General features: G+C 43.4%; 5 protein-coding genes across 6 annotated transcripts; 2 read left to right on the top strand and 3 right to left on the bottom strand.

Moving 5' to 3' along the window:
- The first annotated feature begins 24,215 nt into the window (after positions 1-24,215).
- On the top strand, positions 24,216-31,620 carry LOC124693081 (probable RNA-dependent RNA polymerase 1). 2 transcript variants are annotated; one of them, XM_047226534.1, is made up of 5 exons: positions 24,216-24,299; positions 26,647-27,192; positions 28,036-29,882; positions 30,202-30,352; positions 30,581-31,620. In XM_047226534.1, the coding sequence occupies exons 2-5, from the start codon at positions 26,665-26,667 to the stop codon at positions 31,415-31,417; spliced, it is 3,363 nt and encodes a 1,120-aa protein (XP_047082490.1). In that variant the 5' UTR covers positions 24,216-24,299; positions 26,647-26,664; the 3' UTR covers positions 31,418-31,620. The 2 variants fall into 2 exon arrangements, with proteins under 2 accessions (XP_047082490.1, XP_047082489.1); XM_047226533.1 differs by lacking the exon at positions 24,216-24,299 and adding an exon at positions 25,889-25,984.
- Positions 31,621-31,626: 6 nt separating this feature from the next.
- On the bottom strand, positions 31,627-36,106 carry LOC124693082 (MACPF domain-containing protein At1g14780-like). Its single transcript, XM_047226535.1, has 8 exons — positions 35,711-36,106; positions 34,294-34,535; positions 33,672-33,870; positions 33,503-33,586; positions 33,217-33,400; positions 32,871-33,040; positions 32,688-32,752; positions 31,627-32,602 (listed from the first exon to the last, which is right to left on the bottom strand). The coding sequence occupies exons 1-8, from the start codon at positions 35,948-35,950 to the stop codon at positions 31,906-31,908; spliced, it is 1,881 nt and encodes a 626-aa protein (XP_047082491.1). The 5' UTR covers positions 35,951-36,106; the 3' UTR covers positions 31,627-31,905.
- Positions 36,107-41,663: 5,557 nt separating this feature from the next.
- LOC124693084 (dihydropyrimidine dehydrogenase (NADP(+)), chloroplastic) lies at positions 41,664-47,138 on the bottom strand. The gene is made up of 7 exons (XM_047226536.1): positions 46,869-47,138; positions 45,813-46,076; positions 45,553-45,723; positions 44,493-44,605; positions 44,228-44,411; positions 43,926-44,035; positions 41,664-41,969 (listed from the first exon to the last, which is right to left on the bottom strand). The coding sequence occupies exons 1-7, from the start codon at positions 47,121-47,123 to the stop codon at positions 41,813-41,815; spliced, it is 1,254 nt and encodes a 417-aa protein (XP_047082492.1). The 5' UTR covers positions 47,124-47,138; the 3' UTR covers positions 41,664-41,812.
- An 829-nt stretch (positions 47,139-47,967) lies between these two features.
- On the bottom strand, positions 47,968-53,745 carry LOC124693085 (nicastrin). The gene is made up of 16 exons (XM_047226537.1): positions 53,664-53,745; positions 52,803-52,916; positions 52,557-52,671; positions 52,257-52,336; positions 52,087-52,163; positions 51,881-51,958; positions 51,699-51,770; positions 51,512-51,585; positions 51,219-51,351; positions 51,071-51,142; positions 50,693-50,812; positions 50,361-50,432; positions 49,895-50,035; positions 49,607-49,691; positions 49,089-49,527; positions 47,968-48,791 (listed from the first exon to the last, which is right to left on the bottom strand). The coding sequence occupies exons 1-16, from the start codon at positions 53,728-53,730 to the stop codon at positions 48,527-48,529; spliced, it is 2,004 nt and encodes a 667-aa protein (XP_047082493.1). The 5' UTR covers positions 53,731-53,745; the 3' UTR covers positions 47,968-48,526.
- Positions 53,746-54,896: 1,151 nt separating this feature from the next.
- LOC124693086 (ATP-dependent RNA helicase DEAH13) lies at positions 54,897-60,536 on the top strand. Its single transcript, XM_047226538.1, has 11 exons — positions 54,897-55,005; positions 55,221-55,296; positions 55,396-55,470; positions 55,575-55,624; positions 55,711-55,771; positions 55,856-56,266; positions 56,413-56,625; positions 56,749-56,979; positions 57,397-57,510; positions 57,594-58,793; positions 58,887-60,536. The coding sequence occupies exons 1-11, from the start codon at positions 54,902-54,904 to the stop codon at positions 60,318-60,320; spliced, it is 3,969 nt and encodes a 1,322-aa protein (XP_047082494.1). The 5' UTR covers positions 54,897-54,901; the 3' UTR covers positions 60,321-60,536.
- Positions 60,537-70,921: the final 10,385 nt, after the last annotated feature.

Raw genomic sequence — 70,921 nt, forward strand, 5'->3', positions numbered from 1 at the left:
TTTGTCAACGGTAGTAATAAAGCATATGTATCATGTAAATTATATCTTACAAGTTGCAAGCCTCATGCATAGTATACTAATAGTGCCCGCACCTTGTCCTAATTAGCTTGGACTACCGGATCATCACAATGCACATGTTTTAACCAAGTGTCACAATGGGGTACCTCTATGCCGCCTCGTACAAAGGTCTAAGGAGAAAGCTCGCATTGGATTTCTCGCTATTGATTATTCTTCAACTTAGACATCCATACCGGGACAACATAGACAACAGATAATGAACTCCTCTTTTATGCATAAGCATGTAACAACAATTAATAATTTTCTCATTTGAGATTGAGGATATATGTCCAAAACTAAAACTTCCACCATGGATCATGGCTTTAGTTAGCGGCCCAATGTTCTTCTCTAACAATATGCATGCTCAACCATAAGGTGGTAGATCGCTCTTACTTCAGACAAGACGAACATGCATAGCAACTCACATGAAATTCAACAATGAATAGTTGATGGCGTCCCCAGTGAACATGGTTATCGCACAACAAGCAACTTAATAAGAGATAAAGTGCATAATCACATATTCAATACCACAATAGTTTTTAAGCTATTTGTCCCATGAGCTATATATTGTAAAGGTGATGATGGAATTTTAAAGGTAGCACTCAAGCAATTTACTTTGGAATGGCGGAAAATACCATGTAGTAGGTAGGTATGGTGGACACAAATGGCATAGTGGTTGGCTCAAGTATTTTGGATGCATGAGAAGTATTCCCTCTCGATACAAGGTTTAGGCTAGCAAGGCTTATTTAAAACAAACACAAGGATGAACCGGTGCAGCAAAACTTACATAAAAGACATATTGAAAACATTATAAGACTCTACACCGTCTTCCTTGTTGTTCAAACTCAATAATAGAAATTATCTAGACCTTAGAGAAACCAAATATGCAAACCAAATTTTAGCATGCTCTATGTATTTCTTCATTAATGGGTGCAAAGCATATGATGCAAGAGCTTAAACATGAGCACATCAATTGGCAAGTATCACATTACCCAAGACATTTATAGCAATTACTACATGTATCATTTTCCAATTCCAACCATATAACAATTTAACGAAGAAGAAACTTCGCCATGAATACTATGAGTAGAAACTAAGGACATACTTGTCCATATGCTACAGCGGAGCGTGTCTCTCTCCCATAAAGTGAATGCTAGGATCCATTTTATTCAAACAAAACAAAAACAAAAACAAACCGACGCTCCAAGCAAAGCACATAAGATGTGATGGAATAAAAATATAGTTTCGGGGAGGAACCTGATAATGTTGTCGATGAAGAAGGGGATGCCTTGGGCATCCCCAAGCTTAGACGCTTGAGTCTTCTTAGAATATGCAGGGGTGAACCACCGGGGCATCCCCAAGCTTAGAGCTTTCACTCTCCTTGATCATGTTGCATCATACTCCTCTCTTGATCCTTGAAAACTTCCTCCACACCAAACTCGAAACAACTCATTAGAGGGTTAGTGCACAATAAAAATTAACATATTCAGAGGTGACACAATCATTCTTAACACTTCTGGACATTGCATAATGCTACTGGATATTAATGGATCAAAGAAATTCATCCAACATAGCAAAAGAGGCAGTGCGAAATAAAAGGCAGAATCTGTCAAAACAGAACAGTTCGTATTGACAAATTTTAAAATGGTACCAGACTTGCTCAAATGAAAATGCCCAAATTGAATGAAAGTTGCGTACATATCTGAGGATCACTCACGTAAATTGGCATAATTTTCTGAGTTACCTACAGGGGGATTTTGCCCAGATTCGTGACAGCAAAGAAATCTGTTTCTGCGCAGTAATCCAAATCTAGTATGAACTTTTCTATCAACGGCTTAACTTGGCACAACAAAACACAAAACTAAGATAAGGAGAGGTTGCTACAGTAGTAAACAACTTCCAAGACACAAAATAAAAACAAAGTACTGTAGGTAAAAACATGGGTTGTCTCCCATAAGCGCTTTTCTTTAACGCCTTTCAGCTAGGCGCGAAAGTGTGTATCAAGTATTATCAAGAGACGAAGTGTCAACATCATAATTTGTTCTCATAATAGAATCAAAAGGTAACTTCATTCTCTTTCTAGGGAAGTGTTCCATACCTTTCTTGAGAGGAAATTGATATTTTATATTACCTTCCTTCATATCAATGATAGCACCAACAGTTCGAAGAAAAGGTATTCCCAATATAATGGGACAAGATGCATTGCATTCAATATCCAAGACAACAAAATCAATGGGGACAAGGTTATTGTTAACGGTAATGCGAACATTATCAACTTTCCCCAAAGGTTTCTTTGTAGAATGATCAGCAAGATTAACATCCAAATAACAATTTTTCAGCGGTGGCAAGTCAAGCATATCATAAATTTTCTTAGGCATAACGGAAATACTTGCACCAAGATCACATAAAGCATTACAATCAAAATCTTTAACCTTCATATTAATGATGGGCTCCCAACCATCCTCTAGCTTTTTAGGAATAGAGGCTTCGCGCTCTAGTTTCTCTTCTCTAGCTTTTATGAGAGCATTTGTAATATGTTGCGTGAAAGCCAAATTTATAGCACTAGCATTAGGACTTTTAGCAAGTTTTTGCAAGAACTTTATAACTTCAGAGATGTTGCAATCATAAAAATTCAAACAATTATAATCTAAAGCAATGGGATCATCATCCCCAATGTTGGAAAAAATTTCAGCAGCTTTATCACAGGCAGTTTCAGCAGTTTTAGCAGTTTCGCGCTTTGCATTAGAAGTGGAAACATTGCTAACACCAATTCTTTTATTAGTATTAGTAGAAGGTGCAGCAACATGTGTAGCATTAGCATTACTAGTGGTGGTAATAGTCCAAACTTTAGCTACCTTCTTCTCTTTAGCTAGTTTTTCATTTTCTTCTCTATCCCACCTAGCACGCAGTTCAGCCATTAACCTTATATTCTCATTAATTCTAACTTGGATGGCATTTGATGTAGTAACAATCTTATTATGATGATTCTCATTAGGCATAACTTTCGATTTCAAAAAATCAACATCAGCAGCAAGACTATCGACTTTAGAAGCAAGTATATCAATTTTCCCAAGCTTTTCTTCAACAGATTTGTTAAAAGCAGTTTGTGTACTAATAAATTCTTTAAGCATGGCTTCAAGTCCAGGGGGTGTGTTCCTATTATTGTTGTAAGAATTCCCATAAGAATTACCATAGCCGTTGCCATTATTATAAGGATATGGCCTATAGTTGTTACTAGAATTGTTCCGGTAAGCATTGTTGTTGAAATTATTATTTTTAATGAAGTTTACATCAACATGTTCTTGTTGTGCAACCAATGAAGCTAATGGAACATTATTAGGATCAATACTAGTCCTATCATTCACAAGCATAGACATAATAGCATCAATCTTATCACTCAAGGAAGAGGTTTCTTCGACAGAATTTACCTTCTTACCTTGTGGAGCTCTTTCCGTGTGCCATTCGGAGTAGTTGATCATCATATTATCAAGAAGCTTTGTTGCTTCACCAAGAGTGATGGACATAAAGGTACCTCCAGCAGCTGAATCCAATAAATTCCGCGAAGAAAAATTTAGTCCCGCATAGAAGGTTTGGATGATCATCCAAGTAGTCAGTCCATGGGTTGGGCAATTTTTAACCAAAGATTTCATTCTTTCCCAAGCTTGAGCAACATGTTCAGTATCTAATTGTTTAAAATTCATTATGCTACTCCTCAAAGATATAATTTTAGCAGGGGGATAATATCTACCAATAAAAGCATCCTTGCATTTAGTCCATGAATCAATACTATTCTTAGGCAGAGATAGCAACCAATCTTTAGCTCTTCCTCTTAATGAGAAAGGGAACAATTTTAATTTTATAATGTCACCATCTACATCTTTATACTTTTGCATTTCACATAATTCAACAAAATTATTGAGATGGGCAGCAGACATCATCGGAACTAACACCGAGAAAATTGCTCTCGCATAACAAGATTCAGTAAAGCAGGTTTAATTTCAAAGAATTCTGCCGTAGTAGCAGGTGGAGCAATAGGTGTGCATAAGAAATCATTATTATTCGTGGTTGTGAAGTCACACAACTTAGTATTTTCAGGGTTGGCCATTTTAGCAACAGTAAATAAAGCAAACTAGATAAAGTAAATGCAAGTAAACTAATTTTTTTGTGTTTTTGATATAGCAAACAAGATAGCAAATAAAGTAAAACTAGCAACTATTTTTTTTGTATTTTGATTTAGTGCAGCAAACAAAGTAGTAAATAAAACTAAGCAAGACAAAAACAAAGTAAAGAGATTGAGAAGTGGCGACTCCCCTTGCAGCGTGTCTTGATCTCCCCGGCAACGGCGCCAGAAAAAGAGCTTGATGGCGTGTAACTCACACGTTCGTTGGGAACCCCAAGAGGAAGGTATGATGCGCACAGCAGCAAGTTTTCCCTCGGAAAGAAACCAAGGTTTATCGAACCAGGAGGAGCCAAGAAGCACGTTGAAGGTTGATGGCGGCGGGATGTAGTGCGGCGCAACACCGGGGATTCCGGCGCCAACGTGGAACCCGCACAACACAACCAAAGTACTTTGCCCCAACGAAACGAGTGAGGTTGTCAATCTCACCGGCTTGCTGTAACAAAGGATTAACCGTATTGTGTGGAAGATGATTGTTTGCGAGAAAACAGTAGAACAAGTATTGCAGTAGATTGTATTTCAGTAAGAGAATTGGACCGGGGTCCACAGTTCACTAGAGGTGTCTCTCCCATAAGATAAACAGCATGTTGGGTGAACAAATTACAGTTGGGCAATTGACAAATAAAGAGTGCATGACCATGCACATACATATCATGATGAGTATAGTGAGATTTAATTGGGCATTACGACAAAGTACATAGACCGCCATCCAACTGCATCTATGCCTAAAAAGTCCACCTTCAGGTTATCATCCGAACCCCTCCGAGTATTAAGTTGCAAAGCAACGAGACAATTGCATTAAGTATGGTGCGTAATGTAATCAACAACTACATCCTTAGACATAGCATCAATGTTTTATCCCTAGTGGCAACAAGCACAACACAACCTTAGAACTTTCTGTCACCGTCCCGGTGTCAATGCGGGCATGAACCCACTATCGAGCATAAATACTCCCTCTTGGAGTTACAAGCATCTACTTGGCCAGAGCATCTACTAGTAACGGAGAGCATGCAAGATCATAAACAACACATAGATATAACTTTGATAATCAACATAACAAGTATTCTCTATTCATCGGATCCCAACAAACGCAACATATAGAATTACATATAGATGATCTTGATCATGATAGGCAGCTCACAAGATCCGACAATGATAGCACAATGGGGAGAAGACAACCATCTAGCTACTGCTATGGACCCATAGTCCAGGGGTAGATGATGTCTACGTTCCCCCTCCTTTCCTGTAGACAGTGTTGGGCCTCCAAGAGCAGAGGTTTGTAGAACAGCAGCAAGTTTTCCCTTAAGTGGATCACCCAAGGTTTATCGAACTCAGGGAGGAAGAGGTCAAAGATATCCCTCTCATGCAACCCTGCAACCACAAAGCAAGAAGTCTCTTGTGTCCCCAACACACCAAATAGGTGCACTAGTTCGGCGAAGAGATAGTGAAATACAGGTGGTATGAATATATATGAGCAGTAGCAACGGTGCCGTGAAAATAGCTTGCGGGCGTGTAGTTGATTGTGGTGGTATTGCAGCAGTAGTAACACGAAGAAACAAGTAAACAAGCAGCGATAGCGATATTTAGGAGCAAGGCCTAGGGATTACACTTTCACTAGTGGACACTCTCAACATTGATCACATAACAGAATAGATAAATGCATACTCTACACTTTTGTTGGATGATGAACACATTGCGTAGGATTACACGAACCCTCAATGCCGGAGTTAACAAGCTCCACAATAATGCTCATGTTTAAGTAACCTTATAGTGTAAGATAGATCAATAGACTAAACCAAGTACTAGCATAGCATGCACACTTGTCACCTTCATGCATATGTAGGAGGAATAGATCACATCAATATTATCATAGCAATAGTTAACTTCGCAATCTACAAGAGATCATGATCATAGCATAAACCAAGTACTAACACGGTGCACACACTGTCACCTTTACACACGTGCATGAGGAATAGAACTACTTTAATAACTTTGCTAGAGTAGCACATAGATAGTAGTGATACAAAACTCATATGAATCTCAATCATGTAAAGCAGCTCATGAGATCATTGTATTGAAGTACATAGTAGAGAGATTAACCACATAGCTACCGGTACAGCCCCGAGCCTCGATGGAGAACTACTCCCTCCTCATGGGAGCAGCAGGCGGTGATGAAGATGGCGGTGGAGATGGCAGCGGTGTCGATGGAGAAGCCTTCCGGGGCACTTCCCCGCTCCGGCAGGTGCCGGAACGGAGACTCCTGTCCCCCGCATCTTGGCTTCGCGATGGCGGCGGCTCTGGAAGGTTTTCGTGGGTTTCGTCAATTGGTATAGGGTTTTCTGATCCAGGGGCTTTTTATAGGCGAAGAGGCGGCGCAGGAAGGTCGAAGGGGGGCCCACACCCTAGGGGGCGCGCCCCCCTTGGGCGCGCCGGGGTATGGTCTGGTGGCCCTGCCCCTCTTCTCTGGCGGTTCTCGTGTGTTCGGATGCTTCCGGGTAAAATAGGAACCCGGGCGTTGATTTCGTCCGATTCCGAGAATATTTCGTTACTAGGATTTCGAAACCAAAAAACAGCGAAAACAACGAATCGGCACTTCGGCATCTTGTTAATAGGTTAGTTCCGAGAAAATGCACGAATATGACATAAAGTGTGCATAAAACATGTAGATAACATCAATAATGTGGCATGGAACACAAGAAATTATCGATACGTTGGAGACGTATCAGCATCCCCAAGCTTAGTTCTGCTCGTCCCGAGCAGGTAAAACGATAACAAAGATAATTTCTGGAGTGACATGTCATCATAACCTTGATCATACTATTTGTAAAGCATATGTAGTGAATGCAGCGATCAAAACAATGTGTATGACATGAGTAAACAAGTGAATCATAAAGCAAAGACTTTTCATGAATAGCACTTCAAGACAAGCATCAATAAGTCTTGCATAAGAGTTAACTCATAAAGCAATAATTCAAAGTAGAGGCGTTGAAGCAACACAATGGAAGATTAAGTTTCAGCGGTTGCTTTCAACTTATAACATGTATATCTCATGGACAATTGTCAATGCAAAGCAATATAAGAAATGCAATATGCAAATATGTAAGAATCAATGCACAGTTAACACAAGTGTTTGCTTCTAAGATGGAAGGAAGTAGGTGAACTGACTCAACAATAAAAGTAAAAGAATGGTCCTTCAAAGAGGAAAGCATCGACTGCTATATTTGTGCTAGAGCTTTGATTTTGAAAACATAAAGAGAGCATAAAAATAAAGTTTTGAGAGGTGTATGTTGTTGTCAACGAATGGTAGCGGGTACTCTAACCCCCTTGCCAGACAAACCTTCAAAGAGCGGCTCCCATTTTATTTTATTTTTGGATGGCACTCCTTCCAACCTTTCTTTCACAAACCATGGCTAACCGAATCCTCGGGTGCCCGCCAACAATCTCATACCATGAAGGAGTGCCTTTTTATTTTAGTTTTATTATGATGATGACACTCCCCCCAACCTTTGCTTACACAAGCCATGGCTAACCGAATCCTTCGGGTGCCGTCCAACAATCACATACCATGGAGGAGTGTCTATTTTTTTTGTTAATTAATTTGGGACTGGGAATCCCATTGCCAGCTCTTTTTGCAAAATTATTGGATAAGCGGATGAAGTCACTAGTCCATTGGTGAAAGTTGCCCAACAAGATTGAAAGATAAACACCACATACTTCCTCATGAGCTATAAAACATTGACACAAATCAGAGGTAATAAATTTTGAATTGTTTAAAGGTAGCACTCAAGCAATTTACTTTGGAATGGCAGGAAATACCATGTAGTAGGTAGGTATGGTGGACACAAATGGCATAGTGTTGTTTGGCTCAAGGATTTGGATGCATGAGAAGTATTCCCTCTCGATACAAGGTTTAGGCTAGCAAGGTTGTTTGAAGCAAGCACAAGTATGAACTAGTACAGCAAAACTCACATAAAAGACATATTATAAGCATTATAAGACTATACATCGTCTTCCTTGTTGTTCAAACACCTTACTAGAAATTATCTAGACCTTAGAGAGACCAATTATGCAAACCAAATTTTAGCAAGCTCTATGTATTCTTCACTAATAGGTGCAAAGTATATGATGCAAGAGCTTAAACATGAGCACAACAATTGCCAAGTATCACATTACCCAAGACATTATAGCAATTACTACATGTATCATTTTCCAATTCCAACCATATAACAATTTAACGAAGAGGAAACTTCGCCATGAATACTATGAGCTAAGAACACATGTGTTCATACGAACCAGCGGAGCGTGTCTCTCTCCCACACAAGCATGATGTAATCCAATTTATTCAAACACAAACAAAAACAAAAGCACACAGACGCTCCAAGTAAAGTACATAAGATGTGACCGAATAAAAATATAGTTTCAAGAGAAGGAACTCGATAATTTATCGATGAAGAAGGGGATGCCTTGGGCATCCCCAAGCTTAGATGCTTGAGTCTTCTTGAAATATGCAGGGATGAACCACCGGGGCATCCCCAAGCTTAGACTCTTCACTCTTCTTGATCATAGTATATCATCCTCCTCTCTTGACCCTTGAAAACTTCCTCCACACCAAACTCGAAACAAACTCATTAGAGGGTTAGTGCATAATCAAAAACTCACATGTTCAGAGGTGACACAATCATTCTTAACACTTCTGGACATTGCATAAAGCTACTGGACATTAATGGATCAAAGAAATGCATCCAACATAGCAAAAGAGGCAATGCGAAATAAAAGGCAGAATCTGTCAAAACAGAACAGTTCGTATTGACGAATTTTAAAATGGCACCAGACTTGCTCAAATGAAAATGCCCAAATTGAATGAAAGTTGCGTACATATCTGAGGATCACTCACGTAAATTGGCATAATTTTCTGAGTTACCTACAGAGAATTTTGCCCAGATTCGTGACAGCAAAGAAATCTGTTTCTGCGCAGTAATCCAAATCTAGTACTTACTTTTCTATCAACGACTTTACTTGGCACAACAAAACACAAAACTAAGATAAGGAGAGGTTGCTACAGTAGTAAACAACTTCCAAGACACAAATATAAAACAAAGTACTGTAGCAAAATAACACATGGGTTATCTCCCAAGAAGTTCTTTTCTTTATAGCCATTAAGATGGGCTCAGCAGTTTTAATGATGCACTCGCAAGAAATAGTATTTGAAGCAAAAGAGAGCATCAAGAGGCAAATTCAAAACACATTTAAGTCTAACATGCTTCCTATGCATAGGAATCTTGTAAGTAAACAAGTTCATGAAGAGCAAAGTAACAAGCATAGGAAGATAAAACAAGTGTAGCTTCAAAAATTTCAGCACATAGAGAGGCATTTTAGTAACATGAAAATTTCTACAACCATATTTTCCTCTCTCATAATAACTTTCAGTAGCAACATGAGCAAACTCAACAATATAACCATCACATAAAGCACTCTTATCATGAGTCTCATGCATAAAATTATTACTCTCCACATAGGCATAATCAATTTTATTAGTAATAGTGGGAGCAAATTCAACAAAGTAGCTATCATTATTATTCTCATCAAGTGTAGGAGGCATAGTATAATCACAACAAAATTTACTCTCCATAGTAGGTGGCACAAAAAGACCACTATCATTATCATCATCGAAATAGGAGGCAAAGTATCATCAAAGAAAATTTTCTCGTCAATGCTTGGGGGACTAAAAATATCATGAAAACCAGCTTCCCCAAGCTTAGAACTTTCTATATCATTATCAACAATGGTGTTCAAAGCGTTCATACTAATATTACTACCAGCATGCAAATAAGATTTCATAGGTTTTTTAATTTTCGCATCAAACAATCCATGTTTTAAATCAGGAAATAGAACAAGAAGCTCACTCTTGTACATTATGCCAAACTAGTGTAAACAAGAAACAAAAAGATGCAATTGCAGGATCTAAAGGAAATAGCTTCGAGCACACACACGACGGCGCCAGAAAAGTACTTTACCTAGAACCGGAGTATGAGTGCCTTTTACCTTTCCTCCCCGGCAACGGCGCCAGAAAAGTGCTTGATGTCTACGTTCCCCTCCTTTCCCGTAGACGGTGTTGGGCCTCCAAGAGCGAGAGGTTTGTAGAACAGCAGCAAGTTTTCCCTTAAGTGGATCACCCAAGGTTTATCGAACTCGGGGAGGAAGAGGTCAAAGATATCCCTCTCATGCAACCCCGCAACCACAAAGCAAGAAGTCTCTTGTGTCCCCAACACACCAAATAGGTGCACTAGTTCGGCGAAGAGATAGTGAAATACATGTGGTATGAATATATATGAGCAAGTAGCAACGGTGCCGGAAAATAGCTTGCGGGCGTGTAGTTGATGGTGGTGGTATTGCAGCGATAGTAACACGAGTAAAACGAGTAAACAAGCAGCGATAGCGATATTTAGGAGCAAGGCCTAGGGATTACACTTTCACTAGTGGACACTCTCAACATTGATCACATAACAGAATAGATAAATGCATACTCTACACTTTTGTTGGATGATGAACACATTGCGTAGGATTACACGAACCCTCAATGCCGGAGTTAACAAGCTCCACAATAATGCTCATGTTTAAGTAACCTTATAGTGTAAGATAGATCAATAGACTAAACCAAGTACTAGCATAGCATGCACACTTGTCACCTTCATGCATATGTAGGAGGAATAGATCACATCAATATTATCATAGCAATAGTTAACTTCGCAATCTACAAGAGATCATGATCATAGCATAAACCAAGTACTAACACGGTGCACACACTCGTCACCTTTACACACGTGCAGGAGGAATAGAACTACTTTAATAACTTTGCTAGAGTAGCACATAGATAGTAGTGATACAAAACTCATATGAATCTCAATCATGTAAAGCAGCTCATGAGATCATTGTATTGAAGTACATAGTAGAGAGATTAACCACATAGCTACCGGTACAGCCCCGAGTCTCGATGGAGAACTACTCCCTCCTCATGGGAGCAGCAGCGGTGATGAAGATGGCGGTGGAGATGGCAGCGGTGTCGATGGAGAAGCCTTCCGGGGGCACTTCCCCGCTCCGGCAGGGTGCCGGAACAGAGACTCCTGTCCCCCAGATCTTGGCTTCGCGATGGCGGCGGCTCCGGAAGGTTTTCGTGGGTTTCGTCAATTGGTATAGGGTTTTCTGATCCGGGGGCTTTTTATAGGCGAAGAGGCGGCGCAGGAAGGTCGAAGGGGGCCCACACCCTAGGGGCGCGCCCCCCTTGGGCGCGCCGGGGTATGGTCCGGTGGCCCTGCCCCTCTTCTCCGGCGGTTCTCGTGTGTTCGGATGCTTCCGGGTAAAATAGGAACCCGGGCGTTGATTTCGTCCGATTCCGAGAATATTTCGTTACTAGGATTTCGAAACCAAAAACAGCAGAAAACGACAAGCGGCACTTCGGCATCTTGTTAATAGGTTAGTTCCAGAAAATGCACGAATATGACATAAAGTGTGCATAAAACATGTAGATAACATCAATAATGTGGCATGGAACACAAGAAATTATCGATACGTTGGAGACGTATCAGTAGACTACTCACACATCACACCGGAGGCGACCATGGCGGCGTAGAGTCCTCCGGGAGATGAATCCCCTCTCCGGCAAGGTGCCGGAGGCGATCTCCTGGATCCCCCGAGATGGGATCGGCGGCGGCGGCGTCTGCGGAAGGTTTTCCGTATCGTGGCTCTCGGTGCGGGGGTTTCGTCACGGAGGCTATTTGTAGGCGGAAGGGCAGGTCAAGAGGCGGCACGAGGGCCCCACACCACGGGGCCGCGCGGCCAAGGGGGGCCGCGCCGCCCTAGGGTGTGGCCCCCTCGTGGCCCCTCTTCATCTCTCCTTCGGACTTCGGAAGCTTCGTGGCAAAATAGGACCACGGGCGTTGATTTCGTCCAATTCCGAGAATATTTCGTTACTAGGATTTCGAAACCAAAAACAGCAGAAAACAAGCAATCGGCACTTCGGCATCTTGTTAATAGGTTAGTTCCAGAAAATGCACGAATATGACATAAAGTGTGCATAAAACATGTAGATAACATCAATAATGTGGCATGGAACATAAGAAATTATCGATACGTCGGAGACGTATCAGTGTTGCTTCGATACCTCTACTTTGAATTTATTGCTTTATGAGTTAACTCTTATGCAAGACTTATTGATGCTTGTCTTGAAAGTACTATTCATGGAAAGTCTTTGCTATATGATTCAGTTGTTTACTCATTACATTTACCATTGCTTTGATCGCTGCATTCATTACATGTGCTTACAATAGTATGATCAAGATTATAATGGCATGTCACTCCAGAAATTATCTTTGTTATCGTTTACCTAATCGGGACGAGCATGAACTAAGCTTGGGGATGTTGATACGTCTCCGACGTATCGATAATTTCTTATGTTCCATGCCACTTTATTGATGATACCTACATGTTTTATACATACTTTATGTCATATTTATGCATTTTCCGGCACTAACCTATTAACAAGATGCCGAAGAGCCAGTTGTTGTTTTCTGCTGTTTTTGGTTTCAGAAATCCTAGTAAGGAAATATTCTCGGAATTGGACGAAATCAACGCCCAGGGGCCTATTTTCACACGAAGCTTCCAGAAGACCGAAGGAGTCACGAAGTGGGGCCACGGGGCGCCGCCACAGTAGGGCGGCGCGGCCTACAGGGGGCTCGCGCGGCCCTGTTGTGTGGGGCCCCCGTCAGCCCCCCGACTCCGCCCTTCCGCCTACTTAAGGTCTCCGTCGTGAAACCCCCAGTACCGAGAGCCACGATACGGAAAACCTTCTAGAGATGCCGCCGCCGCCAATCCCATCTCGGGGGATTCAGGAGATCGCCTCCGGCACCCTGCCGGAGAGGGGAATCATCTCCCGGAGGACTCTTCACCGCCATGGTCGCCTCCAGAGTGATGAGTGAGTAGTTCACCCCTGGACTATGGGTCCATAGCAGTAGCTAGATGGTTGTCTTCTCCTAATTGTGCTTCATTGTCGGGTCTTGTGAGCTGCCTAACATGATCAAGATCATCTATTTGTAATGTGATGGCGTGTATTTCACACGTTCGTTGGGCAACCCCAAGAGGAAGGTATGATGCGCACAGCAGCAAGTTTTCCCTCAGAAAGAAACCAAGGTTTATCGAACCAGGAGGAGCCAAGAAGCACGTTGAAGGTTGATGGCGGCGGGATGTAGTGCGGCGCAACACCAGGGATTCCGGCGCCAACGTGGAACCCGCACAACACAACCAAAGTACTTTGCCCCAACGAAACGAGTGAGGTTGTCAATCTCACCGGCTTGCTGTAACAAAGGATTAACCGTATTGTGTGGAAGATGATTGTTTGCGAGAAAACAAGTAGAACAAGTATTGCGAGTAGATTGTATTTCGAGTAAAGAGAATTGGACCGGGGTCCACAGTTCACTAGAGGTGTCTCTCCCATAAGACAAGCAAGCATGTTGGGTGAACAAATTACGGTTGGGCAATTGACAAATAAAGAGAGCATGACCATGCACATACATATTATGATGAGTATTGTGAGATTTAATTGGGCATTACGACAAAGTACATAGACCGCCATCCAACCGCATCTATGCCTAAAAAGTCCACCTTCGGGTTATCATCCGAACCCCTCCGAGTATTAAGTTGCTAGCAACGGACAATTGCATTAAGTATTGCGCGTAATGTAACTAGTGACTACATCCTTGAACATAGCACTAATGTTTTATCCCTAGTGGCAACAACGACATCCATAACCTTAGTGGTTCTTGTCACTCCTCCAGATTCACGGAGGCATGAACCCACTATCGAGCATAAATACTCCCTCTTGGAGTTACTAGCATCAACTTGGCCAGAGCATCTACTAATAACGGAGAGCATGCAAGATCATAAACAACACATAGACATAGCTTTGATAATCAACATAACAAGTATTCACTATTCATCGGATCCCAACAAACGCAACATATAGAATTACATATAGATGATCTTGATCATGTTAGGCAGCTCACAAGATCCGACAATGATAGCACAATGGGGAGAAGACAACCATCTAGCTACTGCTATGGACCCATAGTCCAGGGGTAGACTACTCACACATCACACCGGAGGCGACCATGGCGGCGTAGAGTCCTCCGGGAGATGATTCCCCTTTCCGGCAGGGTGCCGGAGGCGATCTCTCGGATCCCCCGAGATGGGATCGGCGTTGGCGGCATCTCTGGAAGGTTTTCCGTATCGTGGCTCTCGGTACTGGGGGTTTCGTCACGGAGGCTTTAAGTAGGCGGAAGGACAAGTCAAGAGGGGGCACAGGGGCCCCAGATGACAGGGCGGCGCGGCCAAGGGGGGGGCCGCTCCGCCCTAGGGTTTGGCTCCCCTGTGGCCCCACTTCGTTTTGTCTTCGGACTTCTGGAAGCTTCGTGGAAAAATAGGCCCCTGGGCGTTGATTTCGTCCAATTCCGAGAATATTTCCTTACTAGGATTTCTGAAACCAAAAACAGCAGAAAACAAAGAATCGACACTTCGGCATCTTGTTAATAGGTTAGTTCCGGAAAATGCACGAATATGACATAAAGTGTGCATAAAACATGTAGATAACATCAATAATGTGGCATGGAACATAAGAAATTATCGATACGTCGGAGACGTATCGGCATCCCCAAGTTTAGTTCCGCTCGTCCCGAGCAGGTAAAACGATAACACGGATAATTTCGGAGTGACATGCCATCATAATCTTGATCATACTATTTGTAAAGCATATGTAGTGAATGCAGCGATCAAAACAATGTATATGACATGAGTAAACAAGTGAATCATATAGCAAAGACTTTTCATGAATAGCACTTCAAGACAAGCATCAATAAGTCTTGCATAAGAGTTAACTCATAAAGCAATAATTCAAAGTAAAGGTATTGAAGCAACACAAAAGAAGATTAAGTTTCAGCGGTTGCTTTCAACTTGTAACATGTATATCTCATGGATATTGTCAACATAGAGTAATATAATAAGTGCAATAAGCAAGTATGTAGGAATCAATGCACAGTTCACACAAGTGTTTGCTTCTTGAGGTGGAGAGAAATAGGTGAACTGACTCAACATTAAAAGTAAAAGAATGGTCCTTATAGAGGAAAAGCATCGATTGCTATATTTGTGCTAGAGCTTTGATTTTGAAAACATGAAACAATTTTGTCAACGGTAGTAATAAAGCATATGCATCATGTAAATTATATCTTATAAGTTGCAAGTCTCATGCATAGTGTACCAATAGTGCCCGCACCTTGTCCTAATTAGCTCGGACTACCTGGATTATCACCGCAATACATATGCTTTCACCAAGTATCACAAAGGGGTACCTCTATGCCGCCTGTACAAAGGTCTAAGGAGAAAGCTCGCATTTGGATTTCTCGCTTTTGATTATTCTCAACTTAGACATCCATACCGGGACAACATAGACAACGGATAATGGACTCCTCTTTTAATGCTTAAGCATTCAACAACAATTAATTCTTTTCTCATTAGAGATTTGAGGATGTTTGTCCAAAACTGAAACTTCCACCATGGATCATGGCTTTAGTTAGCGGCCCAATGTTCTTCTCTAACAATATGCATGCTCAAACCATTCAACTCGGTGTAGATCGCCCTTACTTCGAGACAAGACGAACATGCATAGCAACTCACATGAAATTCAACAGTGAAAAGTTGATGGCGTCCCCAGTAAACATGGTTATCGCACAACAAGCAACTTAATAAGAGATAAAGTGCATAATTACATATTCAATACCACAATAGTTTTTAAGCTATTTGTCCCATGAGCTATATATTGCAAAGGTGAATGATGGAATTTTAAAGGTAGCACTCAAGCAATTTACTTTGGAATGGCGGAAAATACCATGTAGTAGGCAGGTATGGTGGACACAAATGGCATAGTGGTTGGCTCAAGTATTTTGGATGCATGAGAAGTATTCCCTCTCGATACAAGGTTTAGGCTAGCAAGGCTTATTTGAAACAAACACAAGGATGAACCGGTGCAGCAAAACTTACATAAAAGACATATTGAAAACATTATAAGACTCTACACCGTCTTCCTTGTTGTTCAAACTCAATACTAGAAATTATCTAGACCTTAGAGAAACCAAATATGCAAACCAAATTTAGCATGCTCTATGTATTTCTTCATTAATGGGTGCAAAGCATATGATGCAAGAGCTTAATCATGAGCACAACAATTGCCAAGTATCACATTACCCAAGACATTTATAGCAATTACTACATGTATCATTTTCCAATTCCAACCATATAACAATTTAATGAAGGAGAAACTTCGCCATGAATACTATGAGTAGAAACCAAGGACATACTTGTCCATATGCTACAGCGGAGCGTGTCTCTCTCCCATAAAGTGAATGCAAGGATCCATTTTATTCAAACAAAACAAAAACAAAAACAAACCGACGCTCCAAGAAAAAGCACATAAGATGTGATGGAATAAAAATATAGTTTCAGGGAGGAACCTGATAATGTTGTCGATGAAGAAGGGGATGCCTTGGGCATCCCCAAGCTTAGACGCTTGAGTCTTCTTGATATATGCAGGGGTGAACCACCGGGGCATCCCCAAGCTTAGAGCTTTCACTCTCCTTGATCATGTTGCATCATACTCCTCTCTTGATCCTTGAAAACTTCCTCCGCACCAAACTCGAAACAACTCATTAGAGGGTTAGTGCACAATAAAAATTAACATATTCAGAGGTGACACAATCATTCTTAACACTTCTGGACATTGCATAATGCTACTGGACATTAGTGGATCAAAGAAATTCATCCAACATAGCGAAAGAGGCAATGCGAAATAAAAGGCAGAATCTGTCAAAACAGAACAGTTCGTATTGACGAATTTTAAAATGGCACCAGACTTGCTCAAATGAAAATGCCCAAATTGAATGAAAGTTGCGTACATATCTGCGGATCATGCATGTAAATTGGCTTAATTTTCTGAGCTACCTACAGGGAGGTGGACCTAGATTCGTAACAGCAAAGAAATCTGGAACTGTGCAGTAATCCAAATCTAGTACTTACTTTTCTATCAACGGCTTAACTTGGCACAACAAAACACAAAACTAAGATAAGGAGAGGTTGCTACAGTAGTAAACAACTTCCAAGACACAAAATAAAAACAAAGTACTGTAGGTAAAAACATGGGTTGTCTCCCATAAGCGCTTTTCTTTAACGCCTTTCAGCTAGGCGCAGAAAGTGTGCATTAAGTATTATCAAGAGATGAAGCGTCATTATTATGAGCTCCCCCATCCATAGTGGCACTAAGAGCTTTATCAATTTTAGGCCTATAATAATACTTCTTTGGTTTAGGCACTTTAGAGACATACATAAACTTTTGCTCCTTACCCACATAAGCTTTCTCCTTATATTTAAGAGAAGAAAATGTTGAACCCAAGGTTCCCATAGCTTTTTCAAGTTCATCAATCCTATTGCTTTGATCATCATGGATAACACAAGTTCCTAGGACACTAATTCTTTCATCAATTCCTCCTAAGGATTTATCAAGTTCATCAGTTTTATCAAGTAACATTTCCAATTTAGTTTCAACACTTGGAAATTTTTTCTCTATGGTTTCCAATTTTTTCATAACGTCTTCAAGAGAGATTTCAGTTTTAACTTTATCAACAGGAGGTGTTCCAAATAGACTCTCAATAATGCAACTAGCTTCTAATGCAGGGGTACTTAGGAAATTACCTTGTGCGAGACTATCAAGAACATACCTATTCCAGACTAGAGATACCAACATAAAAATTCCTGAGTAAGATAGTGGTGGAGTGTTTCTTAGTGCACCTATTATGGGCATCACTAATTCTATACCAAGCATCTATTAAACATTCTCCCCCTTGTTGCTTAAACGTACGAACTTCAACTTCAGGATTACTCATCTTAGTAGTAGTAAAATAAAGCAAACTAGATAAAGTAAATGCAAGTAAACTAATTTTTTTTTGTGTTTTCGATATAGCAAACAAGATAGCAAATAAAGTAAAACTAGCAACTAATTTTTTTGTATTTTGATTTAGTGCAGCAAACAAAGTAGTAAATAAAACTAAGCAAGACAAAAACAAAGTAAAGAGATTGAGAAGTGGAGACTCCCCTTGCAGCGTGTCTTGATCTCCCCGGCAACGGCGCCGGAAAATATGCTTGATGGCGTGTATTTCACACGTTCGTTGGGCAACCCCAAGAGGAAGGTATGATGCGCACAGCAGCAAGTTTTCCCTCGGAAAGAAACCAAGGTTTATCGAACTAGGAGGAGCCAAGAAGCACGTTGAAGGTTGATGGCGGCGGGATGTAGTGCGGCGCAACACCGGGGATTCGGCGCCAACGTGGAACCTGCACAACACAACCAAAGTACTTTGCCCCAACGAAACGAGTGAGGTTGTCAATCTCACCGGCTTGCTGTAACAAAGGATTAACCGTATTGTGTGGAAGATGATTGTTTGCGAGAAAACAGTAGAACAAGTATTGCAAGTAGATTGTATTTCGAGTAAAGAGAATTGGACCGGGGTCCACAGTTCACTAGAGGTGTCTCTCCCATAAGACAAGCAGCATGTTGGGTGAACAAATTACAGTTGGGCAATTGACAAATAAAGAGAGCATGACCATGCACATACATATTATGATGAGTATTGTGAGATTTAATTGGGCATTACGACAAAGTACATAGACCGCCATCCAACTGCATCTATGCCTAAAAAGTCCACCTTCGGAGTTATCATCCGAACCCCTCCGGTATTAAGTTGCTAACAACGAGACAATTGCATTAAGTATTGCGCGTAATGTAACTAGTGACTACATCCTTGAACATAGCACTAATGTTTTATCCCTAGTGGCAACAGCACATCCATAACCTTAGTGGTTCTTGTCACTCCTCCGATTCACGGAGGCATGAACCCACTATCGAGCATAAATACTCCCTCTTGGAGTTACTAGCATCAACTTGGCCAGAGCATCTACTAATAACGGAGAGCATGCAAGATCATAAACAACATATAGACATAGCTTTGATAATCAACATAACAAGTATTCTCTATTCATCGGATCCCAACAAACGCAACATATAGAATTACATATAGATGATCTTGATCATGTTAGGCAGCTCACAAGATCCGACAATGATAGCACAGTGGGGAGAAGACAACCATCTAGCTACTGCTATGGACCCATAGTCCAGGGGTAGACTACTCACACATCACACCGGAGGCGACCATGGCGGCGTAGAGTCCTCCGGGAGATGATTCCCCTCTCCGGCAGGGGTGCCGGAGGCGATCTCCTGGATCCCCCGAGATGGGATCGGCGTTGGCGGCGTCTCTGGAAGGTTTTCCGTATCGTGGCTCTCGGTACTGGGGGTTTCGTCACGGAGGCTTTAAGTAGGCGGAAGGACAAGTCAAGAGGGGGCACAGGGGCCCCAGATGACAGGGCGGCGCGGCCAAGGGGGGGGGGCCGCGCCGCCCTAGGGTTTGGCTCCCCTGTGGCCCCACTTCGTTTCGTCTTCGGACTTCTGGAAGCTTCGTGGAAAAATAGGCCCCTGGGCGTTGATTTCGTCCAATTCCGAGAATATTTCCTTATTAGGATTTCTGAAACCAAAAACAGCAGAAAACAGACAAGCGGCACTTCGGCATCTTGTTAATAGGTTAGTTCCAGAAAATGCACGAATATGACATAAAGTGTGCATAAAACATGTAGATAACATCAATAATGTGGCATGGAACATAAGAAATTATCGATACGTCGGAGACGTATCATAATGCTACATGTTGTGTTTGTTGGGATCCGATGGATAGAGAATACTATGTTATGTTGATTATCAATCTATTACCTATGTGTTGTTTATGATCTTGCATGCTCTCCGTTGTTAGTAGAGGCTCTGGCCAAGTTTTTGCTAGTAACTCCAAGAGGGAGTATTTATGCTCGATAGTGGGTTCATGCCTCCATTAAATGCTGGGACAATGACGGAAAGTTCTAAGGTTGTGGATGTGCTTGTTGCCACTAGGGATAAAACATCGATGCTATGTCTAAGGATGTAGTTGTTGATTACATTACGCACCATACTTAATGCAATTGTCTGTTGTTTGCAACTTAATACTGGAAGGGGTTCGGATGATAACCTGAAGGTGGACTTTTTAGGGATAGATGCATGCTGGATAGCGGTCTATGTACTTTGTCGTAATGCCCAATTAAATCTCACTATACTCATCATATCATGTGTGTGCATGGTCATGCCCTCTTTATTTATCAATTGCCCAACTGTAATTTGTTCACCCAACATACTTATTCTTATGGGAGAGACACCTCTAGTGAACTGTGGACCCCGGTCCATTCTTTTACATCAAATACAATCTACTGCAATGCTTGTTCTACTGTTTTCTGCAAACTTCATCATCCACACTATACGTCTAATCCTTTGTTACAGCAAGACCGGTGAGATTGACAACCTCACTGTCACGTTGGGGCAAAGTAATTTGGTTGTGTTGTGCAGGTTCCAAGTTGGCGCCGGAATCCCTGGTGTTGCGCCGCACTACACTTCGCCTCCATCAACCTTTGACGTGCTTCTTGACTCCTACTGGTTCGATAAACCTTGGTTTCTAACTGAGGGAAACTTACTGCTGTACGCATCACACCTTCCACTTGGGGTTCCCAACGGTCGCGTGCTGTACGCGTGTCAGGGAGCCATCAGCAGGGTGCCTCAACATCACGTCTTTCTTACGGTCTTCTTTGTGCCATCGCAACAACCTAGCATGCTCTTTATTTCTGAACAAGTGTTTCAGCCGTGGTATTATAGGAGCATACCACATAACCTTGGCAGGAACCCTCTTCCTGGGGCGTTCGCCCTCAACATCACCGAGGGTCATCTCGTCTGATCTTATACCGCAATGCAGTGCACACCGGACATGCATCCAAATTCTCGTACTCACCACGGTAGAGGATGCGGTCATTAATGCATGCATGTATCTTTTGCACATCTAATCCTAGAGGGCAGACACTCTTCTTCGCTTCGTACGTACTGGCGGGCAATTCGTTACCCCTTGGAAGCTTCCTCTTAATTATTGTCAGCAACTTTCCAAATCCTGAGTCAGTGACACCGTTCTCTGCCTTCCATTGCAACAATTCCAGTGTGCTTCCTAGCTTTTTATGGCCATCTTCGCAAGTTGGGTATAACAATTTCTTGTGATCTTCTATCATCTTGTCGAAGGCCAACCTTTCCTTTTCAGTTTCACATTCTCTCCTTGCATCAGCAATGGCCCGACTAAGATCATCATCGGCGAGGCTCATCCGGTGCCTCTTGATCTTCTACTTCATTGTCTTCATTGCCTTCTGCAGTATCATCGTATTCAGGGAAATTGGGATAACCGTCATCATCCTCTTCCTCTTCTTCATTGTCTTCCATCATAACCCCTCTTTCTCCGTGCTTGGTCCAACAATAGTAACTAGGCGTGAAACCGGATCGCAGAAGGTGGCTGTGAATGAGACTCGAGTGAGCGTAATTTACGGTATTCTTGCAGTCAACACATGGACAATACATGAAGCCACCATGTTTGTTTGCCTCCGCCACGGCCATAAAATTATCCAGGCCCGAAGTGAACTCGTCAAACCATCGGTCAATGTACATCCATTGCCGATTCATCTGCATGATATAATTAAGCTGATCAAAACCATTACGGAACATCACGATGTATATATACACATGCATTTTATCAATTGCGGATGAAAAGGATAAAGTTGTTAACCTCGATGAAGAAGAAAAAAGCAAGTTAAGTGTGGCTTGATTTGTGTAAACTCAAGTGGCAAATCCTCTTAAGCATTTTATCGAACACCTCTTGTGCATGTGAAGAAGAGAGGAGAGCAATACACCCCTCTTGTGAAGAAAGTGAAAAAATGGCCAAGTGTGGCTCACACTTGGGCAGGGGCAAGGTTATATAGCCAGATTGGGGACTTAGTCCCGGTTTGTAATACAAACCGGGTCCAGAAGGGGGCCTTTGGACCCAGTTTGTAATACAAACCGGGACTAAAGGTTCCCCACTCCTGACACGGCCTGCCGCGCCCTGCCGTGGACCCTTTAGTCCCGGTTTGTAATACAAACCGGGTCCAAAGGCCACTACCGGACAGGCTCTGAGCTAGTGGGGTCGCCCTGGGCAAAACGAACCGGGACCAATGCCCCCCCCCCATTGGTCCCGGTTTGGTTCTGCACTGGGACATTTGCTTGGGACCAAAGGCCTCTTACCTTTGTTTCAAAACTTAGAGCTTATTTTTCTTAGAAGTCAAACGAAGTAAGTTTAACCAAAATTTTAGAATAATCTATCAACAATTGTAATATTTTTCAGATACCATATGCAAATATATTTCATTATTTATTAATTGTATTCATTTTATATTTTGCATGTTAATATTTTTTAGTAAAAATTTGGTTAAACTCAACATACTTTGATTTTCTAAAAATAATATAAGTTTTAAGTTTTGGAATAGAGGTAGTATGGAGTGTGGATTTTTGTAGCTCGAGCTACACATAGCTCGTTAAAAAAAAACCAAAAACAACATTTTAAGTTTTCAAAAAAAATTGAAAACAAAAATCTTGATATAGACAATGTTGAGATCTATGTACGTGCAAAATTTCAACTCAAAATACCTAATATTCAGGGTTGCATAAAAATGACTAGATCTAGCAGATATTGATATTTTGAAATCGGGCACTGTTCACTATTATAGATGTTAGATTTTGTCATTTTTGCACAGCCCCCCAGGGTATTCCGAGTTGAAATTTTACACGGTTGTAGACCACAACATTGTAAGCATCTAGATTTATTTTCAGATTTTTTTGCAACTTTAAACTGCTGATTTTGAAATTTTCGAAAACCAGGCTACATGTAGCTCGGTCTACAATGGGGGTTTCCGGGTAGTATGCGACTAGTACTCTCACAACAACACTACTCCCTCCTGCCCAAAAATATGTCGCATATAAGCATTGATCAAAGTCAAACTTCGTACTATATTGATAAAAATATAAACATATACAAGAAAATAATAATATTTTTAGAATTGTTACGAATTATATTTTAATATTATATACATTTGACATGGTAGATTTTTGTATTATTATCTATATTATTAATCAAAATTTGCATAGTTTAACTTACACGGAAGCAAATTTGGTGCACATGAGTACCAGTGCTCTCAGTGTTCAAAATATTTAAAAACTGTATTTCTACGTTCCAAAAAATCATCACATTTATTCCATGAATACATACATATGTTCTGAATATTTATGCAAAGTTTCGGTAGTTGTATTTTGAGCTACAGGAAAAAAACAAATTTATGGCTACGTATAGATGTATATATTTGTCAGAAATTTGTCTTTTTTGTATAGCTTAAAATATAACATATTTTTCTCTAAAATTTCTACCGTACCTTCAAAATGTTTATATGTGTGTGGATATTTAATTTCATATTTTTTGAAATCGAAAAAATATGATTTTGAAAAATCAAGAGTACTGGTACTCATGTGTCAAATACACTTTTCGGAAAATTATGATCAACATAAAATAGGCAGGAGAGAGTACAGAATCAGTTTTTTTGTTCTGCGAGCAGATAAGATACTCCGGTGTCAGTAGCGATAGATCCTAGAAATCCAGTGCCTGCATTTGGTTGCAGAATCCACGGCGCTTGACTTCTCCGGTCTTCCAGGCCCCACCACGCGGGTTCGCTGTGAGTAAATATTACGTGCACATTGACCGACACTTCCTGAGGTCGTCCGCCCTTTTCCTCCCGCAGACCCCAGTCGCCAGTCCTCCGCCTTCGCCTTGGAGTTGTTGGCCTCCGCGACAAAAGCGTCGATCACTCCTCAACTCCCCCAGACTCCCCACCCATCCATCTTCTCCGATCCTCTCGGCAGTTCGTTGCGCCGGCGGCGAAGGGACGCGACAAACCCAGTCCTGCTGCAACCGGTGCTGCACCGGCGGCGGTTTGATTCCTCGCTTCGCCGGTAAGGAACCCTAGCCTGATCCGACGAGTTGCTCCGGAAGTTCGAATCTTTCCGTTTGTGTGTACCTTTTTGCAGTTTTGCTGTGACATTGTGCAACTGGAATCCGAATCAGTTGCCCTTAATTGGTTTGCCTCGTCCATAGTCCCATCGGTTCTCCTTTTGCAGCGCGCGCGCGAGATCGATCGGAGCCCCCGTCAAAAACAAAAAAAAGAAAAGATCGATCGGAGCAACAAAAATATATCTGTAGATTAGATCGATCAGAGTTGGTCCGATGGGATTAATTTGGTGCATAGGTTCGATCGCAACTTAGTTACTACCAAAGTTTTGTGGGGTTCAGCTAAACCCCAGCACCGCACGTTCAGTCCGCGCACGGCTGTGCCAATAATAGAGAGGATGTTGCCCTCCTTTTGCGTTTGTTTCTGGATCGAATAATAAACAGGGTAGTAGGCTGAGAAGCGTAGCTTGTGTAGAGGTTGTGGGGAAATGCACGTCCGTGATTGCGGTGAGATTCTTTGTTCGCTTTACTTCTTTTGTGGTCCTCCTTTTTGCCTGTTATTATTGCTTTATCCGAGCTGCATGTTCGCAAGACCTTTTGATGACGAGGACCCCCCTTTTTTTTCTTTGACATGCTATAATTAATAGAATTGTCTCCTGACAACATAGAATTACTGTAGTGTCCTACAAAACAGGGCAAACATAGCAGAGGGAAGCAGAAAAGTGGAACCCTAGTGTACCATCAACTTACCAAATTGGTTCTTCAAAAATATAGCATGTAAGTAGTTGTCTGATTCACACCCAACAATGAGTATAGCTAACATCAGTGCATTTGATGCTTATCTCCAGATCCATTCATTATTTTCAGTGACCAACAGTTTTTACTTGATTATTATGCGCTGTAACAAAATTTACTTGATTATTCAATTGACATGTTAGTGTGCTTCACTAGAGCTGTATGTTTGCAAGACCTTGATGAATGATGACGATGACGTTTGTGTTTTTCCTCGACATGTTTATGCTACTATAATAGAATTTGTCTCCCAACAGCAAAGAGTAGTTTTAAATTTTATGTAAAGAACCTAGTATTTCAAAATAGCAAAGCTAGCCTATTAATTGCAAATCCAAAACGTCAATCACTCCTTGAACTCTCCCTTCCTCCCTCGCCCATCCATCTTCTCCGACCCTGGCGGGGGCGCTGTTCTCTCTTCCTCTCCACAGTTTGTTACGCCGACAGCAGCATCGAGACAAAGCCAGTCCTGCTGCTGCTACTGCCGGACTGGTGGCGGTTTGATTCCTTGTTTTGCTGGTAAGGAACCCTAGCCTGATCCGATGAGTTGTTCTGCGAGTTCAGATTTTTGTGTTTCCTTTTGCTGTGGCATTGTGCAACCGGAATCAGATTCACTAGCAGTTCGTTGTCGATTTGTTTGCCTCGTCTGTGGTCCCGTTAGGTTCTCCTTTCGCAGCGCGCGAGATGGATCAGAGTATATATCTTTTTCTTCTGATGATTAGATTGATCAGAGTTGGTCCGATGGGATATGGTGCCTAGGTAGGTTCGATCCCAACTAATTTACCCAAGTTTCGTGGGGTTCAGCTAAACCCCAGCAACCCACGTTCAGCCCAGCCATGGTTGCCGATAATAGAGGATGCTGCCCTCTTTTCTGCTTTTATTTCTGGATCGAATAAATAGGGTAGGTTGAGAAGCATAGTTTGTGTAGAGGTTGTGGGAATTGTACGTCCTGATTGTTTCTTTCTATTGGTGAAATTCTTTGTTCACTTACTTCTTTTGGTGTCGTCCTTTTTGCCTGCTATATTGCTTTACCCAAGCCTTCTGTCTGCAAGGCCTTGATGACGAGGGCTTTTTTTTAATCTCGACATGTTTACTCTATTGCACTATAATAGAATTATCTCCTGAAAACAGAGAGTAGTTTTTAATTTTATTTAAGAACCCTTGCATACGGAAACAGTAAAGTTAGCCTATTTAATGCAAACCCAAAACTGTACTCCTACAACAAGGCAACAAAAACAGAGGAAAGCAGAAAACAGAGACCCTTGTATCGTCAACTTACCAAATTGGTTCTTCAAAAAGATAGCATGTAAGTAGTTGCCTGATTCACACCCAACAATGAGTCTAGCTAACATCAGTGAATTCAATGCTTATTGGTTATACCAGTATAATAGGATTTGACATGCCATAAACTGTTTACTTCTTTATATAGTTAAAATACTCAAATAACAGCACACCAAAATAAAACTGCAACCTGATTTCAAAACAAGACCTGCCATGTATGTATAGATCCGTCCATGCTTTTCAATGACTAATTTTTTTATTGATTATTATGCGCATTTGTAGTTTTGATGCACCATCGCCATGGGTCTCAGGACTATCCAGGTGTTAGGATTTTCTCCAACTGTCAGTGCTGAAGATGTCAAGGATTTGTTGGAAAAAATTGTTGGTTCTGGTAAAGTCTGTGCAGTCAAGCTCAGGCCTCCAAAAAATATCTCTGCAACCTCAAGATCATTTGCGTTTGTTCAGTTCGATTCCGAGGCAGATGCTTCAAAGGTGGACGATGTGGCTCGAAGGAGTGGACTTATGAGTGGAATCTATTATCTGAAGGTTCGTCCTGCTGAACGTGACATTATTCCAAGGCCAAGAACTGCGATGTTTAATCTGCAGGATGCAACACTGCATTTTGGCTGCCTTCTCAAGGAAAGAGTTCTATCTGTTCTGTGGAGCAGCAGAGATGTCTCTGTTGAGTTTGGTTTTGCTATGAAGAAGATTTATTTTTACCTCGACTACAACTCGAAGAGATATAAACTTGAACTTTCCTATGAGAGCATATGGGAGATTCAGCTTCACCGTCCACCTGGGTCACAAAAAAAGTTCCTTTTGATTCAGGTATGTAGCTGCACAACCAAGCTTATGTATGCTGAAAATGCTTTTCATGATAACATTTTTACTTTTTTTTACTTCTTAATTCATTTTACATTTTCTGTTGTTGCGGATTGTGTAGATTACAATATAATTGCAAAAATGTGTCTTCACATTTTTCCAAGAGTCGAAAGTGTATAGCTCTAGTCTTCACATTAGAACTAATCTATTACTGCCTCTGGCCCTAAATACTTGTCGCAGGTTTAGGCAAATTGTAGGCTAAAATGTGTCTAGATTCACTGAACCTGCAAACCTGCGACAAGTATTTTGGGCCGGAGGGAGTAATAAAGTTTTGAACGTTTCTACATATTACAATGCTTCATACACATGTGTTTTCTTCTGCTTATCAAGCATGTGCCAGAAACAATATGATGGCAATATTTGATTCTGCTGCCTTTTGGTTAATGATCATGCCATGTTTGGAATGCTGGAATCCCATTCAGATTTTGTAGGAATGTAACTTTGCTGGTAATGTTTGCTCCTTCTTTTGTTATATGTACTGGGAAGATGTTTGTCTGTTGTTAAGGGCAGCACAATTATGCTAGTAGTACTTGAGTTTTACATTTAGAGCCCAAATGATGGGATGGATGGGAACATGAACTGCTGTTACATTTAGACCCCAAGATGGGACGGGAACACCAACTGCTAATATACGGTCTCCACTATTTCCCCAGTAATTACATAGCTCTTAGAAATGTCCATCCACCTTTGTAACAATCATAGTTACTTCTATTTGTTTAAATTTTTTGAAAGCTTGGTCATCTATACTTTTTTGATAGCCACAATTTGCGGAATGTTGCTGTTTGTCAGGTTCAGGCTGCTCCTAAAATTTACGAACCAAACCTTCGCCGTTCTGGCTCTATGTTTGAAGATCCGTTATTCAACTACTCCAGGGATGATTCAGATGACCAATGGACCAGAACAACTGAGTTTACTCCATCAGCCAGCATTGGGCAATCATATATCCTATGTCTGGAGCTATCACGTCATTGTGATCTCCCGAATATTCGAGAGTACTTTGTTTACTATGAAGAACATAATCATGTTTTTCATTGCCAGGGTGGACATTCATATTCTCAAGGTACTTGCTTTGTTCCAATTGTGAAACCTCATCGTTACATTGATGTGCCCTATGAGATACTCTTCAAGATCAACCATTTGGTTCAGAATGGGACTCTTAGTGGGCCAACACTTGATGAAAACTTCTTCCGTTTGGTCAGCCCTGGATTTGTACATATTGACCATATAAAGCGTGCACTTGAAAAGATGTCATACCAGAAAAAAACTGTTCTGAATCCAACAAATTGGTTATCTGAATACTATACAGTAATCAAGAGATCACGATACGTGTCAACATCGCCAAACATATCTCTGGATGATGAGGGACTGGTTTATGTATACAGGGTGCAAGTTACCCCTGCGAAAGTGTACTTTTATGGTCCTGAGATTAATGTCTCGAACCGTGTTGTACGGCACTATGCTGCTGACTTAGATAACTTCCTTCGGATTTCATTTGTTGATGAGGACTGTGAGAAGCTCCGTTCAACTGATTTATCACCACGCTCTGCTCCAGGAAATAACACAAGGAGAACTGCTCTGTATAACAGAGTTCTTTCAGTCCTTTCAAATGGCATCACTATCGGTGACAAGCATTTTGAGTTCCTAGCCTTTTCTTCAAGCCAGCTCAGAGATAACTCTGCATGGATGTTTGCTTCTCGGCCAGGTTTATCTGCCAGTGACATCAGGGAGTGGATGGGAAACTTCCGTAATATTAGAAATGTTGCAAAGTATGCTGCAAGGCTTGGTCAGTCTTTTAGTTCCTCAACAGAAACCTTGAAAGTGCATAAGTATGAGGTGGAAGAAATTCCAGATATAACAAACGGTACGAAGTATGTATTTTCTGATGGAATTGGGACCATTTCAGCTGATTTTGCAGACGAAGTGTCTATGAAGTGCAAATTGAATCGCTTTACGCCCTCTGCTTTCCAAATAAGGTATGGAGGTTATAAAGGTGTTGTTGCCATTGATCCAAGATCTTCCTGGAAACTTTCTTTAAGAAGAAGCATGTCAAAGTTTCAATCAGACAACATCAAACTAGATGTCCTTGCATACAGTAAGTACCAGCCATGCTTCCTCAATAGGCAGTTAATCACTCTTCTTTCAACACTAGGAGTCAGAGACAACATATTTGAACTGAAGCAACAGGAAGCTGTGAAGCAGTTGAACAGGATTGTAACGGAACCACAAGCTGCTATTGAAGCAATTGAACTAATGCCAATGGGAGAAATTACAAATATTGTTAAAGAAATGCTGTTATGTGGCTACCAGCCTGATCTTGAACCCTATCTTCGTATGCTGCTAGAAACGTTTAGAGCATCAAAGTTGCTAGAATTGAAAACGAAGTCAAGGATATTTATCCCAATGGGTCGATCAATGATGGGATGCTTGGATGAAACCCGAACACTCAATTATGGAGAAGTATTCATTCAAGCTTCTAATAGTGCAAATGACCGTGGAAAGTTCGTTGTAACTGGAAAAGTTGTTGTTGCCAAAAATCCTTGCCTCCACCCGGGTGATATCCGTATCCTTAAGGCTGTTTATCATCCTGCTCTGGACCATATGGTTAACTGTGTTGTCTTTCCGCAGCGGGGGCCAAGGCAAGTATTTAGTAACTTATTCTCCTATACTTACAAATATGGCATTTTTGCGAAGTCTCATTTCTGTAAATATGTTATGTTCGATAGACCACAACAGAGGAGGATGCAATTTTGTACTCCCTCCGGTTCATATTAATTGACTCTAATATGAATGTATTTAGACACATTTTAGTTCTAGATACATCCATATTGAAGTCAATGAATATGAATCAGAGGGAGTACATCCTAAATTGAAAAACCTTTTGGTAGTAGTTAGGCACTCCTCTTGAAGTTCTTTTTCTTGTTTTGTTTGTCCTTTGCTAACGATATCATCATGCAGGCCTCATCCTAATGAGTGTTCAGGGAGTGATCTTGACGGGGACATATATTTTGTTTCATGGGATCCAGATCTCATCCCAACTCGTATGGTGCAGCCAATGGACTACACTCCAGCACCAACAGAAACGTTAGATCATGATGTTATGATGGAGGTATTCTAAGTTTTTAGCCCAGATTATTCATTTTTCATGCCATTTACGTTAAGGGTTCTACATCTGTTGCTATGAACTGTCATGAACTCGTGAATCTGATTCTGAATTTCTTTTGAGTCTGTATCTACCATTTCTGAATCGTCGAATCAGTTACTTATACGGAAATCAGAAGCATCTTTCAAAAAAAAAAAACTAACACCTGCTCTGGAATATTCTAATATTGTGCAGGAAGTACACGAGTATTTCGCAAATTACATAGTTAATGAGAGTCTGGGAATCATTGCCAACGCGCACGTAGTCCATGCGGATAGGGAATATCTCAAGGCCGAAAGTGGACCGTGCATTAAGCTTGCCGAGCTCTTCTCTATTGCTGTTGATTACCCAAAGACAGGAGTGCCAGCTCAAATTCCGTCCGAACTCCATGTGAGGGAGTATCCAGATTTCATGGAGAAGCTTGACAGATCTACCTATGTATCCAAGGGAGTAATAGGGAAGCTGTATAGAGAAATAAAGAAGCAGAACCCTCATGTAGGGCACTTCACAAAGGACGTGGCAAGGCGGTCCTATGACACTGATTTGATTGTAGATGGTTACGAAGCTTACCTCAAAGAAGCTTTTTCGTGCAAGGAAGAGTATGACTTCAAGTTGGGTAATCTGATGGAGCACTACGGAATAAAAAGCGAGGCTGAGATAATAAGTGGATGCATTCTTAAGATGGCAAAGAATTTTACCAAGAGCAGTGACGCTGCCGATGCTATCAGACATGCTGTGAAACTTTTGAGGAAAGAAGCAAGATCATGGTTCAGTGATGAGAATGGAGATGGAGACGGTCAGGATGCCTCGTATGCCAAGGCGTCCGCTTGGTATCATGTCACCTATCACCCGGAGTTTTGGGGCGTTTACAATGAGGGATATGATCACCGGACCCACCACCTCATCAGCTTCCCATGGTGTGTCTATGACAAGCTCCTGCGCATCAAGCAGAGGAAAAATCTTCTCAGGAAACTGCAGCCTGATATGTTCGCTCTCCAGAATAGCATGAGCCGGAACACGATATTCGGTTGAGTGCTGCCATCAGTTTGCTCCTGTACAGAGATTTGAACATTTCGATTCTCGATATCGGTTGAGTGGTATCATCAGGTTCCTGTTGCTTTTATTATACAGACTTGAGCATTTTGATTCTTGTTGCAATTATATTTGGTAAACATCAGACATCTGGGTGATGTAAATGTCATAGATGTGTCAAATAACCTTTGGTCTTGGATTTATAACCACACTTCGTGCTATTTGTTTCCTCTTGGCAATAAGTAGACTACATATTTCACACTAATCCTGTGCTTGACAGGTGCTGCAGTAGCTTGATTGTTTGTCTAGGACGAATGAATCTTTTTCTTGCACTACCCAAAAAGTGCCTATGGTTTTCATTTACACTCGTTGCACAGCAACATTTACATGATCCAAACAAAAACCAAAACTTCAAAACGGTGTGTTAATTACAGTGGTAAGTTAGCCTTTGGCAGCAGAAGAACTGTACAGAAACTCTGGAACTGTAGTCAAGAGGCCGGGGCGAGCAGGGAGAACTTGACGTGCAGGGAGATCTTGCCCTTGTCGACGTCTAGCCTCGCGCCGGTGATGAGCCAGTACCCGGGGCTGTCCTGCGGGCCCATAGTCACCTGCGACGACGTGTCCACGAACTTAAGTAGCTTCTGCGCACCCACGGGCACGGGCGGCGTGCCGACGAACAGGCCGGAGTTTATGTTGAGCACCACCGGCGGCGGACCTGGCTGCTTCCGCCCCTCCTTGACGCCACCGCTTCCTGAGCCCGACGACGAAGAAGACCCAGAGAATGGCATGGACAAGAAGCTGGACGACTTGCCCGACGTCCTCGCGGTGCTGCGCGTCCACCTGGACTGCACGACGGCGTAGCCGGGGACCTCGGAGTAGAGCAGCCTAAGGTGCAACACGGTGGTGGAGTCGTGCGCCTTGACGTGCAGCTGCGCGCCGGTGACGATGTACGCTGCGGCGGCCGTGGCGGCACGGCGGTGCTCGGACTGGTGCCACCGGCGGTCGTACTTGACGGGCGCGGTGCATACGTGCGCGTACATCCGCCACTGCACCGGCTCGTAGTAGCGGTGGTCGTCGTCGGAGACCGTCTCGGAGCCCCGCCACGACGGCGGCCTGTTGCTGGACCGCTGGACGGCGGCGATGAACGTCGGGGTGGCCGACAGGTGCTCCACGTGGATGCCTAGCCTGATGCACACATGATGTTGTCACTGTGTTAGTCACGATAATCTCGAATTCATGGAGGATTGTCGATAGCAAGCAAAGCGTGTACCGGTTGTTTTTCTTGCCCTCGAGGTGCAGCCTCATCCCCGTGAGCGGCAACATGGGCACAATCACCTGCATTTACGTTTGTACATTTGGTCACACGACTTTAACTATTACGCAGTAAACCTCACAGATGATATTTCGAAGGTAATCAAGGACTGTTTGAGAAGGCCTCTGAATTCTGAAATACCTGACTGGAGCTGACATAGAGCTTGGAGCCAAGCAGGCTGAAATGCAGAGACGGGCTAGAGCCCTGTCGGTTGGAGCATGGGCCGAGTGGCAGCTCGCCGAGCACGGGGGCCCACATTCTGTGATGCTGGAAATCCAGGAAGTAGCGCAGGTCAGCCACAGGAGGCTTATCTGTAACAATCATTCGGCAGATCACTCGTCACTTTGCTTGCACTAGCAGTCGAAAGAAATTTTCTACACTGGACTCAACAGTCAACACGGGCTTTAACTATCAATTATGGCTTTAATTGTCCATTATGCTAGACATTAGACAAAGGGAGTTTGACATGTATGGTATGAGGACTGACATCTGAGGTAGAGGTTGATGGCGTGGGAGAGGAAGCCGGTGCCGGCGACGCCCCGGAGCAGGGAGGTGATGGGCACGAGCTTGACGTTGATCACGTCGGGCGCCGCCGGCACCGTGAGGAGCCACTCCGAGTGGCTGCTCACCGTCGTGTTCCCTCCGCGCTTCGAGTAGATCACAGTCACTCCCTGCATCCATCAGTCCAAAATAAATAAATAAACTGAGTAAAATTGCTACTGTAAATCTGTAATAGCTAACCACAAGATCATCAGTTAATGAATTAGTAGTACCTCCTTGGATGAGACGAGCGTGGTGATCCCTTGCAGCCTCTGCTGCGCCAGTTGCGCGTCGAACACGTTGAACGCCTCCGGCATCTACACGCCATCAGAGATTCAGACACGATCTCTTTGACATTGTTCATCCATCGAGTTAACAAGCAAGTAGTTAATTGAGCTAAACCTTGAGCTTGGATTTGGACTTTGAGTGCGGAGGCGGCACGGCGCAGGCGCCGGTGAAGAGCTGGTCGCCGAGCTTGTCGAGGTGCCCCCTGATTTCCGACGGCGACAGCGGCGACGACGCGTCCTGCCTCACGTATACCACGTCCTGCCCGCCCATGCTCAGCCCCACGATCACGTGCGTCCCGTACTTCTCGATGAAGCTGCGTGCATGCACAAGTCAGTGGCGTTCATCTGCCGGTTTCTCATACACGGCGGCGTCAAATCTGTCCTGTCGGTGTCAGTTCAGTGTCTGAAAACTACGGCTCTGCCTGATAATACAAACCAAAGCAGCTCTGCTGCATGTGTCACCCTCCGGTTTGTCAATGGCGGCATGTTCAGAGCTCGGAGTACCACTTGTACGTTCAACAATGACGGAGGGACGAAGAAAAACAGGGACATGTAGAAAGATGTCGTGGCAATAAAATACGTACTAATAGAACAGAATCTCTTAGAAGTTCAGAAGTGCTAACGCATTGCTGTTCTTATTATAGTCGGCAGTAGCAGTATGGACACCCGAACTGCTTTGAACGGGTCCAAGTCGTACGTACGTACGTACGAGCAGGCTGCAAGTACTGAAAAGGTACCTCGCGATGGCGGCGGGGTCCCACGCGGCGGGGACGTCGTCGAGGACGTGTCCGGCGAGGGCGAGCTGGCGGCGGTCGAGGCGGAGGTCGAAGAAGGAGATGAAGTAGCCGTCCATGGCCAGGCATTTCGTGGACGACGCGTCCTGCGCCCAGGAGCCGCTGTCAAGGTCGAAGCACGCGTTGAACTGCCCCGACGGGATCTTCCCTTCCACCGAGCTCCGCTGGTTGAACACCTCCGACATCTGCACAAGAAAACAAGCAGCTGCTCACATTGGCTGGTGCATTCAGTTTCTTCAGATGAAGTAGTTTTCTTGCTCAAGTTATTCCGTTTGATTGATGTTTTTTTAGGTTTTCAGTTAACTGACTTAACTCCCAAAATAAATGTCGCAGATTTGTCTCAAGCATGTTCTACATCCGAATCTAGAGAAATCTCGGACACTTATTTCGGAACAGAGGGAGTACACATTAATTAAGCTTAACTATGCATTGTCAAAGTCAAACGACGCGCTGTTACGGTTCGAGGCGATGTAGTTTATACTTTATAGTACTTCATACGGGGTGCCATTGTTTTTTGCGGGGAATTTGACTTGAGTTTTCAAAGAAGTTTATAATGGATAATGCAAGGACAGAAAACAGGGACCACGCTGACCAAATCTACCGAATCTTGTTTCGCCTAGTTGATTTCGCTCCGTGGAAGCGTAGAGTATTTGACACCGACAGTGCACCGAAATACGGATGAATATGTTTACTCCCGGAAATGTTTGAAGATATCTCGGATGATTGGTTCAGTTCGTGGGAATCACGTAGGACAGTAGGGGTGCGGTCAACGTCTGAAAATTTAAACGATGGATGTAGCTCTACTGGTAGCTAGCAGTAGCAGCCGTTCACACCAACCGCAGACGCGTTGCGCTTTCCCAGCTCGGATAACTTACCAGAGACCTGAGTTGCTCACGAAGCTTCTCCATTCCCGTAATGGGGAATTTAGCAAGGTTTCAGACAACTTCCCAAACGGTAGATCCCTTGATGAGGTTCAGACAGCCATGCATAGTAGCAGATTAATAGCTTTGGCTTATCTTGTCTGAAGCAAGAAACTAACTTAACCTTTTCTGACTAGTCTCATGGCGTTTGATTTTGCTCCAATTTCTTGTACTACTTAATCAGCAACACACAGTTCGTACGAAGTTTCAGATACTAGCTTAATATCTAACCCGTGGTTATGTTCGATCAGAACAGGTAATCTAAACGCCATGTTCTTACTTGAATTCATTGCGTATCGTTCTGCTCCAATTTCTTGCACTACTTGGTTAACACCACTAAGAGGAAGCGCAGATGGAACAAACGACTGAACAATATCGATCAAACGACAAGCAGGTCACGCAGAATGCTACATGAACTATATATCTATATGCATGCTTACCTTGTTGAACTCGAGCGCGTCGGACTTGAACCGGACGCGGTCGCCCTTGCCGCACTTGACGTCGGCGGGCATGTCGCGGACCACGCCGACCCCCGGCACGGAGACAGGCGCCGTCTCGCCGGGGCTCCTGGCCACCACGCTGCCGCCGGAGTCCTTGCAGAACTTGAGCCTCAGGTCGCACGTCATGTCGAAGCCGAGCCCGAGGCAACGCACCGCCTTCTCCGCCGCCACCACGGCCATCGATGTCGATCCACCGGCAGGTCTTCGCTTCTCGCCTCTATGGCTGCTCTCCTACGCTCCCAGCCATGACTTATCGCTAGCCGGCTGGCTAGCTAGTTGACTATATATATGGCCTCTCCCATTGCTTCTGCCAGGAAGTTGTCCAGAAACTGAAGTCTGAAGGGACACAGTTGTTTAGCAGCTAGAGGGATGTCAATGAGTTTGTTCTTTGGTGTGAAACTAACTAAGATATGCCACTTTCTCTCTCCAATCAAACGAGAATGATCCACTCTCTCTTATTTTGGTATTCTCGAAAAAACTCTCTCTTATTTTACTTGGAACGAGCTTTTGGTTCTTGAGGTTTGAATCAGGAAAGATCAGTAGTTTGTTTTATATGTGGAAACACAAATGGGCATGATCAGGACATGTACAGTTGGATGTGCCATGATAGTGATAGTTGGAACTAACCAAGTTCTTCTGTTGGGGTTTAAGGACAGGTTGACCGGAATGTTAGTTTTTTCTTTCTTCAGAGAATGAAATATATATGTGAAACACTAAATTTCAAGTCCAAATTTGATCCACACATACAGAAACAAAATGAAATCCTTATGCCCACTGCGGATCAAACTTTTAATCTTAAATATTTGATTGATGTAGATTTTAAATACACGGGGAGAAAAACCCTAGCTACCGTATGAGTGTTAGACAATGGTATATTCGGTTATGAAAAGATAGGATAGAGATAGGATTTGTTACTGGTTTTGTCCTTCAAGTTGATCCCTCCATTGTACCTCTATCGAGAGGCTCGAGAATATCATCCAACCATGGGGATGGCACCCGCAGGGTATCGGTATGGGTAGAGCCATCCCATACCCGTATCCGTGACCTTTAATCTTACCCATCACCCGTACCCATACTCGTCAATAGGTACACGTTTTTCCCATACCCATCACCCGGCAGGGTAAATGGGTACCCGCGGGTAAAAATACCCACACTTACAACACTTCAAGTTGATCAAAAAATATGACATGAGGTGAAGCGATTCTAAATAGGGGTGAAACCGAAAAGCTGAGGTTTAACCTAGCTATGTGAAGGTGTGATTAGGGGTGAAATTAAGTACTTTAGAATATTACAGCTGCCTACTTGTCAAAATTAGATGTGTACATGGGTACGTGGATATGGGTTATATGATCCCATACCCGTACCCGCTCTATCCGATGGGTATGATATTTTCCATTTACGAACCCATGTGTAATATTTTATCCCATACCTGTACTCCTATTGGATTTTTACCCTGCGGGTACGCGGGTCATGGGTACCTATTGCCATCCCTGAATCCAACGCATTGTGCCAAAAAAAATCGCATGATATTAGAGCTAAAAGACATGCTTCCGCACACGCTACCTCCGGGGAGGTCACGTTGGATGTAGACTGACTGCATCATATATAACACACAATTCCTGAAATCTCAAGGCTCGTCTATATTGTGGCAACTTAGGAACAGTTTTCAGGACTAAAGTTTAGTCCGGCCCACATTGCTAGTTAGGAAGAGTTGGAGTGGTTTATAAGGTGCGCTCTTCTCCTCCGTCGGCCTCCCCGCACGCTTGTCGCGTTTGTGACTCGACTTCGAGTACAAAACAGGTTTTGTGGAAGACTACTTTTTGCTTGGTGCACCGGCTGGGTGTGTGATCAACACATGTGTGCATGCTTGAAACGTACCCAAATTTGAGAGTCTTCCTCCGCCGCTTATCAGTTCGGCCGGCCATGCATCTCCATGTCCCACGCTATACCAAGGGTAGACGCCAATAGGTCGGATTGACCGACCACTCTCCACTCCGTCTCCTTCACTTCACTGTGAATTTCTTTTGTTTCACCGTCCACCGGTCTTCCCATCCTTGCGACTGCGTGCCCAACCGTACAAGAGAACATGCCTCCGAAATCCTATCTATTGAGATCCTGCACTCGGATACATGCGTTAAGGTTTTTCGGGACCATCTCGGCGTAACTACTTGTTGTTGTTCGAGTTCTTCATCTCTAGCCTACTTCATCCTCACAGGCTTATTGCTTCCTTGCTAGGCTCTGCGGATTTGATGACCTCATGTACAACATGAGCGACATCAAACATAGAGATGCTGCGGTGGTTGCCTTCCGAGGCCCAATGTATGTGCTTCCCTTCTCACTCTTAGCACTAGTAGTTATCCTACTTGGTGATCTGTTAAATGTGCTTGCTTGTGTACATGTGGTAAGTTTGCTAGTGCTTTTTTCATGGCGATTTCGGTAATTAAACTTACTCGAAAATTGCTTAATAACCTAACACGTCAACTTTGATGATCTCCTTCAAGGGTCGCACGACCTGTAGCAGGTTTATCTGCTGATCAAGTGACCGACTGGCCTATAGAGTCCTTTTTCCAATCTCTAGACTGGATTTTTTTTTTGTCTATGTTGGTCGCTTGGTCGACTCCTTTTTTCTGGTTCGCCTATCATAGATAGTATCGTGTCTCCCACCTCCCATTCACAATGCCTCCTATACCCCAACCTGCATGTCAACTCCACTTTGGCCGAATCCTCGACACCAGTTGTCGTGGCCACTCGGCTGGATACTGCTCCAGCGTAATATCCTAGGTTTAGAGGCTACAAATAAAAGTACAATAGGTGTGTGCATTGCATTCATGCATGTAAAATCCGGAAAAACTTAAAACTTTTTGATAGAACTTGTCAAAGTGTTTCACCCAAGCTGATGATTTAGGACTAGTTCATCAAGCTAAGTGTAAAACTTTGAAATAATATTTGGTAAAGTTCTTTGTCAGGAGGGTGGAATTAAGGCTCGTAAATAAAATTGAATCAACACACAACACAACCTTAAAGACCAATTAATAACTTTTTATGCTTAGCTTATCTTCTCGGGCCTTCAATTTACTAATGTGTGAAATAATTCCTTACCCTATGATCAATCCACCAAAACAAGATCAATTATATTCTTACCTTATTCCATCTCATCTATCATATCTTGATCGTCATCTTGTCTATCAGCATGCTTGAAAATTATGAAATATCAGGTAAATCATCAAAATATATGACCCAAATCTTGACTTAGCAAACCTTGATCATTCTAAACAATGATCCATTGAAATCTTTCTATGTCAAGGTTATCAATCACAATCTTATGGGAGAAGAGGTTTAGTAAGTCTAGTGATATCTTGATCCTAGGATAGAGAGTCCAACTAGAAGGTAGAGGGGTGAAACCTATCCCAAGTTAACTAGAAGTTAGAGGGGTGACCCAAATCTTGACTAGTAGGAACGCTTAATGAGTAGTTCTCTTAGTCGAATGGACATATTAAGAGAATAGAAGTAGAACCAATTTAATCACTGTATTACAAAGAACTTTGTTAACCACATTGAACCTAAGAAAATATGATCGCAGGATTATAATGATCATTCTAAAGTCACTAGTGATTGACAATGAAAATAAGAGTGACATTGGTGGAGATAAATTGATCTATTACACAACATATATTAGGATAGTTAAGTAGAAACAAGTGTGCATATTAACCTTTGGAAGATATACAATCTTAGCAGTTAAATGCCCCTTGACATTGAGTTTAGAATCATGATCATTATGACTAAGTGATACAAATGTGCTAAGAATAGAGAGCATAGGAATTCCATTTTTGATGAACTTGGGCCAGTGGAGAAGCTAGCAACAATGTCAACAAGCTTAAAGATAGAAACACCAAGAAGCAAAAAGATAGGAAGTTGCAAGAGATGCAAAGGATTGAGCTTGCTATGATGATGTGATCAAGTTACACAACTGAAAACCTCTCTTGATAGTGCGGCTATCTATTCTATAACCAGATGTCCCAAAAACCACATTGAGACCGATAAAAGGAGAACCTAAAGATAGGAAGTCGCCGTTTCAGGATGAAGATGAAGCTTTTTTTGAAGATTGTCGAGAATCTAAGGGAGACCAACTACTTGTCGAGAATCCATGGAAGCACTTTCCATTTGCATACCAAGGAATGTATGAAGTGGTGCTTGAGGCAGTGGCAGATCAGGATCTCTGGATTTAGCATGCTTTCTTCGGTATGGCAGGATCACACAATGACATCAATGTGCTGAAGTGCTCAAATGTGTTTCAAAATCTTGTTGAAGGCACTGCTCCTCCGTGCAGTTCGACATTAATGGCCACCCGTATGACATGGGGTACTATCTGGTCGATGGCATATATCCAAGATGGCCAACATTTGTGAAGACAATCTCAAATCCTGTGCCTGGAGGGAAGAAAGCTTGGTTTGCTCATCAGCAACAGAAAGAGTGTGGAGCGGGCCTTTGGTGTCTCGCAAGCTCGATTTGCCATTGTTCGGTACCCCGCTCTTACCTAGTCGAAAGATTAGATGTGGGAGGTCATAACTGCCTGTGTGATATTGCACAACATGATCATTGAGAGCAAGTGGGATTCACAGTGTTTGATACTGAATCATATGAATGGATGGGTCCTCTTGCAGATGTTGATCACGATGTGCCGCTAGCTTTTGATGTTGTTCTCGCAGGGCATCAAGAAGTTCAAAACACAAATACTCATCAGCAACTACAAGATGATATGGTGGAGCTTTTGTGGATCCGCAAAGCTGCCACCTAGTTTATTTATCTATTTGCTAGTGTGACCCAAACTTGTTAAATTATTTGTATGCTTTGTTGAGCTTATACTATTTGTTTACTATGCTAAACTTATTTATTTGTTGAACTTGTAATTTATTCTAGTAGCATATTTTTGTCTCAAATTATAGCAAAAAAAACCTCGGCTAGGCGCCGTATACGGGGCCGTAAGGGATAACGTCTAGGCGTGTGACTACTCCCCAAAATCTCTTCCGCGCCGCTGCCCCCCCCCCCCCCCATTTTGGGCCAAAAAATGGTGACGCCGAATGCCATATAGGGGAGGGGGTGGGGGTAGTCATTATATTGTTCCAATAAATTCCCTTTATCAAAATAGAAATGGAGGTTGTATTTGATATTATAGTTGTTTTAAGTTATCTATATTTGTTGTTAAATTGAAAATATTTTTCTTGCCAGAAAACATTTTATTATGTTTGAATACGTCATCACACGCATAGAGTATGAGCCGAGAGCGATGGCTTTGCACCAAGGACGTAGAGCGACGGCTAATAAGCCGAAGATTCAAAGTCGGACGGGCCAAGGTGCAACGGCACTGTCCATCTCCTGTCCCTATTTTGGGTGTGAACCTGCCTCCTATTTGCTTTGGAAATCGGAACTCAACCGTGTCCTAGCTGAGGTCGCTCTCCACGTAAGACGTGTGATGCTACGCAGCATCACTCGCATTATGATGATCCATGAGTACCAGGAAAGCAACGAAGTAGACGTGGAAGAGGGAAGAGATTTCGCGAAGAACCGCACTGTTGAGCCTGACCGAGGCTGAGGCCATCATTTCCTCACTAAACACTCCAGAGACTCCGAGCTAGACTTGAAGTCTCCAGACTTGCCGTCAGGTCAAGCTGCGATATTCCAAAGCTCATTGCTGCTGATCATGTTCACATGACACGGGGAACATAATGTGTCTGGTAGACAGGCAAGGTAGTAGTTGCACACATAATCAGAGATCCTGAGACTGACCTCTGAATGAACTCGTGACTTGGTCCAGCCTGAAGACCCAAGGTCTACCGGACTGGGATTGCATGCTCATCACGCCTTGAATATACATATGACAGAGGTGAACGCGGCGAGAAGGAATTTGGTACGCTTTATTGAATAAGATGGAGAAAAAGTTCCAACTGTTTCTTTTACTTTTCATTTCAGAGTCCTGGTTTAATCACAAGTGGGAGTATGGTGGAAAGGGTGTGTTGTGTGAGTGGAGTGGGGATCAGAGTTGCATCAGTTGGAGACCATGCTCTCGGTCTCCTTGATGAAACCGTCGCCTGTCCAGTCCTTGTCTGACTGCAGCCCCAGCCTGACGGCCTTCCGCTGCTTGATCGCCTCCTTCTGCCGCTGTACTAGGTCGGTGTGCGTGGTGAAGTACGGAAGAGATGCCCTGGAACAGATGAGAACACCAGTGTGAGCAATAACGAGAAAAAAATCAATCACATCTGCTGAAGGGGGAACATCATTCTGTATACTTGAAAGGAGGCAACTCAGACATTCTCTATTAGTGAGGGCAACATTAGCACTGAACTACTATACTTCAGAGGAACTTCCTCAAGGCAGAGAGAGTAAAAGAATGCCAACTTGGTGAAGAATTAGTCATCAATTGGTGCATAGCAATTTTAACCATACCGTTCACACATGGTAGGGCCATGCGTGCTAAGCATTCTAGGGAAGAGTATACAATGCATAATTATAGTTGAAGGCAATAGCTAACAATGATTATTGCTAGCACTTTGTAAGTCTTTCTTCCCTGTCAATGATTACCGTCACCCCTATTACGCAAAACATCTTTTTTTTTCTGTTTTTATAAAAATAATTCTTTCCCTATATTAACAAGGGGATGGTCCTTTATCAAATCATGTCTTGTACTCCATCCCATAATATAAGATGTTATTACAACCCATATGTGTATATTGGTTGTAATAACATCTTATATTATGAGACAGAGAGAGTACATGGTAACATATGGAAAAAAAATGTAAAGGAGCTTCCTGAGAGCTCTCATGTAGTGTCGATGATGATCTACTACATCCAAAGATCACTTGCTTGATTTCAGAGGAACTTCCTCAAGGCAGAGTAAAAAACGGCAACTTGATGAAGAATTAATCATCAAATGGTGCACACCAATTTTAACCATAACATTCACACATGGTAGGGTCAGGCATGCTAAGCAGCCAGGGAAGAGTCTCTACAAGGCATAATTATGGTTGACGGCAAATAGCTAATAATGATTATTGATAACACTTTGTAAGCCTTTCTTCGCTGTCAATGATTAACTTCACCCCAATTACGCAACACATATTTTTTCTGTTTTTATAAAAATAATTCTTTCCCTGTATTAACAAGGGGCATGGTCCTTCACGAATCATGTCTTGTACTCCCTCTGTCCCATAATATAAGATGTTATTACACCTAATATGCTCCCTTCGCCCCATAATATAAGATGTTATTAAAACCAATATGTGAGTATATTGGTTGAAATAAGTGTAAAGGAGCTTCCTGAGTTTTCATGTAGTCATGTGGATGATGATCTACTGTATCCGCTGTTTTTGTGATCAACAGGAGACAATTAATCACTTATTTATCTCTTGCCCTTTTACGCAGATGATTTGGAGGATAGTTTATATGACTTTCAATATAACTGCGCCTATGAATATAACTAATCTTTTCGGCAACTGGCTAAATGGGGTAGACAAAAAAAGCAAAACCCACATTAGAGTTGGAGTTTGTGCTTTGCTATGGGCGATATGGAATGTGCGCAATGATTGCAACTTTAACAAAACAAAATTTCCATCATTTTTGCAGGTTATTCCAATGGCTACCCATTGGATCCATATGTGGTCCTATCTGCGCCCAGAGGAGGAGCGCCTTGCTATGGATATTGGGTGCAACCGACTGGCAACGGTTGCACGGGATTTCTACAGCCAGTACGGTTGGCGTGCTAATCGAAGACTAACATGACGATGCAAAGGCGCTTCATGCTAGTGGTGTTTAGATGGCTCATTTTTGTAGAAACTTTGAGTGATCCATGAGATGTAATAAGTTTTCATATTGAATTCTGGTTGTTATGACTATATTTTTAATAAAGGAAGCCGTATGCATTAATTGATGCAGAGGTAGGGGAATCCCCATTTCGAAAAAAAAAACTGTATCCAAAGCTCAGTTGCTAGATTTCAGTAACAAAATGTTGCTTAGAAGATTAGAAACAAACATTTAAAGGTAGCACACCATAGTCAAGTTATGTCTTGATAAGTACTGAAAAAAAGATAATTCTTCCAGATGGTTTCCACTTTCCAGCACCAAATCAACCACACAGAATTTAGAAAAAGTGAAGCGGACATACCCCCGGAATTCATCAATAGATGAAAAGTTGTGCGCTCTCATAAAATCCTGCAACTCTGCACATAGCTTCTTCACAAGGGGATAACCATGCATCATTACACCTGTACATACCTGTGACGAATATTCAATTATTCATCAGTCATTACTTGACTGAAAATGATGTCTCAGAAGAATCTATTATAACTGAATATCAAATGTATATACTGCTACGTCCAAAAGAAGTATACCAGCAGAACAAATACGGATGCACACTGTGAACACTAGAGCCACATTACTTGCTGCCTATCAAGTTCAAGATCTCACCTGTACGGTATCTGCACCAAGCAGAATAAACTCAGCAGCATCATTGCCAGTTTCAACACCGCCAATGGCGGAGAGGGACTGTCCATCAGAAAATTCCGCTTTTATCAGCCTTGCTATCTGCATGACTTTAGCAAGTGCTATAGGGTGCACAGCTCTCGCAGAGTAGCCCCCAGGCGTGGAATACCTGTGGAGCAGTATATTGTTTCAAATTAGTAACAGTAAATAGACATGCTCCAATAAATAACCCAAAGGAACTGAATCTAACCCCTCCACACATGGTTCTGGGCGCAAAGTTTTGAGATCAATTCCCATCACACTCATAATTGTGTTGATAGCTGAAACTCCTTCACATCCTGACTTCAGAGCAATTCTTGAAGGCTGCACGGTGTTGAGGCAAAAAAGAGAACATTGAAAAATAAATATGGGCAAAGGGTCATGTGCAGTGCAATTGATGGTAATACTCTCATCTACGTATATAAGGATGCCTTTGTTCCAGGATGCAAAATGAATAGAGATGCCACTGTGTAATGTTTCAGTGGTTAGCACAAGTTATGATGGTAGGGCTTTGTGAGATGCCTAGGAGAATGAAATATGGTACCATGGAGAACTTGGGTAGCAATGTTAGACTGAAATATCATCGTTAGTTAGGGACTAATATATCTGATCTCGACAATGTAACATGATCAAAACTCACTGTTTAATAACACTGAAATTCTTAGATCTCAAGAAATGAGCTTTAGGGTCAATGAATGTACGACATCTCCACATTGGCAAGTACTGATCGTTTATCAAATTAGAGTATAAAAACACTTGGTTGGTTGATGGGTATGAGAATGTAGGTACAATTGGATGGAGTTCCAGGGTCGAACTCCCACCATTTTGAAAGTCTGATGTACCCCAGCATTTCATCATGACTCATCCTAGGATGTCTTTCAAGATACAAGTCAGACACTCACAGTTTCTGTCTATCTTGCTAAACATGGTACTGAGACTGAGAACAGAATTCACATGCCTAATCCCACCACAATCTCCCACCACGTTCCAGATGGTACCACACAAGCCATGGACAATATATAGAATAATGCAACATTAGAAAACTATACTACAGAAATAATTCATTGCTGCTCCCTCCCTCCCATAATATAAGATGTTATTACACCCAATATATACCCATAATATATAATTTTATTACACCCAATATACTTGCATCAATGTGGAGAGCAAACGAAGCGTGTGAAAATTAGGTAGGGATAATAACTGATGTAGGACTTCATCAATTATTTTTACCATAACAAATAAAACAGAGATTGTGACTGATAAGTTACCTCTGTAATATCTGTAATGTTAGGAGTCATCTTAGCCCAAACAGGCACAGTGGCCTTCTCATTTATCCAACCAGAAACCTCCTCTAACAAGCCACAATCCTGTCCAACAGCAGCACCCATTTTTCGCTCAGGCATGCCATGTGGGCATGAGAAATTTATCTCAAGAGCGTCCTGATGAGTAAACAGAAAAGCAGATCAGTAGAACTTCGGTATCATAATTTTGATCAGGTATGCAGAAAAATAGATGTATGAACTGTTACCACTCCAGATTCCTCAACGCGCTCAATAAGCTCATGCCAGGCAGCTTTGTTGTACTCCTCCATTATTGAGCCAATGAGTATTCTATCAGGATATTCTTTCTTCAGTTGCTTGAATTCATTAAGCATTGTCTCCAGAGGCCGATCACTGATGAGTTCAATATTCTGCCATCCAATAATAGGACTCTTGGCAGATCCATTGGGGTCTGCCCTGAGCCGGGCGTAGCGAGGAGTTACGTTGATAACCTTTCCAGCATCCAAGGACACCTGCCAGTAATAGTTCAAACCGACAGTTAACTACTCCGTATAATGTTACACAACACAAAAGACAGGCATTGCATGCTATTGGTGAAACTGATGACTTCATCTGTCAGTCCAATGCAGAGTGGGATCAGCAATGTGAAAGTGATGAATGATGATTGGGATGGTTTAATGCAGAATGGAACCGGCAAAGAGATAAAGCTTCTTTTCTCATGTTTAGTACTAGTGGGGATGAAATTTTCATCTGAAAAGGTTGGGAAACCTTACTCCAAAAGCAGATCAACATTTTTTTAAAGCAGCGGTTTGTCAGAAAATGAAGCAGAGATTCAGTCAGTAGAAAAACGTGATACACGAGAAGAAATGTACAAGAGAGAACAAACTCTCTTATGATGCGCAACTAATCATTTTTCATAGAGCCAGATTACTGTCTCCATTCTCATTCAAGCACCTATCACCAGATCCATCCCCAACCTAATGAATCTAATGCGGATCAAAGACGGTTCTAGTGCTCATTTTTTTCCCAGGCAAGCACATCACCCACTTTTTGTTTCTGGCACCAACTAATGAGGTTACGATCTACTGGTTGTCCAGTAGGTTGAGCTGGCCCCCACTCCATATCCAACCCAAATCGGAATCATACGGCCAAAATGGCAACGGCGTCAAGCGGACTCATCACCTCCGAGATGATCGAACGCGAATCCTCCGAACTACAGCACAGAGATCATCCCCCGCGCGCGCGGCGCGATGACGGCACATACATTAGAGCGAAATCAAAGGGAGACGGGGCGAGAGGATTACGGTCTTGGCGATGACGCCGCCCCACCCCTCGTCGAAGGCGCGCTTCATGACGGTGTAGTTGGTGCCGGGCGGCCCCGAGCCGATCACGAACGGGTTGGGCATCTTGAGCCCGTTCACGGTCACGGACAGGTCCGGCTCGCCGGCGCCGTTGGAGGCGGCGGAGGCGCGGACGCGCGACGCCGCCCGCCGGCCCGGGTGGCGGAGCAGCAGCGGCGAGGCGGTCGACGGCGATGCGCGCAGCGTCAGCGACTCCATTGTTGCTTTCTTGCTCTGTTTTTTTTTCTCTCGATAAGAATCTGTGGGGGAGTATCGCGGGTGAGGGAGAAAGGAACCTTTTTTATAACGATTTTCTAAGTTAGCTACTCGAGTGAGTTATCTGAACCTGCGATGGGGAAAGTCGCTACGAAAGTACGTTTGCATGATTAAAAATTGCGCCGCACAATCAAAGCAACTGAACACCATGGAAGTTAGAGGCCAATGCATCTTTTTTTGACAGTGACGATTTCTTTTGCTAAAAATACTTGCACAGAAATGACCAAACAAGTTGTGCACATTTTGTTACCCGGGTAACCAATGACATTTAGTCCTTGATGAAAAGGTAGTTCGGTTTGAACAGGAAGTAGAAACCTTAGCGTGTCAAGGAGTAACGATGTTAACTGTGCATGTGCACGCGCCAGCAAACAAAGATTCTCAACGGTGACTAATCTAGCTGGTGAGCCTGATTAGGAACCCGGAATATTATTTTTCTGCAGTGGACACGTCACGACGGATCGAAAGCTCGATAGCTTCGTTGTCCCGAGCTGGCGCAATCGCCTCGCGGACACAGCGGAATCTCCGATCTTGTTCGGCCGTCCCTTTCATGCATGCAAGACGAAGAAGCTTGCCCCAGGAAATACATATTCAGTAAGTCATAGTACAAAACTGTGCACACAGTGTTTGTTAACCAATAAACATCATCTTCATACGATATATACAGAAAATGTATTTTGATTTGCAACCTGATTAAGTAAGGGAAGAATAGTTAGCCATAGTCTAAAAGCAGCGTCAGCAAACATGTTGCGCGTGGCGAATCAGACAGTCGGTGGCGGATAAGGACAACTGGACACAAGGGATATTTGGTTTTAAGTAAACCATCTCATGATCTCATCAAGGGGGTAAGTACAATAATTGGATAGATCCATAAAGTCGCAAAGGCAGACGTGCACAACAAGAACTGAAGGATGATACGCGTACACAAGTAGTACTCATCCACTCATCACATGCAATGGGCACCAAGCAGTCATCCACCTGTCCAGTGTACACACACCTAACTTGGTCCAAGTACATTTCCAGAAGCATCTACCAACAAAGATGAGCACAGCCAAGAAAATCCATACATACCAAGACAATCCACCCAGGTCATATGCTCTGGAAGTCTGCATCACCCTCAAGCATTACACATCCATATAGACTCCTTGTCAGTTGGGAGACCGAACACCTCCATATGATCTCTTGCAGTGATTCACAAATTTGGCACCTCAACTCATGTTAGGCAAACTACTCATGTTTTACGGCTCAAAATTCCTATTACAGGGTCAAATGGTATGATTCCTAAACCGGCATCAGGGTACACATTACAAAGTCCCCAGAACTAGTGGGCCAAGTCCAAGTGTTGATATTCAGTCTCGCTTTGTGATCTTCGATATATACGTTCTGCCGACGATCACCCCAAGGTATGAGCCAGCGGTCACAACGAGCCCAGCGAGAAGAACGAGCCAGTCTGAAGTCGTGGACTGCACCGCGTAGACCCTCAGACTGATAGTGTTCCAGTAGCTCTCGGTCCACACAGGGTCTGCAACACCCATAGGGTCCGACGAGTTGGCTGGGAGAACATGCCAGGCATTGTCCTCAAACTTCAGCCTGGTTGAGTAGGCAGGGACATACCTAACAAGTGACGGGAATTATAGCAATCAGCAATGATCTTCAACTAAATAAGAAACAAAACAAAATCAGACTGAGTATCATGACTTGTTCTTCACTAGCAGTTGACTTGAACACAAGAACTAGCTACATTATAGTAGAAGATGCCTTAGTTCAATGGTCACTAAACTGCTAAATGCTGATGTATCAAACCGCAAAGAATACTGAACAGAAAATGTAACAACTCCTAAAGAATATTTAGCAGCAAATGAGTTGACCTCCATATTTTAAAAGGGTATGTGCACCTTGAAAGAAATTTACCTGGTTGTTGATACAACACACCTGTCTCCACCCTCAACTTCTGCCCCTACGCATACTTCATTTTCATCGCTGCACTTCCCAGTGCAAGAGCTTATGTTGCTTGCCAAAGTACCAGTCCTGTCTGCCAAGAAGTTCCAAATAAACCGGGAGGTATCATCTGCATATGAAGGAAACTGCGTGCTAGAAGCTGAATCCTGGTAAACACCAACATAATGACTTGGACATGAACTGCTTGTAGAAATGAAGCTCTTCGCGATGCCACACGAAAGACCGGGATCACAGGTCAGTAGACATCCAATCAGTTCTTCTACCAGTGTAACATTCACTCTTATAGTGTTCAGTGTCATGAGATCGACGGGCATATCAGCAGTAGCAAGAATGTACAATGATCTGGCAACCAAAGCAGCAGCTGCTGCTATTGATGAAGAATTGATGTTTGCTGCAGAAAAAAACAATTCACAAGTTTAAAACTGCCCTTGGGTGAGACAAATCACCACATTTGTGAATGGTCAACTTACCAGGGTTATCCAAATAGCTGTGATAAAATCTATTGGAAAATTGGGAATCAAAGTCCTCTAACACAACTCCAGAAGTTGATGTATTCTGCATGTCAACAGAAAACAGACCATGAGGCAACAGTCTTCAATGATAATATCTTGAAAAAATCAGAGTTTGGAAAATTAAATACTCCCTCCGTCCCATGAAACATTGTTTCATGGGACTGAGGGAGTAAAACCTATAAGTGTAACTAAGACCATGATCTATTAGCACATTGGATTCACTACCGAAGAAGCCAATGATTATACCTTTCTCATGAATGCCATTAAAGAAGATGGTGGTACACCAGGGTTTGATGTAGCTGCTGGTTTTACTTTAACATTATCAGAACCAAGTGAATCACTACCACTTTGGAGTCCATCTAACATCTTCTTTGAAATTGATGAATTCTGTTAGAAGCAAAAGATATTAGCAAGATGAAACAGTATTTTATTATTTTTAGAGATATATTCACTCTGAAATTTAACAAGTATTATACAACCTAGCGACTCCCATGTATCACAAAAAGGTATCCTTTTATCAAACTTCTTACAACAAGTGGAGTTCCTACCACCACAACACTACTATAAATTTATTCGACCAGGTTGCATAATGTCAAGAACAATGAGCAAAAAAAGGTTATAATCTCTATGGACAATATGTGCTAGCTAAAGTAACACCATGATAGCAATATAATATATATTTGCGCCATGTGGTGATTCAGAGAATAGTTACCCTTGAAGAATGTGCATAAAATAATGGATGTCCTTGACTTATGCCCTTGCCAACAGAACCAATCTCCAGTACCTGAATCATGTTTGAACCGTTTGTTACAAAAATTAAGCATGACAGGTTGGGGACTTGTCTAATAACAGAAAGGTATAGCACATAGAGACCAAGGTCATACAGTAAACTCGAAAAAAACAAATGAAAATCCATCTTCGCCCATAGATAAAAATATGCAGAAGGCCCATGCATGAAGGGTGGAAAGGATGCCCCTAGGAAAACTTCCATCTGTATAGAATCATATATCATAGTTTGAAGATGCAATCCAATCTGGGACTCACCTGCTCAATCATTGAGCTGTTAATGCCATTCACGGAATCATCACCTTCATCTATTTCCTGTAAGAACTTTCTGCTACCAAGATAACCCCAGGCTTCACCATCGAAAGCAGCAAACACAAGCTGCAATATATATGGCATGATGTCGATCAGGAACAAGAACCAGTATGGTTTAGGAAACAGCCACCACAAATTGTGCCACACCAGATGTCAAACATACTGAATCTAAGGCTTCAATGCATAACTAAGAACTTAAAGAAAGATTCAGAGGAGGCAAATTCACAATAAGTATAACAAAAGGTACATAAATAGGTGAAGACCTACAGGGTACCGGTGATAACATGGAAGCAACTAACTAAGCAATTTCCCATGGTAGAGTACCTGTTTCTTGAGTTTGCTTAGATCATGAAGGTGAGAAAGAGCATCAACAGCAGTGAGCAAAGCAATCAATCCCTGTGTAGAAGTTAATATTATTTTGAAATGCAAATAAGCAATACAAAGAAGACAATCATGTATGTCTAACACTTACTGATATGGGAGAATCAGCACCCAGACTACGGTCCCGAAAGAATGATGCAGAGTCCTGGGATGCAACGACCATTATAATTGGTTTCTGATCCTTCATGGATGCATTGCTCATTGCTGGTAATGAAGCCCAGACACTGCCCTTCAAATACGAGGATCAAAAGTTGACATAGAAAATAGATAAAAAATGCATGCAGTAGATATAACATTAGCAATTGGCAGAGGCTATCTTGGAACTCTATGCATAATATCGTGAACATCATAGCAAAATGCCTATGCAAGGAAATAAGTACCAACCTCTGTCCTCCTAAGGGCAAGCACGACTGCGCTTTGAGACAGGACTCTGAGTCATGTGTTTCAGCTTTTGTTGTCTGGAGTTCATGCCAATTAGAAGAATAGAATTAATTGCATCAGTGGCAATACTTCTACTATCAATAAACATGTGCTGACAGAAGTAAAGAAAAAATGATAAGAAATGCCGAACCTGCATAACAAGGTCAAATTCTGCCACATTTGGTTGATATCCATTGTTAGACTTTTCATTCTTGTCCGCAATCTATAATTGACAGCGATGACCAATTATATAGGATTGTAATTTTCAAGTGTGATGTTACAATAAAAAAATGAACCAAAATAAACTACTGTAGATAAAAGAAGACAGAATACCTTCCGCAGAGTTTGTGTGCTCTCTTCTGAAAGTAGAAAAGCAGGAAAGGCATATCTGTTCCACATAATACCTGACCCCTACAAGGTAAAACTGTATCGGTAACAGAAGCATACTTGAAGCATCATGGCAGACTTTACATTAAAGAGAAAGAAAAATGGTTTAACTCTCAAGGGGTGGTACCATTCGAGTCAAACAAAGAACTTACAGCAGAATTCCAATCATGGCTGACATTTGAGTATGGTGCAAACTCCTCTTGTGGAAATTTTCTATCCGGTGACAGCTCTACACATTCAAAAACAGTATGTTTCTTATGGAGTAAAGGCAACAAAAACATATAGAAAAAACACACAAAATAGGGAGATATTGAAAACTGACCTAGTAAGTTGCTATGCACACCATTTGACTCAACCAGTACACCAGCAACCATATGGTAAAGTTCTGGATCCTTGGATACCCTAAAAAGTAACATACCAAATGTTCTCATCTCTTAACGCATCAAGGGCAATGCAGCTCTAAAAGAAAACCACAAATATTATGTAACAACTTTTATTTATGTTTTCCCATCAAGGAAGAGAGATATGGAAACAAACTTCTTTTTTCACTGCCATGAACAAACATCAAAAGATACAATGATTTAAAATTTGTATACACGATTTCAGCAATGCGATCTTATACCTCAGAAAGAAATTTGACATCTGATCTAAGGGAAGAAGAACTGCAGACGGTTGAACCAGCTGGTCAATGCTGTTGAATCTTACAACCGGCGCAATAATCTGGCCGTGCCCAGGATCTGATTACACAAAAGAAATGCCGAGAACCAATTACGCTCTAGAACACACATCTGTTAACTTGTCATGGTCACAAAACATGAGAGCCATCTTAGTTTTTGTGTACAGCATAAGAGCAGACCAAGATACTCACTAGCGCAGCCGATTTCACCAGAAAGATTCAGCAACCTGACACAAGGGAAGCTCTCAATGTTTACGTACATTGCCTTGACAAGATCTGGAACAGATTCCAGTGTGGCACCATCTCCTAGAAAAACACAAAGACAGCATGAACCTCTTGCTAGAGACTAGAGTACAGCAAGTGAGAGAAAATGAAATTGAAAGAGGTACTATCTATAGACAAGCCAGAACTAATCATACCGCTTTTCAAACAAACAAATCGAGTTTCCAGGTATAATTTATTTCAAGCAAATGGCACGAGTGAGAAGTATGCAGGCGCTTGTACAGCAACCATACTAGTTTCGCAAGTAATCACTTGTCGTAACAGCACATGATCACATTGTACAGACACAAGTATTGGAATAATGACATGAAACTCACGCTGGCTGAACTCAAACGACTGGCTTGGCTTCACAATACGTTTCCTTGTTATAAATATGATGAGGTGTGGCTGTGGCCTAGTATAGCAAATTAGCAATAGCAGCAATTCCAGAATTGAGACGGGCCTAGTCTAGCAATAGCAATAGCAGAGCCTGATCACATCCACACTCCATGCACAGCAGGAGCTTGAGCCTGCAACTAACTAACTAACTAACTAACTAACTAGGTCTACTAGTCCGCTACCTCAAGGTCGCAGGCAGCGAGACGGGCCTAAACCCTACACAGATTCGCCATAGAAGCTAGTGCCGCGGAACAGAACGTTGGAAGCAAGCGCGAGATAGATCGTGTAGATTGAACTCGAAAAGTAATTTGGAGATAAACAGACCGATTAGGCGAGGAATTGTTGAGAAGAAAGAGGGTTTTGCGATTGGCGAGATAGAGAGGGCCGGCTGACCTGAGACGGCGGGGGCGAGGAAGACGAGGAGGACGCAGGCGGCGGCCGCGAGGAGGCCGGCCGCCATGGCGGGCGGGCGGGCGCGGCGGCGATCTGGGGCTTGGGCGGCGAGTGGACGAGACGAGTGCCGTCGTCGCCTGTTTGGAGGGGAGAATTGATTTTTACTGATATCCCCATCTGTCCTTGTTATCTGTTTGGTTAGCTGCTGTTAATAAAAGAAAACTGCTCCATATTTTCTATTCGAACTGACTAATCTGCCCCTGCCCGCTCGCGCGCCTCCTCCCCGACCCAGCCGCCAGAGCAGCTGTGCCCCGCCGTCCCCTTGCCCCTGGCTGCTCCGGCCACCCTCTTCTCCATCCGCCGCCCTCCATTGCTGCTCAAGGTAAGGCAAGGTCCCCTTTACATTTTCCATGGGTTTGGCTTGATTTCTCTCCTAGTCCAATCCCCAAAAACTAGGCCTTAGGTCAATCCCTAAAGCTGACTTCGCCGGGGACGAGCGCTGCCGGGAGTTCCGTCGCCCAACTGGTGGTCTCTTTCTCCATGGTCTCCACGACCGGAACCGGAAGAGGGGACTAGGGGAAGGGCCGTGTTGGGCTTTGAGTCCAGAGGAGAAGAAAGGCCTAATTGACGGCCCAATAACTCGGCTCAGTTCGTCTTCCTCAATCGGCTAGCCAGAGCCGCGCCGGCGCCGCCAGTCCCATTGCTCACCTTGGTTCGCTCTGCGCCAGCGCCAGAGAGAGAGAGAACTAGTCCGCTCCGCGGCGCCGCCTACGCACCCGCGTCCGACTAAGCCGCCACCGCCGCCTCCTTTTCGCCGCGGCTAACTGCTGGTCGAGCACGTCGACGCGTTCCCCAGCGTATCGTCGCTAGGCTGCTGCTACCAACGGTGATTCCCCAACACCACAATCCCCAACGAGTCTCATGTCTCGCTGATTTCCTCCGATTTCCTATCGTTACAGTTACATATATACCTTGAATCCTCGAATAGATGTATTTTTACTATCAACCCAACAGAAATAAACCAAGAGATCAAATAAACTGTTATCGTTTTTGCCGTGTTCCATCTATTTCGTTGGACAATAGGCATTGAGTAGAATTGCGTAATCGAGCCGTACTACTTTTTTATTTTGGCTTTGGAATGGTTACTTTCCGGCAATGTTATTATAAGTGCTTATTATTTTTCGGCATGTGGATTGCTCGAATCCTGGCACCGCCACCCTTGTAGTAACCATCACGTGATGTGCCTGACGTTTCTGCTCATTTGCTTCGGTTGCAGTTCGAGCATGGAGGAGGATAGCAACGCGCTGATTTTGCCCTGCAAGAGGAAGAACAAGGCGCAAGGGTATTATTTTATTGTCAATCCATATAAATAAATAAACGAAGAGATCAGATAAACTGTTACCGTTTTTGCCATGTTTCATCTATTTCGTTGGGCATTAGGCATTGCGTACTATTTTTTTTTTTTTGGGCATGTGGATTGTTTGAATCCTGGCACCACCACCCTGGTATCCATCACGTGATGTACCTGAGGTTTCTGTTCGTTTGCTTCAATTGCAGTTCGAGCATGGAGGGGGATAGCAACGCCCTGATTTTGCCCTGCAAGAGGAAGAACAACGCGCAAGGGAAAGGCAAGGTAATGTAAAAAAAAATTGGGCCCTCTTTCTTGGGTTTTCTTCTCAACCGATGTCTGGATGAGATTGTGGGCGTCATGTAACCTCTGCAGCATTACCAGGATGGCAAGAAAAACAAGGGCAAGGAGGACCCTAAGATGAGCAAGACTCAGCTAAAGAAGCTGCACAAATTGGTGGTGCGCCTCGCTACCCTTGCCATTTGCCAAGTAGTAGAACTTCTTTTGTTGCTGGTTAGCTTTAGTGTGCGTATCAGTATTGATGCCTGCCTAATTGTTCCCAGGAAGAAAAGCAAAAGAAGGCACTGCAAGCAAAGAGCATCGAAACTTTGCAGTATGTTTTTGTCTTATTTTGTTATGTTCTATGATGGTTTTGGGTTTCCTCTGACAACTGTGTATGAAACTGGCCCTGCACAATAGGGAGCACAGGATTGCTGATGATGTATATTCACTGCTGCACACTACGGGATCTATTGGTCAAGTAATACTTTTATATCTGTAACACCTGGATTGGTTACTATCTCACTGCAAACTTATTTCTTAATGGTATTGTGTTATACTGCAGGCCGATACTATGAAAGAAAAACGTAGGCGTGCTGTGCAGTTCTCCAAGGCTGGTTTAGATGTACCTGAAGAACTTTCGCTATTTAAGAAAAACTGTGATCGGAAAGGTGTTCCTGAAGACAGCGAAGCTGTGCTAGAAGCTTCCCCAGTGAAGTTTATTAAGGCAGCAAAACATGATTATCCTGGCAGTGAACGAAAGGATCATGAGAATGATTCAGTGAAACCTATGATGGGTTTTGGCGTGAGCATTCTGGAACAAAAAACTGAAGGGACTAAAAATGATGCTGGCATTTCGGTACATCAGAGCATTCCGGAACAAAAAACTGAGACTAATGATGATGCTGACATTTTGGCACATCATACAGTTCAGTCATCTGTGCCAAATTGCTCTGCCGCAGAGATAGATTTGCAGGTAACTGGTCCACAACTGTACTACTTTCGACTCATTAATATCTAATTGATCTAAAAGCACGCTAGATTTACCTATTCAGTAAGTGGCAGAAAATCAGAAAGCTGGTGCCATGTTCTGTGTTAATTCAACCATTATACTTTTGTTAGGATGAAGAGCCACAACAAAGTGAAGCTTCTGTACAGGAGTGCTTCAATCTTCCAATTGTGGTGCCTGTGTCAAGACCACCTGAGGTTGAGAAGGCGAGGAGGGATCTCCCAATAATAATGATGGAGCAGGAAATAATGGAAGCTATCTACGAAAATTCTGTGGTAATTCTGTGTGGAGAAACAGGCTGTGGTAAAACTACTCAGGTCCCTCAGGTGAGCCTGCCCACACATGGTGTCTCTTAAACATTGGTTTAAACTAGTACTTCTGATCCTATCTGCTTGTGTTAAGTAGGTGCCAACTTTTTCATAGCTCTTTATACTACTTGTGTTTTGCAGTTCTTATACGAAGCCGGCTTTGGCACAAGCAATCGAGCTGATAGAAAAGGGATGATTGGTATCACCCAACCACGGCGTGTTGCTGTTCTTGCCACATCCAAGCGGGTGTCTTATGAGTTAGGACTTAAGCTAGGAAAGGAGGTTGGTTTTCAAGTTAGGCATGATAAACAGGTTGGAAGTAAATGTTCCATCAAGTTTATGACAGATGGTATTTTGCTGCGAGAGGTTCAGGTTGTGTACTTTTCCTGGTTGCTCCTGTCAGTCTATTTTGTTCAATCATTAAAGTTTCTTGTTGTAATAAACTGATAACTCAGTGCTAAAAACGATGAACCCATGACCAGAAATGCAACAAAGTGGTATATCTGACACTTTTTACTGCCATAACTGTAGATGACTCAAATTTATAAATAATTCTAGTGAGGTTTAAACTTGCTTATAGTGGTTTAGTCGGTTTCTTGATTAGTCGTCTTCCATATGTATTTCATTACACAGTCAGTTGTCTACCTGTAATTGTATAATTTTTACAAATTTTATCTATACATCAAGTGATTTGCTCTTCTGAAATGCTTATGTGATCTTTAATTGAAGCTGTGTCTGACATAACAAAGATTGAAACTCCTTACCACATGGCTTACTGATCTTTTGCAGGGTGACATTCTGTTGAAAAAATATTCGGTGATCATCTTGGACGAGGCACATGAAAGGAGTTTGAACACAGATATACTTATCGGGATGCTTTCTAGAATTATAAATCTTCGCAAGGTTAGATCTCATGAGCTTGCCCCATTTTCATTTTAATGAAAGCAAAAACGTGCAGGCATGGCTAACTTCTGTGCATATCAAAGGATACGATTGCAGCTCAACAGAAAGCAATACGCTCTGGGATGAACATTAAGCCAGAAGATATGATTAGTCCGCTGAAAGTGGTGCTGATGAGTGCTACCTTGCAATTAAAGGATTTTATTTCAAACAGAAGATTGTTTGATGTGATTCCACCCGCTGTAGAGGTACCTGCACGACAATTTCCAGTAACAGTTCACTTCACAAAGAAGACACATGACGATTATTTGTCACAAGCTTATAAAAAGGTTCTGTCAATCCACAAGAATCTACCACCAGGTGGAATCCTTGTATTTGTTACTGGACAACGAGAAGTGGATTATTTATGTAAAAAACTGCAAAGAGCATCCAAGCGGCAAATTGGTAAGAAGCCTGAACGGGTTGGAGATGAGTATGGTTCAAGAACAGAAATAGATGAGAAGGAAATTTTTGAAGCATATGATATTGATAGAACTGAACCTGAGCACCAAGACGGCATGTTTTCCTCATATGGTGAAGATGAAATGGATGATGGGCTAAACGTCGATTCTTCTGATGCTGAAACAGAGAGTGAGATGGAGACTGACAGTGATGATGAGGATTCCATTGCACATGAAACTGCAGAAGATGGACCAGTGTTATCATCTTTGAAAGGTGCTGTGAGTTCATCTGTACTGAAGGCGTCCTTTAAAGCTATATCAGGAATATCAGGAGAACCGGAAACTGCTGAGGAATTGAGCAATGCGACAAATGCGGAGAAGTCAAATCCTTCTATTCCTTTCAGTAAATGTACAGATCCTAAATCTGTTTCACGTGCTAGGCTTCATGTTTTACCACTGTATGCAATGCTACCAGCTTCGCAGCAGCTTAGAGTGTTTCACGATATCCCCGAAGGAGAAAGATTAGTTGTTGTGGCAACTAATGTTGCAGAAACCTCTTTAACGATTCCTGGTATAACATATGTGGTTGATACTGGAAAAGAAAAGGTTAAGAACTATGATCATGCCACGGGGATGGCAAGTTATGAAGTCCAGTGGATAAGCAAGGCATCAGCATCCCAACGTGCTGGGAGAGCTGGAAGAACTGGGCCTGGCCACTGTTACCGTCTCTACTCAGGTGCAGCATATGGTAAAGATGATTTATTTCCTGAGTTCTCTGAGCCAGAGATCAAGAAAATGCCAGTTGAAGGCATTGTGCTTATGCTCAAGTTTATGACAATAAATAAGGTAATGCACTTAAAAGCTATTTATCTTTTTTTAATCATCTTTTTTCATGTGTTACCTTTTGTCCTATTTTTCATGCAAATATGATTGTTGCAGGTTGTAAACTTTCCTTTCCCTACGCCTCCTAACAAGGAAAGTTTGGTTGAAGCTGAGTGTTGCTTGAAGACATTAGAAGCACTTGACAGCGAAGGAATACCTACATCAATGGGAAAGGCTATGGCGCAATACCCCATGAGCCCACGGCATTCCCGTCTTCTTCTGACAATAATTAAAATTTTGAAGAGTCAGCAAGGCTGTACTAGATCTAACTTAATATTGGGATACGCAACTGCTGCTGCATCAGCTTTGAGTTATGTGAATCCTTTTCTCATTCAGGGAGACACTAGTAGAGAATCAAACCAGGATGGCTCTGATCCAGAACATAAGGATCAGAATGAAAGAAAGAGACAGAAGAAGCTCAAGGCCATGGTTCAAGAGGCACGGAAGGATTTTTCCATCCCTAGTAGTGATGCTTTAACCATTGCTCATGCTTTGCGGTCATTTGAGTGTTCAAGGAACCCAGTGGAATTCTGCAGAGATTACTCCCTACACCTCAAAACAATGGAAGAGATGTCGAAATTGAGAAAGCAGCTTCTTCGATTAATATTCCACCATAGCAAATCTTGTGATGAATTTGCTTGGAATTTCGGAGGTCCTGGGGATGTTGAACAGGCCTGGAGGAGTGAAACCGACAAAAAACCAATGCTGAATGAAGAGGAACTTCTGGGGCAAGGAATATGTGCTGGGTGGGCCGATAGGGTTGCAAAGAAGATTAACACTTTCTCTGGATTGTCAAAAGAGGATCGAAAGGTTCGAGCTGCACGTTATCAATCTTGCATCCTCGATGATACAATATATCTCCACCGAGCATCTTCTGTTACCCAAATTCCACCAGAGTATGTAGTTTACTCTGAGCTACTAAATACAAAGAGATCATACATGCATGGCGTGACCAGTGTAAAGCCAGGATGGCTGTTGAAATATGCCAGTTCTCTCTGCACCTTCTCAGCACCACTGGAGGATCCAAAACCCTACTACGAGCCTAAGAGTGACCAGGTCTACTGCTATGTTAGTCCCATCTTTTCTCGACATAATTGGCAGCTTCCACTGCACAGTTTACCCATCAAAGACCCCACCAGTCGGTTGCAGATATTTGCATGGGCTTTGCTGAAAGGGGATGTCTTGCCGTGTCTAAGGGTGGTTCAGAAGTTCCTGTCTCTGTCGCCATCTGCTGTCCTTGGGCCTGCCAGCCAAAGAAGAGTTGGAGATCTTCTTAGCAGGATGAAGAATGGTGAAAAATTAATAGACAGCCGGGCAGCATTGAGACATAAATGGAGTACCGATCCAGATTTTCTTTATCCTGAGATTCATGCATGGATACAGGGAAAGTATCAGAGCCAGTTTGACGCAATATGGGAACAAATGCACCAGGAAGTTCGGCTCGAGGGACATGAACTTTTCCCAAAGAGGTTCAAGAAAGTTAAGGCGTAGTTGTTCAAGCAGAATATGTGTTGGAATTGCTTGACTGTCGGAAGCCCACTGACGTGCAGTTGTGGGCCCATGATGAAGATGGGGTCTGCGGCAAACAGGGACAGAAAGCAGTCACCAGTTGAGCTAGATAGTGAGGTCCATAAGTAGCGTTTGCTGCAAACGAACACAAATGGTTGCAGCAGGTTTCACTCTGCGCCCACGCTTAGGATGATGTTCCCTTAGGATGTTTTATTATTTCTGCGCCCACAAATGGTTGCAGCAGGTTTCACTCTGCGCCCACGCTTAGGATGATGTTCCCTTAGGATGTTTTATTATTTCTGGTTTTAAACATATGCAACATACATTGCCGTAATCAAGGTGGAATGTAATCTTTGGTACTCAAGCTTATTTATAGATAGTGCAATGGGAGAAGGTTATACATTCGTCTGTTGGGTGGTGTAGCCCCTCTTTCTTGCCATGGCGCAATATACAGTATTTAATTAGCTTTGCAATTTATGATATGTTGTTTTGTCAAGACATGTTGTTGCTCTTAATTGATCCTCGAGTCAAGCTTGTAGCAGCTTTGCAACAGGAGTTTGTACTTTGTCTTGGTGCGAGAAGGGGACAGTTGTTGCGATGAAAAAACGAATGGGGAAGAGTGTAACAGAAGTGGTGAATTGGTTAGGAAATAGGAAGATGAGTCGATTAGACTAAGGCGATGCGTTATTGTTAATCATCTGCTACATTAGTGCAAACTCTGCAGCAGCAACAGCAACAGCACAATCAAGGCAGATCGGGGGCTAACTCTTGCAGACAAGATCACAAGATACATGGCATGCTTCATGGACGGACCTCATAAAAGGCTGGGCGCGCCGTGGAACTAGCACCATCGATACCGTGGACAGACAGACTCCACCGCCTACTTCCCCTGCTCCGCCGCGCCATCGCCATCGCCAGCCAGGATGTCCGGTGGCGCCGGGCTCACGCGGCCGCTGACGGCGCTCTCCGGCATCAGCCTGTTCATCTGGGAGAGGAAGACGCGGAGCGCTCCGCTGACGATCCGCTTCAGCACTGCACCTCTCGTGGGAACGTAGCGAGGGTGGGCTCTCGCCGGCGCCATCGTCGGCGTCGGCTTCTGGCCGTCACCGGTTGCGCCGCAGCTCATGGCGGCGGGTGGCTACTCCGGAGAGGGGAAGATGCGGTTTCAGGTAGGGAACGTGGTGATCGGAGAGAGCAATGGATGCCTCGGCCGGAGCCAACGTGTGGCTGGTTATATAGCAGAGTAGGTGGCCACCGTTAGAGCAGCAGGTAGCACGGCACGGCTGCACTGCACTGCGCCCAGATCGCGAAGCGAGGAAAGGGGCGGGAAGGCGGCGTGTACTGCACCGGAAGTGGCTTGAGATGGCGATCGGTAGGGGCACGTACTGGCCGGTGAACTGAAGTGAATCACTAGCACAGGACAGGGCCCTCTGGATTGCGGCGGGCGCGGGCCGGAAGGTGCCTTTCTGGTTTCTGCTACCCGCATCACATCGCAGCTGCTGTTTTCAGTCGTGGGATTTCGCTTTCGCAATGTAGTGACGATGATCATTGGCATTCTGGCAACCACGCACGCACGAACCCAACCCAATCCATCCTTCGTCTTTTTCCTACCTACGACAGCGGATAGCGCGCGGTGCCCGATCCAAGAGCCCCGGCACAGAGTCAGCATTTGGTGTTGTTAAGATGTATTCCATCCATCAGTTCCTCTTTTTCGATAGAGACATGACATCGGTTCTAAATTAATTATCTCAACTTGATCTACATAGGCACACTAAAACGCGTCAACCTACATATGTATCTAGGCGAAATTTGGTCAATTAATTTGGAATGAAGGGAGTATGCATTGGTTGTCTCATTATTGTAACTCTGTCAAATGTATGTATGACACCACGTCAGCCCTAAGGGGTACCGCATCCAAAACCTTCTCATATGGCATCAGAGCGGATTCTTCGTAGATCACCATGGGCTTCCCTTCTTCCTCCTCAAAATGCATGGCTCCAGTGGGGGTTCTCTTGGTGTCTTTGTTTGTGAGAAAATGATGAGGGAAAACTTTGCCCAATTCTATGGGCAGCGGTGGCCGGTCGAATACGGAGACGTAGAAGGAAACTCGACACGAAGGATAATGATGGGGGCGATGTGAAGATCCCAAATCGTTACCACATGCTTACCTCCTTGCAAACATGACAAGAGAACACTAGCAGATGTTTGGGGGCAACCCCCCCCCCCCGTCACGACCATGATTTGCACATACATTAAAGTTTTTTCTGTGGGGGACTTAAATTAGAGAATCCCCCCCCCCCCCCACACACGCAACCTCGAGCAACTCCAAGCAAGCTCCGCCACTGCAATAAAGGTTCTGAACCTGGTGGTCAGGCTGTCCAGTTTTAGTTATTGTGTGGAAAACGGTGCAGAGATGTATTCATCGTAGGGGAAGACTCGTATGATACAACTTATTTCTGAGCTCAACCAAACACATATTAGCGCTGGGGGTACAACTCTAGTTGACGTCTTCACACGTATCTGTACTTCTTCAACGAAATTGCTTCACACACTCTACTCTAGAAAATTTCTTAAAAGAATATCGAAAATTTCTTAAAAGATTAAATGTTACTCAAAGTTTAAGTATGATTGACCGTGGGCACAGTCTGGCCGTCGGTTCCTGTGCCATCGATTTAGGATTTTCTTTTCATTTTTTCAAAAAAGATAATCATTTTTAAAAATTGTGTTTGACTTGTTAATCTCTCACGGGGACATTTTTAATTTTAAGTACACTTAATCTTAGGTTATATTGCATTCGTGGTCAAATTTTCCAGTTAGTCACCCATCTAGCACGCTTCTATGAAAGAAATGACACCTTGCTATCAATACTACCATATGTATTATATTAACCCTATGCTTGACATAACACCTCTTTATTTTTGAATTTCAAACAATTAATTATGTAAACAACAATGAATAAATAATATTAATCTTGAATTCAAATAACAATAAAATGGTTTTTCTGTCTTTTCTATTTGATATGGAATAATTAATATCTTTAAATCTGTAAATCGGAATTTGACAAATAATATGTCTAAAACATTCAGAAAAATGAGAGGAATCCAAAATGACATCCATATGTGTTTGGTTGAGCCCTTCCTCCACACCCACACACAATATGGGATCGAAATGCGTGTTATAATATGGATGTCATATTTGAAGTGGTGAGGAGTTAGCGCGCTTCCTCCGCAGAGCCCTACACGACCCGCTTGCCAGTGGCACAACAACCACTTCCACTCCCGCCACTTCCAAAAATCCTATTCAGGTAGAGGCAAAGACCCAACCTAGCCACGAACAACGTCGCCGCCTTGCAAGCTGAGAAACCGCCGCATCCATCACACCTGCCATTGACGAGACCACTCCCATGGCAGGCTCAAAGCGCGCCACCTCAGCCGACGACGATAAGAAGGCGAAGGTGCCGAAAAAGCTATTGTCGCGGGAGGAGAAGTCCGTCCAGGCCGCCAAGCGACGAGGCCGGCGCGCCAATTTGAAGCTGAAGCAAAAGCAGCAGGTGGTCGCCACACTTGCCTTTCAGATGCAGGTGAACGCCAATGCGCATGTGAGGCTGCCGACTACCATGGCCGAGGCCATGCTCTACATCAAGTAAGAGAGGATCGTCGCCAATGCTCTTCCGGCCCGCAGGACTCATTGGTGAGCTCAGTAAGTTTCCATGCAGAATTACACATGGGTACACAATTGCACATCTTTCTTCCCACTTGCATGTGAATTGCACATGAAATTGGATGACCGTTCTAGATCGATCGAGAACTAGCCACCTCCTTCGGATAAAATCCTTTCTGTAGGAGTTAATTATCCATTGTATTTTATCGAAGCTCGACAAAATTTGACTAAAAAGTTTTACGTATAAAATATTCCCGCAAACTTTTTCATGGTCCAAACTCCAAAGAGAGGTTGGTTTCGTCTGCATCGATCTCCCGGAAGCACCATTGAGTGGTGATCAGGTGATGTCCCGTTGGAGACCAACATCTCCTGTTCGGTTACATGTTCATTAAGTGGTGTACAAGTCCCTCCATTTCATGTGTTCATCTCGTATGCTCTTCTTCATTTATGTTCGTCAAGCGGTGTAGATGTCTTTCTTGTTAAACTACAAATGCAAATGGAAAATAACTTTGATTGATTTTTTTCTACTTCATCTTCGTCAGCGCTAAACCGGCAAATACATGCAATCTTACAAAACTGTCAAATCTAGGCTACCATGTAACCAACTTCATAACTGGATGATTATGGGCTACAAATGTGGGATGTACTTCATGGTCATCGATTATGTACCATCCTAGGAAATAAAGTGTCCACATTTCAGTGGGAGCCTTTCCCACTGTTTTACCTCAAAAAAAAAGGTGTCCACATTTCTGGCATTCACAGATGTGGATAATATCTGCATGTACCTTATAGATATTTTGCGGAGTGTGTTCACTCGTATTTCATGATATCTTCATATATCTAGTAGAAATTTTGTGGAGCATGTTAACTAATATTTCTACTCAACTGATGAGGAATATCCAAGTCCATGGGGCAGATAATAGGCTTGTTGAGATTTTCATATATGTATATCCATACCCTCCTCATTCACACTAATGTACTAACAGTGCATGAAAGTCAAGGAAAATAAATTAATTGATTAGTCTTTAAAATGTTATTAAAAATAGAACTAATATTGGCCATACCATAAATCTATTAAGAATGGTAATGAATATTTCTAGGTCAGAGTTTTTTTCTTGCATGCATATAATGCATAAAATAAACCAGGGGATTCAACCAAAAAAAATATCATGGTGATTAATCAAGAAAATTTTAGCCTCAAATATTTCTTTCGTAGTGCAGAAAGTACATGTTTTGTAAGGTTGCCAATTCATCTTGATTAATAGGGAGATGCAGCAAATGTCAATAGATTTGTGTGTCTTCACTTCACATACACATGTAAGGTTCAGATACACACAATGTATACAATTACAATTGGGTGCTAACAAAATCTAACTATAGTTCTAATTTTAGAGTAAATAGAAAATCTATAGTCCAAATTGGTGTTTAGATATGTTTTCTGGTGACCCACCCGACGTTCCATCCTTGGGCGTGTGGTCGTTGACAAAAAAGGAGATTTCGTGGTTGTTAAGCATTGCAGCCCCGTATTTGCAAAACAACTAAAGAAACTTAATTACTCAGGATAACAATGAAAAATAAATATGCATTTTAGTTCGTGGATTATTATACGTACTATAATAATGTGTAAGCCTATGTGGTTGAATGCAAATAATCTTTGATATGAAATGGTCTTATGTAAATGTTGATGTGAGTCAAACACTATGTTAGGATTTAAAACTCTGCAACAATTAGGTTAAAGATCATACTTAATTTTTTTCACAAGTCCCAATATCCTTTCTAAGAGTTGATTGTCATTAATCAGGATTAAGGTTATCCTTCACACTAATGTGCAAAAAATTCTTGCTCTCAAACCTTGTAAACACCAAGTCAATGATGCTTTACATCTTCACTTCTTCACAAAAAAAGCATATGATGGCCAGGGCTAAAAGTGAAAGATTTGCCAATTCTATCTTGAAGTTTTCCCATGTATATGAATTTAAGTAAACCCATATTATTCATCCAAAGCGGTTATTCTTTCAACCAACCCATCTGACAAGGGTCTGTGCCATTCATGGCTCTTCCAGCTCTATCCCAAGCTGCTTGCGAAAGCTGCACTTTTTCGCGAGGTGTGTGTTATCACCAGATTTTGGCCAAATCAGAGGTGGGCCGCGATTGGAGATGGGCTTGAAGAATATACATAGAAGGAATACATGAATCGGCCTTGTGTACCAAGTTTGGGCTAATTGCCCGTGTATCTGTAACATAGTAGATCGCATCCTAATTTAGAAGTTAGAGTTTTACCCGTGCACGGTTAGGTGCACGCCTGAATTAGAAAGTCCCCTGGACTATAAATATGTATCTAGGGTTTATGGAATAAACCACAACCAATCTCGGCGCATCGCCAACTCCCCCGTCTCGAGGGTTTCTTCCGGGTAAGCACCATGCTGCCTAGATCGCATCTTGCGATCTAGGCAGCGCACGTTTATTCGTCCCCCATGCGTTGCTCGTGCTGAAGTCTTTTTGATGGCGAGCAACGTAGTTATCATAGGTGTTTTAGGGTTAGCATTGTTCTTCGTATCATATGCTATCGTCGTGCAACCCTTAGGCATCTAGCCGCCCTTACGCCTGTCACGGGTGTAAGGGCGGCACCCCGCTTGATCATCGTTTAGTAGATCCGATCCGTTACGATTGCTCCTTGTTCTTCAAGGATTAGTTTAATATCTGCAATAGTTAGGCCTTACAAAGGGTTGGAGGATCCAGCGGCGCGTAGGGTGTCGTTTTCTAGTCCTAGACAGGATGTTCCGGGGATCAACCTCGTGTTGGTTTTTAGGCCTTGTCTAGGACCGGCTCACGATCACCGTGCGTGGCCGCGAGGCCCAATCGTGAGTAGGATGATCCGATTATGCGGTGAAAACCCTAAATCGTCGTAGATCGCTTTAGCTTTATCTTGATCAAGCAGGACCACCATATATTCGTACACCTTGTACGAATCATGGGTGGATCGGCTCTTTGAGCCGATTCACAGGATAACCTGAGAGCCGATCGAGGCTCATATTTAACGTTTACGTGTATGCCATGCAGGAAACTAAGCGAGGCATCATCCAACACCTTCCTGACCAGGTATAAGTCAGGTGGCACGCCCTTGCATCAGCATCGGACGTGTGCGCAGAAGGCTTTGCGGGCCGTCGCTCGGAGGGACCAGGGCCAGCCGCAGTCCTGGGAGATTCCCGGCTCTACGGTGTTGCTCGTCGCTGCCCGCCGGTGGGTTTCTGACCGCAACACATTCTGGCACGTCCGGTGGGACAATCTTCGACATCCACCGCATCGCCATCTACATCTGAGATGGCGGAAGGCACTCCGGTCAAGTACGAGGATCTGACTGACGAGCTCAAGAAGAAGCATGACGAGATCAAGGCAGTCCTCGAAGCCGACCTCATCGGCTCTTTCCACAGAACCCGCTCCCATGGCATCAGGTGGAAGGGGTTCTCACCGGATGGTGCGCTCGATGGAGTGGACCTGTCCACCCCGTCAGAAGAACGCACCAGGTCGCTGCGTCAGGAGATCAACTTCATGGTGGCTCATTCGCTGCACCGCCATTCTGAGAGCCTGGTGAACACGTTGGAGCGTGTCGCTCTTCGCGTGATCCAGGAAATCATGAGCCATCGATACTCTCCGTCCGGACCGGCTCCGGGGACGTACCAAGGAGAGATGCCACTCCATTCCCGTCCACCGCTGCCGTTCGCGTTGGCAGCACCAGAAGTGCCGAACTCATCGGCCTACGTCGTCTACAAGATTGGTGGTGACCCAAGTGACTACCAATTCCTACATGAGGCGCCCAAGGAGGTCCCGCACGGATACACGTGCGCATACGTGCCGAGCTGCAGATGATCGGGCACTCTCGAACCAGGCTGCAACAGCGAGGGACTTCGGAACGGCAGGAGGAACGTCGGGAGCAGATATTGAGAAGCAGACGTGGCTAACTAAGTATGCCACTCCGACAAACCTCCAGAGCTCAGCTCCTGCAGTTGGCTCAGAGCTGGAAAAGCAAGCATGGTTGGCTAAGTATGCCACCCCGGCGAATCTTCAGGGTTCAACGCCTTCAGCCATCACCGCGGATCAGATTTATACAATTCTCAAAGACCAGTTCGGCATGATGCCGAAAAGGAGGACAATCGGCTATACCAAGCCGTACCCCAACGAGTACGAATTGATCCCGCTACCACCCAAATATCGGCTCCCTGACTTCACAAAGTTTAGTGGATCAGATGGTTCCAGCTCCATCGAGCATGTGATCCGATATTTGGCACAGCTGGGCATGATCTCAGCATCAGACGAGCTGCGTGTGAGGTTCTTCGCACAGTCCCTCACAGGATCGGCTTTCGGGTGGTACACATCGCTGCCGCCGAACTTAATCCGGACTTGGAAGCAGTTGGAAGAGCAGTTCCACATACAGTATCACTCAGAGGCTTCCGAGGCTGGCATTGCCGATCTTGCACAAGTACGACAGAAGCGCGGGGAAACAGTGTCAGAATACATCCAGCGCTTCAGGACCATTAGGAACCGATGCTATTCGGTTCACGTAAGTGAAAAAGAAGCGATCGAGTTGGCGGTGGTGGGTCTCTCATCATCGATCAAGGACGTGGCCTCCCAAGCGGACTACCCTTCATTGGCGCACATGGTGAGAAGCTGTCAGCATATGAACAGCGCCACCCAGATGTTTACCAGGACAAATTCAAGCGTGCGGTGGTCCTGGTTGAGGCAGACGAGGATGAAGGTGCTGCGGGAGATCAAGAGGTAGCAGTGGCTGAATGGACTCGGACGGCAAGCCCCGTGTCCTGCAAGTGGGTTAAGCCACAAGGTCCTCCAAAAGGGTTCGACTTCGACGTGACCAAAGCTGAGCAGATTTTCGACCTCTTACTCAACGAGAAGCAGCTGAAGGTACCCGAAGGCCACAAGATCCCCACGGTGCAGGAGCTGAACGGAAAGCCATACTGCAAGTGGCATAACACGTTCACCCACGCCACTAACGACTGCAGGGTGTGGCGTCAGCAGATCCAAATGGCGATAGAAAAAGGGCGGCTAATGTTCAACCAGTACGCCATGAAGGTCGACACACACCCCTTCCCCGCCGTTAACATGGTGGAGTGCACTTACCCCGGAGGGTGCCAGCCAGATTTCTCGTGCAATATCAACATGGTAGGACCTGGGCCCCACTCTGGTAAGGACGGAGATGAGGGCAGCTGCTCTCATAGCAAGGACACAAAGGGAGCCGCTCCACGCGATCGGCCCCGTCATGATGGCAAGCGCTACATCACAGAGGGAGAGGTGAGGAACGTAAGATATCAGCGACCTCTCTCTGATCACCTCTTCAACAAGTATGTGGGTCAATACGACCAACGCCGACGATACAACGACGATGATGAAAAAGATCGTCTAGCTAGGGACGACAGGAGACGTCGTCGGCATGATCGCGACGAGGAGCGATATGAGCGCCACGCCAAGGAAAAGTCGAGAGAGCAAGACGACGTGGATAGGCACTGGGACTGCCCCTTCTTCAGACACTGCTGGGATTCAGGAATGAGCCGATTGTCTACAATCGGCAACTGCCCAGAATGCAAACAAAAGAAGGAGGATGCAGTTAACGTGTCCGTGTTCAAACGTCTAGGGCCTCTCCCGCCTCGGAACAAGCACGCTGAGTCCTCTCAGGTAGAAGATCTCGAGGAATTAGAGGACGATGATGAAGAAGAAGACAGATATCATCGGCCAAGGTGGTGCCCTGATGGGCTCAGCCGTTCCCAAAAGCGAAGGGTTCAGCGACTACGTGGGTTGGAGGAAGCTGAAAGGTTATACCTGCACACGTTGAGGAAGGCGCGGCCTGATCTGGCCGCTAAAATTCAGCGAACCCTGGACGAAGAAGGTCGGCCACAAAGGAGGGAGTGGCGCCCCAGACAAAAGAAAGTCGATGATGAGACATCGGCTGGCACAAACATGGTGTTCATCCTTCCAACGGAGTTTAGTGCTCCAGGATTAGACGAAGCACCTGTGGCACAACTTGACTGCGGCCCACGGCCGGTCATCTTCGAGAAGCCACGAGAAAGAAGCTACAGGCATCTGAAGGCCCTATACTTGCGAGGTTATATCAATGGGCAGCATGTCAACAAGATGTTGGTGGACACCAGAGCGGCAGTTAACATTATGCCATACTCCATGCTACGACGGTTGGGACGCTCTAGCTCGGATCTGATCAAGACCAATGTGACGCTGAGCGATTTCAATGGCCAAGCATCTGACGCACAAGGTGTTCTGAATGTGGATCTGACCGTAGGAAGAAAAACCGTCCCTACGACGTTCTTTATTGTCGACAACAAGAGCACTTATGCTGTCCTGCTTGGGAGAGGTTGGATCCACGCCAACTGTTGCATTCCATCCACGATGCACCAATGCCTAATACAGTGGGATGGAGATGAGGTAGAAGTCGTCCACGCAGATGATTCAGCCGAGATTTCAACGGCTGGCATGAATGTTTGGGAGACATCAGGCCAAGAGCCACTCTCAGGCATCAATTTGGACGACTGCGAGCGCATCGACGTGACAAAGAACGGGGTTAGGTTGGTTTCATCCACTGGCCTGACCGTGTAACAAAAGCAACATCGATGGACAAACATGGCGATGCCGATCCATGTGATCGGCCCAAGGATCTATGGAGGAGCATTGCACAACCTTCATTGAGCAATTCGACATGGAGGCCGATTCCAGCAATCGGCCAAAATTATCCTCACCATACATTCTGCCTGGGTTCAGCATTTGATCCAACAGGGAATACCTGAAGAGCCGATACCATCAAATCCCTTGAAAGAATCGGCTCGGGGGCACCTAGGTGGATAAAACACGAGGATATGAAGTAGAAGTGTCTTTCAAATGCCCAGCAGCCCAAGATATTCTTT

Source organism: Lolium rigidum, chromosome 2, assembly GCF_022539505.1.
Source record: "Lolium rigidum isolate FL_2022 chromosome 2, APGP_CSIRO_Lrig_0.1, whole genome shotgun sequence".
Classification (NCBI taxonomy): domain Eukaryota; kingdom Viridiplantae; phylum Streptophyta; class Magnoliopsida; order Poales; family Poaceae; genus Lolium; species Lolium rigidum.

Coding starts and splice junctions, on each gene's coding strand:
- LOC124693085 (XM_047226537.1), bottom strand. CDS start 53,730: ATGGCGGCCGGCCTCCTCGCGGCCGCCGCCTGCGTCCTCCTCGTCTTC. Junction 51,959..52,086: donor GCCATGATTGGAATTCTGCT/GTAAGTTCTTTG, acceptor TTTACCTTGTAG/GGGTCAGGTATTATGTGGAA. Junction 51,771..51,880: donor GCACACAAACTCTGCGGAAG/GTATTCTGTCTT, acceptor TGTCAATTATAG/ATTGCGGACAAGAATGAAAA.
- LOC124693086 (XM_047226538.1), top strand. CDS start 54,902: ATGTGCCTGACGTTTCTGCTCATTTGCTTCGGTTGCAGTTCGAGCATG. Junction 56,980..57,396: donor TTTTGCTGCGAGAGGTTCAG/GTTGTGTACTTT, acceptor GATCTTTTGCAG/GGTGACATTCTGTTGAAAAA. Junction 58,794..58,886: donor AGTTTATGACAATAAATAAG/GTAATGCACTTA, acceptor TGATTGTTGCAG/GTTGTAAACTTTCCTTTCCC.
- LOC124693084 (XM_047226536.1), bottom strand. CDS start 47,123: ATGGAGTCGCTGACGCTGCGCGCATCGCCGTCGACCGCCTCGCCGCTG. Junction 44,412..44,492: donor CCAGAACCATGTGTGGAGGG/GTTAGATTCAGT, acceptor ACTGCTCCACAG/GTATTCCACGCCTGGGGGCT. Junction 44,036..44,227: donor TTGGTGCAGATACCGTACAG/GTGAGATCTTGA, acceptor TATTCGTCACAG/GTATGTACAGGTGTAATGAT.
- LOC124693081 (XM_047226534.1), top strand. CDS start 26,665: ATGGGTCTCAGGACTATCCAGGTGTTAGGATTTTCTCCAACTGTCAGT. Junction 27,193..28,035: donor AAAAGTTCCTTTTGATTCAG/GTATGTAGCTGC, acceptor GCTGTTTGTCAG/GTTCAGGCTGCTCCTAAAAT. Junction 29,883..30,201: donor TTTCCGCAGCGGGGGCCAAG/GCAAGTATTTAG, acceptor ATCATCATGCAG/GCCTCATCCTAATGAGTGTT.
- LOC124693082 (XM_047226535.1), bottom strand. CDS start 35,950: ATGGCCGTGGTGGCGGCGGAGAAGGCGGTGCGTTGCCTCGGGCTCGGC. Junction 34,536..35,710: donor ACGCGCTCGAGTTCAACAAG/GTAAGCATGCAT, acceptor TTTCTTGTGCAG/ATGTCGGAGGTGTTCAACCA. Junction 32,603..32,687: donor GAGGGCAAGAAAAACAACCG/GTACACGCTTTG, acceptor TGTGTGCATCAG/GCTAGGCATCCACGTGGAGC.